Source organism: Medicago sativa, chromosome 3, assembly GCF_051527215.1.
Source record: "Medicago sativa cultivar Bolivia chromosome 3, Bolivia_mono, whole genome shotgun sequence".
Lineage (NCBI taxonomy): Eukaryota > Viridiplantae > Streptophyta > Magnoliopsida > Fabales > Fabaceae > Medicago > Medicago sativa.
Genome location: NC_140751.1, coordinates 9,262,914 through 9,334,177, shown reverse-complemented (window position 1 = coordinate 9,334,177; position 71,264 = coordinate 9,262,914). Strand labels below are relative to the sequence as shown.

The 71,264-nt window shown below is 33.8% G+C and overlaps 6 protein-coding genes, 3 long non-coding RNA genes and 1 other non-coding gene across 13 annotated transcripts; 8 read left to right on the top strand and 2 right to left on the bottom strand.

The window, feature by feature from the left end:
- Positions 1–345: 345 nt before the first annotated feature.
- Positions 346–4,924, bottom strand: LOC146935511 (uncharacterized). Its single transcript, XR_015030263.1, has 2 exons — positions 1,127–4,924; positions 346–699 (listed from the first exon to the last, which is right to left on the bottom strand). It is a non-coding gene; the product is annotated as an uncharacterized LOC146935511 (long non-coding RNA).
- A 270-nt stretch (positions 4,925–5,194) lies between these two features.
- LOC146935510 (uncharacterized) lies at positions 5,195–5,760 on the top strand. The gene is made up of 2 exons (XR_015030262.1): positions 5,195–5,349; positions 5,448–5,760. It is a non-coding gene; the product is annotated as an uncharacterized LOC146935510 (long non-coding RNA).
- An 11,987-nt stretch (positions 5,761–17,747) lies between these two features.
- On the top strand, positions 17,748–17,859 carry LOC146935509 (small nucleolar RNA R71). The gene has a single exon (XR_015033779.1). It is a non-coding gene; the product is annotated as a small nucleolar RNA R71 (small nucleolar RNA).
- A 12,646-nt stretch (positions 17,860–30,505) lies between these two features.
- LOC146935506 (disease resistance protein RPM1-like) lies at positions 30,506–45,199 on the top strand. Of its 2 annotated transcripts, none has more exons than XM_085750689.1 (2): positions 30,506–33,495; positions 45,035–45,199. In XM_085750689.1, the coding sequence occupies exon 1, from the start codon at positions 30,652–30,654 to the stop codon at positions 33,484–33,486; it is 2,835 nt and encodes a 944-aa protein (XP_085606815.1). In that variant the 5' UTR covers positions 30,506–30,651; the 3' UTR covers positions 33,487–33,495; positions 45,035–45,199. The 2 variants fall into 2 exon arrangements, with proteins under 2 accessions (XP_085606815.1, XP_085606814.1); XM_085750688.1 differs by lacking the exon at positions 45,035–45,199 and adding an exon at positions 33,674–33,955.
- Positions 36,635–40,497, bottom strand: LOC146935508 (disease resistance protein RPM1-like). Its single transcript, XM_085750687.1, has 2 exons — positions 37,535–40,497; positions 36,635–37,048 (listed from the first exon to the last, which is right to left on the bottom strand). Exon 1 carries the CDS (start codon positions 40,379–40,381, stop codon positions 37,544–37,546), a length of 2,838 nt encoding a protein of 945 aa, XP_085606813.1. The 5' UTR covers positions 40,382–40,497; the 3' UTR covers positions 36,635–37,048; positions 37,535–37,543.
- Positions 41,741–45,199, top strand: LOC146935507 (disease resistance protein RPM1-like). Its single transcript, XM_085750692.1, has 2 exons — positions 41,741–44,616; positions 45,035–45,199. The coding sequence occupies exon 1, from the start codon at positions 41,818–41,820 to the stop codon at positions 44,605–44,607; it is 2,790 nt and encodes a 929-aa protein (XP_085606818.1). The 5' UTR covers positions 41,741–41,817; the 3' UTR covers positions 44,608–44,616; positions 45,035–45,199.
- A 5,199-nt stretch (positions 45,200–50,398) lies between these two features.
- On the top strand, positions 50,399–55,075 carry LOC146935505 (uncharacterized). 3 transcript variants are annotated; one of them, XM_085750686.1, is made up of 7 exons: positions 50,399–50,593; positions 52,151–52,253; positions 53,086–53,158; positions 53,252–53,345; positions 53,843–53,971; positions 54,063–54,120; positions 54,318–55,075. In XM_085750686.1, exons 3-7 carry the CDS (start codon positions 53,104–53,106, stop codon positions 54,807–54,809), a joined length of 828 nt encoding a protein of 275 aa, XP_085606812.1. In that variant the 5' UTR covers positions 50,399–50,593; positions 52,151–52,253; positions 53,086–53,103; the 3' UTR covers positions 54,810–55,075. The 3 variants fall into 3 exon arrangements, with proteins under 3 accessions (XP_085606812.1, XP_085606811.1, XP_085606810.1); XM_085750685.1 differs by having other exon boundaries at positions 52,138–52,253; XM_085750684.1 differs by lacking the exon at positions 52,151–52,253.
- Positions 55,076–60,153: 5,078 nt separating this feature from the next.
- On the top strand, positions 60,154–62,073 carry LOC146935504 (uncharacterized). Its single transcript, XM_085757634.1, has 2 exons — positions 60,154–61,076; positions 61,645–62,073. The coding sequence occupies exons 1-2, from the start codon at positions 60,182–60,184 to the stop codon at positions 61,935–61,937; spliced, it is 1,188 nt and encodes a 395-aa protein (XP_085613760.1). The 5' UTR covers positions 60,154–60,181; the 3' UTR covers positions 61,938–62,073.
- Positions 62,074–64,605: 2,532 nt separating this feature from the next.
- Positions 64,606–67,063, top strand: LOC146935503 (uncharacterized). Its single transcript, XR_015033086.1, has 2 exons — positions 64,606–65,001; positions 66,764–67,063. It is a non-coding gene; the product is annotated as an uncharacterized LOC146935503 (long non-coding RNA).
- Positions 67,064–68,927: 1,864 nt separating this feature from the next.
- On the top strand, positions 68,928–70,759 carry LOC146935502 (uncharacterized). Its single transcript, XM_085750682.1, has 2 exons — positions 68,928–69,863; positions 70,402–70,759. Exons 1-2 carry the CDS (start codon positions 68,966–68,968, stop codon positions 70,710–70,712), a joined length of 1,209 nt encoding a protein of 402 aa, XP_085606808.1. The 5' UTR covers positions 68,928–68,965; the 3' UTR covers positions 70,713–70,759.
- The last annotated feature ends 505 nt before the right edge of the window (positions 70,760–71,264 follow it).

The window sequence follows — 71,264 nt, the reverse complement described above, 5'->3', positions numbered from 1 at the left end:
ATATATAATGTTACGAAGAACACAAGCTTTATAAATAATAAAGTGATAAATAATAAATTAATATGTTAATATATTATAAATAGATAGAAGAATTTGTAATAAATATAATATTAAGTTTTTTTTTTGTCACCTATTTTTTTAGTATGATGAAGAGACAAACACAACACATTGATGTACTTAATGGATATTTTTTAAGTTTAATCGCACTTTTGACCCCCTAAGTATCAAAGTGTAACAATTTTTGCCATCTTTTAAAAACATGGCCAAAGACACCCCTCATGTTAAGCCCTATTTGCAAAACCTAAATTTTGATTTGGTCAATCCAACGTGTCACGCCACATAACATTAAAAACTACCAGCTATGTAATTTTTTAATTATAATACAAGTAAATTCCTTGCGTATAATTACAAAATAAAATATCTAGAAAAAAGAGAAAATCAAGGGACAAATTGGCTAGGCACCATGTTGCGTGACCTCTTTCTTTAGTATGATGAAGAGACACACACAACACATTGATGTACTTAATGGATATTTTTCAATATCTATAATGTTAAGATGAAAATGAGCTCTATAATTTATAAAGTGATATATACATATATTACAAGCAAAGGAGGAATATATTGCAAAATTTGACAATTTTGTTCATAATATGATTATCTTTCTAAGAATTGTGCCTTGAACATTCACGAACACACCTGCTAAAGAATCACCAAACTTCACAAGTAAAAAAATAATAAACAAACAAGCTAACTACCTAATGATAAACTACTAAGAACTATAACATCTTGCAGTCTCCGGCAACGACACCAAAAACTTGGTGTCTCCCAAAACACTGAGTATTTTAAGTTGGAAAGACTAGTTTAAGCTTGGTTCGTTTATAACAAAACATTACTGTGATTTACAAAGTTATAGCTTGGCAAGGCTCATGGGTATCTCATAGCTATAGTTGTTTATTAGATTCTTAGGTTGCTGAGATTCATAGAGCTATATCTCACTCCCCATTCATGGAAAACACAGTCTTAGGGAGTGTTAGATCATCCATCATGTTAAGGCAGTAACGACAGACCTTTCGTGGTACGATTTGGCATAACTTAACATCCAATCGTCGCTAGGTTAGGTGCTTACCATTTCCCCACAAAGAGTATTCAAGACCTGAGCTCCTTGGCCTATGATAATAGTCCTACCAATAACTTAGCGCTTGGAAGTAACGATCAGGGAGCTATAGCATTGGAAATAAAAGTGATCAAATTTTACTTCAAAAGATTTTGGGTTAAAGCAGTTTGTTAGGAACAAGTAAATAAACGTCATAACCTCACCATGTCTAAACCACCAGGAGGGGTTTAGCTCATGGTGAGCTGAAAATAAGCATAGTTTATATTTAATGGAAAAGACAAACACAACACATTGATGTATTTAACGTATATTTTTTAATATTTAAAATGTTAAGAAGAACACAAGGTTTGTAAACAATAAAGTGATAAGTAATATATTAATAAGTTAATATATTATAAATAGATAGAAGAATTTGTAATAAATATAATATTAAGAAGAATTTTTTTTTGTGACCTCTTTTTTTAGTATGATGAAAAGACATACACAACACATTGATGTACTTAATGGATATTTTTTAGGCTTAGTCGCACTTTTGACCCCCTAAGTATCAAAGTGTAGCGATTTTGGCTATCTTATAAAAAAAAAATGGCCAAAGACACTCCTCATGTTTAGCCCTTTTTGTAAATCCTCGATTTTGATTCGGTCAATCCTACGTGTCAAGCCACATAACATTTAAAATTTACCAGCTGTGTAATTTTCTAATTAAAATGCAAGTAAATTCCACGCGCTTAATTAGAAAATAAAAATTAAAAAATAAAATGAGAAAATCAAGAGACAAATTGGCCAGGCACCATGTTGTGTGACCTCTTTCTTTAGTATGAGGAAGAGTCACACACAACACATTAATGTACTTAATGGATATTTTTAAATATCTAGAATGTTAAGAAAATGAGCTCTATAATTTATAAAGTGATAAATACATATATTACAACAAAGGAGGGATATATGGCTAAATTTGTCAATTTTGTTTTTAATATGATTATCTTTCTGAGAATTGTGCCTTGAGCATTCATGAACACACCTGCTAAAGAATCACCAAACTTCACAAGTAAAAAAATAAATAAACAGACAAGCTAACTACCTAGTGATAAACTACTAAGAACTATAACATCTTCCAGTCTCCGGAAACTACGCCAAAAACTTGGTGTCTCCCAAAACACTATGAGTAATTTAAGGTGGAAAGATTGGTTTAAACTTGGTTCAATTATAACAAAATATTACTGTGATTTACAAAGTTATAGCTTGGCAAGGCTCATGTGTATCTCAAAGCTATAGTTGTTTATTATATTCTTAGGTTGCTGAGATTCATAGAGCTATATCTCACTCCCAATTCATGGAAAACACAGTCTTAGGGAGTGTTAGATCATCCATCATGTTAAGGCAGTAACGACAGACCTTTCGTGGTACGATTTGGCATAACTTAACATCCAATCGTCGTTAGGTTAGGTGCTTACCATTTCCCCACAAAGAGTATTCAAGACCTGAGCTCCTTGGCCTATGATAATAGTCCTACCAATAACTTAGCGCTTGGAAGTAACGATCAGGGAGCTATAGCATTGGAAATAAAAGTGATCAAATTTTACTTCAAAAGATTTTGGGTTAAAGCAGTTTGTTAGGAACAAGTAAATAAACGTCATAACCTCACCATGTCTAAACCACCAGGAGGGGTTTAGCTCATGGTGAGCTGAAAATAAGCATAGTTTATATTTAATGGAAAAGACAAACACAACACATTGATGTATTTAACGTATATTTTTTAATATTTAAAATGTTAAGAAGAACACAAGGTTTGTAAACAATAAAGTGATAAGTAATATATTAATAAGTTAATATATTATAAATAGATAGAAGAATTTGTAATAAATATAATATTAAGAAGAATTTTTTTTTGCGACCTCATTTTTTAGTATGATGAAAAGACATACACAACACATTGATGTACTTAATGGATATTTTTTAGGCTTAGTCGCACTTTTGACCCCCTAAGTATCAAAGTGTAGCGATTTTGGCTATCTTATAAAAAAAAATGGCCAAAGACACCCCTCATGTTTAGCCCTTTTTGTAAATCCTCGATTTTGATTCGGTCAATCCTACGTGTCAAGCCACATAACATTTAAAATTTACCAGCTGTGTAATTTTCTAGTTAAAATACAAGTAAATTCCACGCGCTTAATTAGAAAATAAAAATTAAAAAATTAAAAGAGAAAATCAAGAGACAAATTGGCCAGGCACCATGTTGTGTGACCTCTTTCTTTCGTATGATGAAGAGACACACACAACACATTAATGCACTTAATGGATATTTTTAAATATCTAGAATGGTATGAAGAAAATGAGATCTATAAATTATAAAGTGATAAATACATATATTACAACAAAGGAGGGATATATGGCTAAATTTGTCAATTTTGTTTTTAATATGATTATCTTTCTGAGAATTGTGCCTTGAGCATTCCCGAACGCACCTGCTAAAGAATCACCAAACTTCACAAGTTAAAAAATAAATAAACAAACAAGCTAACAACCTAGTGATAAACTACTAAGAACTATAACATCTTCCAGTCTCCGGCAACGACGCCAAAAACTTGGTGTCTCCCAAAACACTATGAGTATTTTAAGGTGGAAAGATTGGTTTAAGCTTGGTTCAATTATAACAAAACATTACTGTGATTTACAAAGTTATAGCTTGGCAAGGCTCATGTGTATCTCAGAGCTATAGTTGTTTATTAGATTCTTAGGTTGCTGAGATTCATAGAGCTATATCTCACTCCCGATTCATGGAAAACACAATCTTAGGGAGTGTTAGGTCATCCATCATGTTAAGGCAGTAACGACAGACCTTTCGTGGTACGATTTGACAGAACTTAACATCCAATCATTGCTAGGTTAGGTGCGTACCCTTTCCTCACAAAGAGTATTCAAGACCTGAGCTCCTTGGCCTATGATAAGAGTCCTACCAATAATTTAACGCTTGAAAGTAACGATCAAGAAGCTATAGCATTGGAAATAAAAGTGATCAAATTTCACTTCAAAAGATTTTGGGTTAAAGCAGTTTGTTAGAAAGAAGTAAATAAACGTCATAACCTCACCATGTCTAAACCACCAGGAGGGGTTTAGCTCATGGTGAGCTGAAAATAAACATAGTTTATATTTAATGGAAGAGACAAACACAACACATTGATGTATTTAATGTATATTTTTTTAATATTTATAATGTTAAGTAGAACACGAGCATTGTAAATAATAAAGTGATAAATAATATATTAATAAGTTAATATATTATAAATAGATAGAAGAATTTTTAATAAATATAATATTAAGAAGAATTTTTTTTGTGACCTCATTTTTTAGTGTGATGAAAAGACAAACGCAACACATTGATGTACTTAATGGATATTTTTTAGGCTTAGTCGCAGTTTTGACCCCTAAGTATCAAAGTGTAGCGATTTTGGCCATCTTATATAAAAAATGGCAAAAGACACCTCTCATGTTTAGCCCTTTTTGCAAATCCTCGATTTTGATTCGGTCAATCCTACGTGTTAAGCCACATAACATTTAAAATCTACCAGCTGTGCAATTTTCTAATTAAAATATACGTAAATTCCACGCGCTTAATTAGAAAATAAAAATAAATAAAAAATAAAAAGAGAAAATCAAGGGACAAATTGGCCAGGCACCATGCTGTGTGACCTATTTCTTTAGTATGATGAAGAGACACACACAACACATTGATGTACTTAATGAATATTTATAACGCTAAAATATGGTTTTGGTCACTGCAAATATGCCTCATTTTGGTTTTAGTCCCTGTAAAAAAAATTGTTGTTTTTGGTCCTTGCAAAATATGTTACAGGGACCTTTTTAAAAAATCAAAATATTTTGCAGGGACTCTTTGTCTCATAAATGGGCTCAGTCATCATGTGCCACGTGTGAAAATCATCAGAAAAGTGGGGCTAAGGACCAAAACGAAAACGAGGCATATTTAAGGGACCAAAAACAACAACAGAAAATTATAACGACTAAAACCAAAATGAGACATATTTGCAGGGGCCAAAATCATATTTTAGCCTATTTATAAATATCTAGAATGTTAAGAAGAAACTAAGCTCTATAAATTATAAAGTGATAAATGCATATATTACAAACAAAGGAGGGATATATGGCTGAATTTGTCAATGTTGTTTATAGTGTGATTATCTTTCTATCCCCATTTGTGGTTGCAATGAATTCTGAACGTAAGCCCTTTCTAACCATTTAAAATTTTCTTCTCTCCTTTGTACACAACATATTATCGCATTTTAGTTACACTTTTCATTCTCTTTTTTTAGTACAGCGTGTAATCCAAGTCCTACTGATTTTCGTGATATTTGCTCCCCTGGTATGATACCAAAGATTGTGTATCGAGTGTGTAGATGTTATCCGATGAAGCGGTAAACATATCATGTGCTCACATGATTCTTCATTTATTGCCAGACCCAATATAATACACAAATGATCTACTACAATATTCCACGGGTTGTCATTTAGTTATTTTCTTGCCACCCAATAAATTAATTTCTTTTATAATATCAAGAGTTTTTAGTTTTATATTTGAACTCTAAAACAATGATAATGAACTTAAATAAGATAGCAACAAATATTGTTTATATTTTATATTATCTTCTTCTCTCTTTATTTGGATATATATATATATATATATATATATATATATATATATATCAGTGAACTTCAATTCAAGCATATCACATTTTCCTTCCCATCATACCTGATGTCCTGAACAACAGGTTTGACAATGATGTTGTCCTAGACACTATGTACAAAATATAGCACAATAAGCAAATACACATAAATAAAGTGTTGTAAAGAAGGATGCAAGAGATTTGGTAACACAGTTCTGTGCAACGTCACCTACATCTGGAGGTATCCATGCCAAGAAAGGAAATCCACTTTCAATAGCATTAGTTCTTAGTCTTATGTAAACAACCCGTGTTCACTGCCTTTTCACTTAACACTACCCATGAATTTAAATCTTAAACACCCTCCAGATATGAGATCCCCTCTCATTTTCTCTCAACCACAACTCTAGTGTTTGACTCAATCACGATTACAATCAAATAAGAGAATTGCTCCAATAAACAAAGAAACACTTGCAAGATGCACTAGAGTGGTATAAAACTAACAACTTAACAATCGACTAAACAAACCAGCTCTATGCATCAAGGCGGCAAAAAGAGAGGTGTACAAATAATAAAGCACAAGACACAAAACCCTAAAGATTCTTTCTTCACATGACTGGTTCGATCAGTCTTCACTAGGTTTTGAGTCTTCCTTATATAGCTAGAGAATGCTTGGGCTTTTGCTTAATCAGGCTAAACAATACAGCTTACAAAAATAGTGTCATCTGTTAGACCATCTACAATAGGGAGTCCTTCCCTTATTAAGCACCATTGTAAATAAGCACCCCCTTTGTGACACAAATGAATATGGTGCTTATGAAGGTGGGTGCTTGTATAGGCACCCTCTCTCTCCTATTACTCATGGGCCCCACATGTACAATTAATTCTCTTTTTTTTATATATTTAATTATTGTATTATTTTGATATTAAAAAATTAATTATATAATAGTTGTAAATAATAGTTGAATTTGATTCCCTAAAAAAAAATAGTTGAATTTGAATTTTCTTGTAGCATAGCCGTTGGAAATTTTAGTTGACCTTTCTTGTATTCAATTACTCCTTAAAAAAAATTTGTACTTAATTACTTTATTTTTTCCTTCTTTGAATTTGTTTGTTTTTTTAATAATTTATAATTAAATTATTTCAATATTTTAAAATTATATAATTATGAATGACTATAAAAATTATTGTTAAAATGTAATTGTCATACCCCAATTTTGGACCAGTTAGTTTCTAGTCGTATTTTAAAATGGCTCGAACTCTCTTTTTTTTCCGCTCTAACCATTTAAAGTCTTTTAGTCGTCATTTAAAATTTTAAAAATTTATTTGCTCTGCAGTTTAAAGTAAATAATTATTTTCTTCGAGTTTTGCGTAATTCAAATCATTTCATTTGGTCTTGGCAGTTTAGAGTTTTTACGCGCTCCTTTTAGTATTTAGTCTATTGTTTTCCTTAATTTCTTTTAAAGCTTTTAAATGTAAAATTTCTTTTTTTGTCCGAATATTCAAGCCGCTTTAAAAGAGTTTTGTTCGCATTTTCAAATACCGCGTTTCTTTAGCCGCTTCAGTCGAAATTTTTGCAGAGACGTATTTTAAAATACCTCATTGACCGAAAGGGACTTTTTCTTTTACTCTTTATTATTATTATTATTATTATTATTATTATTATTATTATTATTATTATTATTATTATTAATAATAGGCCCTTTGGGGGAATGATGTCATTGCTACAGTAATTTTTGTGTCTGATCAATGTATAGCTTTGGAAATCTCTTGTTATCAATCCACTGTTTACATCGCCGCTGTTTATGCTAGCACTTATTACATTGGTCGACGACAACTTTGGGCTGATCTTACTAATCTTCAAGGTTGTTTCCAAGGGCCGTGGTTATTTATTGGTGACTTTAACGCCGTCTTGGGCGCACATGAAAAGAGGGGCAGGCTGCCTCCTCCATCTTTGTCGTGTGAGGATTTTTTGCATTGGACTAATGCGAATATTTTGAATCACTTGCCAACTTTGGGATCATTCTTTACTTGGACTAATGGTAGATTTGGTAATCAAAATGTCGCTCTTCGTCTTGATAGGGCAGTTTGCAATGAAGATTGGATTAATTTTTGGAGAGGTATTTCCTGTTCAGCCTTGGTGCGCTATCAATCTGATCATAATCCCCTTTTGGTTTCGGTTGTATTTTCCTCGGTGAAGCATGCTACTCCTTTCAAATTTTTTAAGGTTTGGACCTCTCATAGTGGTTGTCGTGACTTGGTTTTGGAAACCTGGAATCAACGTGTTCGTGGCCAAGGTATGCTTCGGTTTCAATCTAAATTACGGAAGTTAAAAAATGCCTTTAAGATTTGGAACAGAACAGTGTTTGGGGATGTTGACAGACAAGTTAAGTTTGCTATGGATGAAGTTAATAGAATTCAGCAGTTAATTGATTCGGATGGCTTCTCTGACCAGCTGTACATGCAAGACCTTGAGGCACAACTTCTGTTAACAAAAGCTTTGAACTTTCAGGAAGAGGTATGGAGAGAAAAAGATAGAGATCAGCGATTTGTTAGTGGAGACCGCAACACGGCATATTTTCACAGGATTTCTAAAATCCGGGCAGCAACAAAAACTATTTCTTTTTTGCAGGATGGTGATAATATTATTACTGATCCCACGGCTTTAGAAATGCATATTTTATCTTATTTTCAGACTATATTCAGCATGGAGAACAATTGTGCACAAAATACTATGGTTGATGATACAATTCCTTCAATTCTGACTGATGTCGATAACCAAATGCTTCTGCGTTTTCCGTCTAGTATTGACATTAAAGATGCGGTGTTTGCTCTCAATGGTGATTCAGCTCCGGGTCCGGATGGGTTTGGTGGACACTTTTATCAAATTTATTGGGACATTATTGGCTCTGATGTGGTTCATTCTGTTCAAGAATTCTTTCATGGTGGAGTGTTGCCACAAAATATTAATTCAAATATGATTGTGTTAATCCCGAAGGTCCCGGGGGCCAGCTCTATGGGAGATTATCGTCCTATTGCTCTTGCAAATTTTCACTTTAAAATTATTACAAAGATAGTGGCGGATAGACTTGCTAGTATTACCACTCGTATTATTTCCGTGGAGCAAAGGGGTTTTGTCAGGGATCGTAATATTTCTGATTGTGTTATTATTGCCTCCGAAGCGATTAACTCTCTAAGTAAATCTCAGTATGGTGGGAACATTGCTCTCAAGGTCGACATATCCAAGGCTTTTGATACATTGGATTGGAATTTTTTGATGATGGTCCTCAGTAATTTCGGTTTCTCCTCAACCTTCATCAATTGGATTCTAACTATTCTTAATTCAGCTCGTTAGTCTATTTTGGTTAATGGAAAGGCGGCTGGTTTCTTCTCTTGTGCTCGTGGAGTCAGGCAAGGAGATCCTCTCTCTCCTTTATTATTTTGTTTGGCCGAGGAGGTCCTTAGTCGATCTATTTCCAAGTCTGTTGATAGGGGCCGCCTCATTCCCATGTCTTATTGTCGGGGTACTGCTTTTCCAACTCATGTGTTGTATGCGGATGATATCATGATATTTTGTACTGGTTTGAAAAGCAACATTCGAGAGCTTCTTAGTATTTTTAGTAATTACTCTGCGGTCTCCGGACAGATTGTGAACAACAATAAAAGTCGTTTCTTCACAGGTTCAATGTCGGTGTCCCGGACAAATATGATTGCAAATATGTTGGGGTTCAGTGTTGGATCAGTTCCCTTCATGTATCTTGGCTGTCCTATTTTTCAAGGGAAACCAAAGGTAACTCATTTCAGAATGATTACGGACAAGATTCGTAATAAATTGGCAACGTGGAAGGGTTCTATTCTTTCAATAATGGGCCGTGTGCAGCTGGTCAAGTCTATCATTCATGGGATGCTTTTCTACTCATTTCACATTTACCTTTGGCCTAGACGGCTGCTGAAATTACTGGACTCTTGGCTGAAAAATTTTATATGGAGCGGTGATGTTCAAACTAGGAAGGTTTGCACGGTTTCTTGGAAGGTAATGTGCCGCACTTGGTCTGAAGGGGGGCTGGATTTAAAACATACTCGTTTGATAAATGAGGCTTTAATTCTGAAGTTGGCTTGGAATCTAATGGCAAAAGAGTCGCAATGGTCATCTCTCTTCAAGAAGCGTTACTTCAAGAACGGTAAACCGATCACTCATTATTTCAAATCCTCGGTGTGGTCGGGCATCAAAGTCAAGATTGGGACGGTAATGGAGAACTCTTTGTGGATTGTAGGCAATGGTGAGAAAATTAATTTTTGGATGGATAATTGGCTTGGGGAAACTTTGGTGGATTTACTTCACTTAGACTCCGTATATCATCCTCGTCTTCAAGGAAAGGTTTCTGAGGTTATCGTTAATGGGGGCTGGCTGTTGCCTTCGGCCTTGAGGGATTTTGGGGACATCCAAAGCCGTTTGAATTCTCTTCATATTCCTACCGGAAATCTCCCGGATGTGTTGGTGTGGCCTCACGCTTCTGATGGTGTGCTGACGTCGAAAATGGCTTTATCTTTTCTGCGTCCTTCGTCCACTTTCCTACCATGGGCAGACCGCATATGGTGCCCAGCTGTACCTCCTTCTCATTCTTTTATTTTTTGGAGGTTACATAATGGAAAGATGCCCAATGATGAGAATCTTTGTACCCGTGGCTGCATTGTGGTATCGATCTGTAGTTTATGTTTGTCTACGGATGAATCGTCGGATCATCTTTTTCTTCGGTGTCCGTTTGCATTGAATCTTTGGAATTGGATAAGTGGTAAATTACATTGTTTTATTGACTGCACCTCAGTTGACACTCTCCTTTCTACTAGGCCAGTCCGGTGCTCTTCACAGGTATCCGACATTTTTTTGGCGGCCATATTACACACACTTCATACTATTTGGTGGGCTAGAAACTCCATACGGTTCACAAATGTTACTCCGACTTTGCATTCAGCCAAAGTTCGTATTCACTCTAATATTGTAATGTCCGGGAACCTTTCGGCAGGTAAGTGTCTGCATTCTGACTTCTCTTTCCTTGATTCTTTTGCGGTTTCTCCGCATTGTCGTAAAGTCAAGGAAATTGTTACGGTTTTATGGAAAGCACCGACATCTCCGTGGATGAAGGTAAATACTGATGGTTCGGTGATAGGTGGGAATGCCACTTGCGGGGGGCTGTTCCGGGATAATTTAGGTACTTTCCGAGGTGCTTTTTATAGTAATGTCGGTGCTCATTCTGTTTTCTATGCGGAAGTGATGGGTATTATTTTGGCTCTTGAATTTGCGGCTAATTTTGGTTGGAGAAACCTGTGGCTGGAGAGTGACTCCACCAGTGCCCTTCGGATTTTCTCCAATCCTTCTTTGGTTCCGATCATATTGCGTAACAGATGGCATAATGCCCGTAATCTTCGGGTTCAGGTTATATCCTCTCATATCTTCCGTGAAGGTAACTGTTGTGCGGACAGGTTAGCTGCTTTGGGGCATTCCATTGTTGGTGACATTTGGCTTGACATTCTTCCGGATGAGTTAAAGATTGATTTTTTTAGGGACAGATGTGGGTTGCCTAATTATAGGTTCCCTTAACCTTTGTTGGCAGTTTTTGTGTTCTTTCTGTCTTTTTTCTTTCTGTCTTCGTTTCGGTTTCCCTGGTGGGTTTTGGCCTAGTCCCCCCACCTTTTGTAATTATTTTTTACTTTTTTTAATAAAATTTGTTGAGATGGGCGGTATAGGATGGAGGCTTCTCGGGGTGCCAACCTAGTTGGGATGTCGATGATGCCTCCTGATGCTTGCCTTATCTCCTTGCTTATCAAAAAAAAAAAAATTTATTATTATTATTATTATTATTATTATTATTATTATTATTATTATTATTATTATTATTATTATTATTATTATTATTATTATTATTATTATTATTATTATTATTTTTACTACTACTTATCCTTTTGTTATTATTTTTATTTTGTTCCTTTATTTCTTAAGATTACGTGAGTTCCAAACTCACTTTCTTTTTCATTATTCATTTTATTAAGTCACAAGTTTTAGTCCATGTTCTTGTGGGTCCAGTTTGTCCATGTGTCCTTTCCTTATTGGCTCAGTTTTAAAACTTGTTCCCCAATCCTCTTTTTGCTTTGCTGTCCAGTTTCATCAGAGACCTCAAGGGTAATACTGTCTTTTGCACCAGAGTCAGGGTTAGCCCTAATTTTTGCTATTTAAGACACTGTTCAGTGTCAGAATAGGGGACAATCGCTGCCATTTACTGTAGCGGCGCAGATATTGATAGAAACACAATTCCACTTTCTCTTTCACTTCTTTTCGAATCAAACTACAGAAAATCAAAAAAAAAAAAATCATATGAACACATCATGAACACCATGAATGTTCATAACAAATTTCCAGTAACATCCTAAGCTAACAAACTCGAATCCAACACTGTTTCCATTCTCACTTCGAATCTCATACACAAAGCAACAATCACATTTTCGGTTTCCTTCAACAACAACAAATCTTCAGTTTCTTTCAACAAACAGTTTCGAATTCTCAACAATAACAGCAAATCGGATCGGACTTGGAAGGAATTGGAGCAGCAGCTTGTTTTCTTTATTATCTATCTCCAAACCGACATTAAAGGTAACCCTATTTCACTTTTCTTTTCTTCCGATCTGTGATGCTGGTATGTTTGAATTTATGATGTTCATAAAATCATCTATGGTTTCGTTTCAAAATAATTTTAAAGAAAAATCTGGATCTACACTTCGTCTCTGTCCTCCTTTCAAAAATAAACTCAGATTCACCTTCAAATACAAAAAGGATGTCTGGATCCGTTTTCTTTTTTTCAAAAAAAGTGGAAAAGTTGTGAGAATACAAGTGTAGATCTAGCGTTTTTGAAAGTTTTTTGAGAAGAATAAGTCTGAAATCAAATAGAGGAGAAGGAATAGATCGGATTGATACAAAAATTAAAAAAAAAATGAGTAAAAGCTCCGACGCGGCGGCGACTGTGGTCAACCACCGCGCCGGAACGGCTTTCCGGTGGCTAATCCTTCTTCTCCGGCGGCCTGTAAAGTAGAGAGAAGTGAGAGCTTCTCTCACTAGTCTTTGCTTAGAGAGAGGAAAGAAGAGGAAGAATGAAAAAAAAAACCGGTCCCAACACTTTTATAAGCTATGCGAACCGGTCTGGTTTATCTGAACCGGACCGGTTTTCATTTGGTTTTCTTCTCTTTCTCTCTCAACCCTCAGATCTGTCTGCCTTTTGATCTAGTGGTTCCTGTTTGTTTGTTACCATATGCCTTGCCTGTTATTGTGTGTGTTACTGCTTAAGAACCGTCAGATCTATCCTCTGATAGATCTGACGGTTACTGAAACTTTCTGTCTAATTCCATGATGTCTTTATTTCTTCATTGCTATGTGCATGCCAATCCTAGCCTTGTGATCACGATCCAAGGGCCAGGATCAAATCCCAAAGCCCAATGGACTCAGTGAAGGCATTTTATGTTTCTGTTTTTCCTTTTCTCTACTGTTTTGCTTTATACACTTCCCAGTGGTGCCCCTGCACCCCCACTACATACTTGCTTTATTCCTACGACTCTTTCAAACAAATCATGCATTTCTTTATTAATTTTCTTTCAATTAAATTTTGGTTCATACATTTTGAGGCTTTAAATTCCTGTCTCGTTTCTACTTTTGTTTTTTTTACTTTTATATTTTTAAAGTTTTATCTCATGCATTTTTAAATATCTTGTTCATTGCTTTACTTGTGAATTTTGCTTTCATGCTTTGCTTTAAAAATCATAACATCATTGAATTTTGTTCTAATATATGATGCTTTTAAAATTCTCATCATATCATGTTTGCTTTAATTTTAGTATAATCTCATGCATTTTTTATCATTCTTGCAATTTATTTATTTTCCAATATCTTAGTGTGTATTTTAGGCGTTGATGTAATTTATTTTTGAGCTTTTTTATTTCTTGCTTTAGAATGCCCCTAGGATGGTATGTAATAATGTAGTAATTGCACACACCGACACAAGCACCGACACTACACCATTTTATTTGTTGCTTTACGCTTGCTTTATTTTTTCACATCGTTACACTAGTTTACCGTTAGTTTAGAAAAACCTTTTTACCTCAAAAATCAAATAAGTAAAAAGTCAAAAATGTTTTTCTTAAATAAACCTTGGAACACAACACATTGATGTACTTAATGAATATTTTTTAATATTTATAATGTTAAGAATAAAATGAGATCTATAAATTATAAAGTGATAAATAAATATATTACAAACAAAGGAGGGATATATGGCTAAATTTGTCAATTTTGTTTATAGTATGATTATCTTTCTATCCCTATTTCTGGTTGCAACAAATGCTTATAGTAAGCCATTTCTAACCATTTAAAATTTTCTTCTCTACTTCATACATAATATATTATCCCATTTTAGTTAGACTTTTTATTCTCTTTTTTTATTACAAGGTGTAATCCATGTGTTACTCATCGTAATGATCTACTTTTACTAAAAAATGTTTGCCCCCTGGTATGAAACCAAAGTGTGTGTATGGAGTGATTAAATGTTTACCATAGGGTGGGGAACATATCGTGTGCTCACGTGATTCTTCTTTTATTGCCAGACCCAAGATAGTACACAAATGCTCTACAACAATGTGTGCTCACATGATTCTTCTTTTATTGCCAGACCCAAGATAGTACACAAATGCTCTACAACAATATTCCTCGTGCTGCCATTTAGTTATTTTATCACCACCCAATAAATTAATTTTTGTCTTTTTATAGTATCAAGACCTTTTTAGTTTATATTTGCATTCTAAAATAATGATAATGAAATGAAATAAGACATCAACAAATATTGTTTAGATTATCTTCTTATCTCTTTATTTGGATATATCTCCATTAACTTCAATTTAGGCATATCACATTTTATTTCCCACCATACCGCTTATTATAATATCTTTAATAGTTAAGTTTACAAAATAGTTTTGTAACTTCTAATCCTATGGTTTTATATATTTGTCATAATACTGTTATATTTGTGATTTTTCTCATACTTCAATTTACATTTCTTTTACATTTTAAATTTTTGAATAACCTTTTAGACGTTGTTCGTCTTTAGAAATAAATTTTATTAATTACAAAGTTGAACGAAAATCCCTGTGGAGAATGATAAACTTACTACTTTATTACTTGTTATAATTTTGTGCACTTGTCAATTTCGTCTATCAATCAACAACCTTGGGTTTCCATTCTTTTCTAGTTTGAATCAACACATAGTTTACCTTAGGTTGTCCTAGATGTTGAGGGTAACCATGCAATTTATAATAGTAGGGCTTTATGTGACCAAATCTCCCATGTTAATGACATTTCTAGGGTAATTGTTTAATTCTAGCTTGGTTTGTCAGATGTCTTATTGTAACATTTGGTTCGACATTGCAAACTTAGTTGTTCTTTCAGGGGGAACAAACATAGTCATACAGACACCACTTTGTTTCTTCAGGGTCTGGTAACCAGAACCTATACCTTTCAAGTTTCCAGAACTTTTACCAACTTGTGAAATCTCATCTAACATATTGGAACCAATGTTCAACATTCTAACAGATTAGGTTATGTTGTCAAGTTTGGAAGTTAGAAAAGTTACCTCATCTTGCAAACCAGAGATGATTGATATGAGTTTTTCTTTATCAAGACTCAAATTAGCAATGATTTTCTTCTGCCTCTTTCCCACTTCACAAATCTCCTCACATTTAACATATAATTGTTTGTATGAATCATTTAGTTCTTCTTAAGAGAGATCATCATCACATAACTCATCAAAACTTTCACACTTTCTTACGAAAGCCATCACATGGTTTGTTGCTTCATCATCATGCTCTCCTTCTGACTCATCGTCTGACCAAGTGGCTGACATTCTCTTTTTTTGTTTCTTAAGAAAAGTGGGACATTCAGCTCTGACATGACCAACACTTTGACACTCATGACATTGAATTCATTTCCCTTTGTTTGGTTTTTCCTCTGTTATTCCTTTTGCGTTAATAGCCATTGTTCTTGAAGTTGTCGAATGACATGTTCTTGACATTTGGCTTTGACTTCCAATCCATCCTCTTCAAAACTTTGTTGAATTATATACCAAGAAGTACTTTTCCATCTAAAATTATTTCATCAGTATCCATTTCTTTTTGAACTTCAATATCATCAATATTGGATAGGAAAGTTATGTTTTTTTTCTTCTTCTATGGTCTATCATTGATGGCTAACTCAAAGGTTTATAGGGATCCAACGTGTTCATCTACCTTCACATTGTTTATATTTTGAGCTTCCTCAATGGTTGTGACTTTCATATCATACTTCTTAGGTAAAGATCTAAGAATTTTTCTCACAAGTTTCTCTTCAGACATTTTTTCACCTAAGCCATGTGATATGTTAGCAATATCAAGAATACGCATGTGAAAGTCATGAATGGTTTCATCATCATTCATTATGTGGTTATCTAACTTGGTGGTAAGAAGTTGGAGCCTTACATACGAACTTTAATAGTGTCTTCATGAGTAGTTTTAAGAATCTCACAAGTATCTTTAGCCACAGTGGAAGTGTTTATCAACCTAAACACGTTCTTGTCAACACCATTGAATAAGTCATTCAATGCTTTGGAGTTTCCAAGATCTATTTCGTCATCTTCTTTGGACTAGTCTTCTTTTAGCTTCATGGTAGATGTCGTCTTTCCTTCTTTATCAACAACAACAGGATGTTGCCAACCTTTGCTGATTACTTTTCATGTTTTGCTATCCATAGATTTGAGAAAACCACCATACGAGCCTTCCCATATTCATAGTTGGTACCATCCAAAATTAGTGGCATGTTGATAGATTCTCCTTCCTTAGAATTGTCTATATGACCATAATTGATCTTCCTTGGAGCTCACCCAAAAACAGAACAGGGTGTCTGCTCTGATACCAATTGAAATTCTTGCATTCGTTGGACAAATGTCCTACATAATATCCTGGACAATAGGTTCGACAATGATGATGTCCTAGACAACAAGTACGACAATATAACACAATCAACAATAAACAAAATTAAAGTAAAGTGCAGAAAAGAAGGACACAAGATATTTAATAACCCAGTTTTGTGCAACGTCATCTACATCTGAAGGCATCGATGCCAAGCAAGGAAATCCACTCTCAATAGTATTAGTTCTTAGTCTTATGTGAGAAAATCATGTTCACTTCCTTTTCACTTAACACTACCTATGAATTTCCATCTAAGACACCCCCTAGATATGAGATCCCCCATCTCTTTCTCGCAAACACAATCTCAGTGATCGACTCAATCACGATTACAATCAAATAGGAGAACAACTCCAATAAACAAACCAACTCTTGTAAGATGCACTAGAGTGGTATAAAATTAACAACTTACAACTCCACTAGACAAATCGACTCTATGAATCAAAGCGGCCATAGAGATGTGTACAAATAACAAAACACAAGACACAAAACCCTAAAGACTCTTTCTTCAAATGACGGGTTCAATCAGTCTTCACAAGGTTTTGAGTCTTCCTTATATAGCCATAGAATGTTTTGTAAGCCATATGTTTAGGATATTTACTTAAAAAATATGACATAGTGAAACCGACATAAGCAAGCTTTTAGATACATACGTATCTTGGAGCACAAGCAACATGAATAAAATCTTCAAACAAATCTTCTATTATTTCACGCGAAAATACAATCTTCCAAGAAAGCGAAACAAAACACTTCACCTTAAGCTAAGATGTCGTACTTACATGGCTGGGACATCTGGTACAACATCTTGCTAGAACTTATTGTTTTAACAAAATGAAACCAACACATAATAAAAAACTTAACATAGCATAAGCCTTGTTGATGGAATAAGCCCATTGTAGAAGGTTTCCATTTGAATGCACACAGGTATCCCATGATGACGACACCTTCTCAACTTATATTTAAACCTTTTCCATGCTTCAAAGAGTGTTTCTTCATTTGTTTGCCTGAAAGATGTTATGTCATTCCTCTTTTGAGCATTAAAGACAGAGGAAAATATTTGACCAAGAACTTCTCAGCAATTTCTCTCCACGTGGTGACATAGTTTGGTTCAAGATAGTTTAACCATGCTTTGGCTCTTCATGTTAGAGAGTAAGGGAACAATCTCAACTCTAAACCAACATCTTCTATACATGGGATCTTGAAATTTTCTGCTACTTCAATGAATTGATTCAGGTGTAGATAAGGATCATATATAACTACTCCTGAAAATTTGCCAATGGTCTGCAACATCTAGAACATGATGGGCTTGAAGTCAAACTGAGCAGTAGTGACTTCTAACTTCACTATGCTAGTGTGGAGTGTTGTTGAATCAAATACTGTATATTCTCTGATGGACCTCCCCTTGTCATTTGCCATGTCTAAGGTGTTGTTGTTGTCACCCATGCTGACAGATGAATCTCCCTCTAAGCTAGACTTGTTGGAGATGTATCTATGTATAAAGTTTAGATCTAGCTCTTCTAGATTGGGATTCATCTTTGACTTGAACAAATACCTCTTTTTTCTAAAAGTCCTTTCTATTTCAGTATCTAGGTGTAACTATGGTGAGAATTGTGCCATGAGAATTCACGAACACACCTGCTAAAGACTCATCAAACTTCACAAGTAAAATAAATAAATAAACAAACGAGCTATCTACTGATGACAAATCATCTTACGTTATTCTTAGCATGTTTTTCAGTCAATTTTAATAGGTTTTACCAGCAAAACAGAGGAGTATTAGAACAATTGTCTATGATATCGGGACATTTGTACTTTTCCTATATTTGCGTCTGTAATTATATTTTTCCAGAAACATAGAAATTCTCGGGTGTTTTTGATGTAATTCAGGTTCTATGGTTTAGGCCAATTGCTAACAGCCGATTTTGGAGGGATAAGTAGACATGCCTTATTTTATGGTAAAGTTTCCTATGTACTCCATGTTAGGAGAAGAAAACTAACATTTATACTTGTTAAGGAAAATATTGTTATCCCTGATAGTTTGAAAGACTGATGTTACATGATCGATATGCTCCTGGTGATAATGACTATAAACCAACAAATCATCAAAGAAAACGATCACAAACTTCTTCAATAATGGTTGAAATACATGGTTAATAAGGAGGAACGAGGCAGGAATGTTGGTAAGCCCAAATGGCATGGCCAAGTACTCGAAATGGATATTTTTGTCTTAAATGCAGTTTTATGTTCCTCTAATGTTGCAATTCTAACTTGATGATACCCTGACCACATATCAAGTTTAGAAAAGATTGTAGCACCTCCCATCTCCTCCATAGGTGATCGTCGATACCGTGACTATAGCTTCGGAATGTTGATCGATTCTCCCGCACAAAACCCCTAAACCTATACTGCCTTGACTCCATGCCCAAACCACTTCCTTGCCGCTTGATCTCCCGCTACCTGTCATGACTTGACCTCGATTATCCTGTCTTGACACTTTCTGTAAGACCCGTAAATTAGCTACAATTAAATCTAGGGTTTGTATGTTGTTTTGATGCTTTCTTTGTTAATAAATGAGTCTATGAAATTTTTTGACATTGTCGAAATTTCAAAATTATGTTTTCTATCCATTTTGAGAAAACGAGTTGAATGTACTTGTTTAAATTTTCTATGGATCAAGAGTGCCATGATAATTTAAACAAGAGTTTTATACATTGTCAGAATGGAAAGATGATCCCATTATATTTCTCCAAATTTTGGAAATGAGAATTTGTCAGAAAGTTATTTTGATTTGAAAGCTATTATTTTGAATGGAAAACTGGTTGACCAATTTAACTATGTGATATCTAAAATTGATTCACATATGTTGTTTTCTACTCTATGTGATTGAGTATGACTTTCAGAATGTTTGTTAAGCATGAAAATATAGAGGAATATATTTTTGTGACTTGCATTATATGGAAAGCATGATTTTGTGCTTTCTTAATCTTGTTAAGAATTTTTCTGAGTTTGGAGATTCAGGTAGTATCAATTATGAATTCGTCTGCAAATGAAATATTAATTGACCTGGTGAGTCATTATATTCATTCAGGGAATTTATTTGGCGTCGAGATGATTTTTGGGAATTTAGCAATATTAGATCGGCGCGTTGTGTAAATTTCGGAAAAGAAAATATTAGAGAATGAATATTGATTTTTGAGTAAGGAGGTAATTCTAAGAGGTTTGTGACCAGTTAGAAGTTCATCAAAGTTAGGATATAACTTTGTTAGTTATGCATGCGCTAAACTGCGAAAATAGGATCCGGTTTAATTCCAAACCAATCCACCTACTATATATAGTAAGTTTTTGGTCTAAAACTCATTAATCAACAAATTTTCTCTCTCTTCTCTATCCAAACCCGTAAGTCATCCCCCCATTAATCTTCATCTTCTTTTGGCAGTAATTTCTTTGTCCCTTGTCTGAATCGCGCAAATAAAATATCAAAACGAAGCTAGCAAAAAATCATATCTATCCATGATTGTTTCCTTGTCATTCAAAGAGGTATTCCCACCCTTTTTCCCTCTTTAAAGTTGCGTGTTTTAGAGTTTGTGGGTGTTGAGTTTCGATTTTCTTCATTAATTTATGTAATAATGTTGTTGGGTGAGTTCATATGAGTATGGATCTGCAAGAAAATTTATGATCCGTTCATTTAAAATGTTAGTGTTCTTGAAAAAATGTTGAAATGTAAATTTTATTTGATATCTATGCTTTAGACAAGGAAAAGATGTTTCAAAACGGATAAATATTTTGGAAATATTTCAAAAATGTCTCTATTTTGAGATTTGTCTTTAGAACAAAATGTTTTGTATAGTTGATTATTTGAAATACAAGTTTGTGATGGGAATGAGTTGTTTAGACTCACTTTTGGCAAGTTTATGGTCAACTAGTGTTTTGAAGGATTTTGAGACGAAATTTATTTTGGAAAATATTTTATTTAAGTTTTTGGAAATATTGAATTGATCATATTTTGGAGTGTGTTGAAATTTCACCTATAATGGGTAGAAAGCTTTAGAGCCTATATTTACCTAAGTTATTGTACTATTAGGAAACTTAGCTCGAGGGTTTAGAGACGTTCCTGTTGTAGATGCTGACGAGTGTATAACAATGCATTGTAAGGAATGATTTGCTCACGTAAGGGCACTCTCTCGAAACACCATAGTTACTTTTGTGGCATTTGTGAATGTGTTTGCCCAATGGGGATTTGTATGATATCAGTGTAATTATGATCTGTTGATGTGTTTTGCTTTCATATGATTTGTGAATAAATATATGAAATGTTTGTTGACATGTGAAACGTTGTAATCCTCATTGTTTAGCCTGTGTGGCATTATATGCTTTTGTGGCATTATTTAGCCTATGTGGCGTTATGTAGCATGTGTGGCATTATTTAGCCTTTGTGGTATTATTTAACCTGTGTGGCATTATATAGCCTTTGTGGCGTTCTTTAGTCGGTGTGGTTTGTCACATTATCATGACATTTTCATAGCCTTTGTGGTGTAGCATGTGTTGCGTTATTCAGCCTGCGTGGTTTGATCAATTTCGGAATCATTTGTATGTGATGACCCGTGATAGGTGTCACATTCATATAGAGGCTGCATTTGTTAGGCAAATTATGTATCATTGTATGCGGAATGATTATTTTGTCGCCATTTATCATGTCTGTATGTTGTGCATATTGTATTTCTGTCGTTATGTTGTTTTTAGATCGTGACCCTTTACTTTAATTCGTGGATTGAGTTCTGCCCCACATCCAAATAGGGAGTGTTCTTTGCGAGAATAGCAAAGACTTTGGGGGTGTAGCAGTTTGGCATTCAGGTTGGATGCCATATGTGGAATCTTGTACCCTGTCATCCTAGTTCAGAGTTAAGGATCAACTTAGATGTTTTTCTTGTAATGTTTTTATGTGTATGAATTTTCTCTTATTTTGTTTGGGCATCGCTGTAAATGATACTAGCATGAGAAATGAATACTCATATATTGTTTTATGTTTTTTTAGGTGTATGATTTGAAATTGAAAACTTATTGCCTAGAATTGTTTTGTAAAATGTAGCATTTGATTCAGATCATTATTGTGAAAAATGTTTCAAATAAATATTTGCTTTGATTTTAAATTAAAGACGATCATGAAATCATTTAGCGCAAGGTTTTGAGTTGTTTTAAGGAAAAAGAAAATCCACCATTGCTTTGAAAAATCGGCGTGTTACACTTTGAAAAATCACTTTAAATGAGTATATATAAAATAAAAGATAGTTCAAATATCATGGTTCAATAATAAGCGGTCATATTTAGATTAAGGAAAGCCTTTAAAAACACATAGATTAAGCAAATTGTTATGAAACTTATAGAATAATAACAAGAATAGAGAGAAGGAGAGGAAGAGAGAAGGAGAGGAAGAGAGCATTCTGTTATTCTCCTATTTATAGAGAAATATAATCACTTATGGAACAAGCCCAATAGTCTAGTAATATGGCTCATTATCCAATTTGCTATATGGACATCCACTTATAATATTCATAACACTTCCACTTAGATGTCCGTTGAGGATATGCCTCATTAAAACCTTACTAGAGAAAAACCCAATGGAAAAAATCTAGTGAAGGAAAAAGAGTTCAATATCCCTTTTGTGTGATAATCTGCCTCGTTAAAAACCTTACTAGGAAAACCCAATGGGACAAAACCATGGTTAAGGGAAAAAGAGTGCATACCACATTTATGTCCCCCTTCATAAAGACAATCATATATGAGACGAAGAAAGTCAACTAGTATTTGTTCTAGTTACTCAAAATTCTACTTGCAGCGACTTTGTTGAAAGATCTGGTTTATCTTCATAGTCTTCTTCAAATCAGCAGTGTTTGAGATATTCTCTTCATATTGAGTTGTTGAAAGAGCCTCTTTATAAAATTAGAAAACTGCAAGTTTCTTGTATGTGTAAAAGCATGCTCCTTAATAAAGAGCATTCTCCACTTTCTTGATATTGTGCTGACATTTTCGAATGATCGGGTGATATTGTTATGTCTCTAAGATACAAATTGTATGCTTGACTTTGCAGCAATATCTATATTTACAAATATTGACGAAAATAAATTACCATGATACTTATAATTAACGAAATATATTAATGTCCTCGCCTGAACTAAGATATGGTACTTCAGGACCAATTCAAGTTGTTTATCATTTTCTTGAGGACATGATCGATACTAACATCAAGTGTCATCATAATCATTCTAGTTCATAATCAATTAGATTTGTCCATATCCACATTTATATAACAAATTTTAAAATCTCTTCAGAAGTTTTAATAATATTTATATCATTGTCATAAATTCAAATTATAAAAAATTCATTTCAAAATCCTTAAAATGGACAAATGATGTCATCTTATCAATAATTTTGTTAGTATGTCTTATGCAAATGAAATACTTCAGGGAGTTTCATATAATCATCACTATCAAGTGAGTCATACAAATAAATAAATTGTACATATATTTCATATAATTTGAGTCTTTCATGTGCTATTGAACTTAGTTAAATATGAAAAAGTTCTTGAATTCACTTCAGGTGAATATGTCTCAAAACAATGTCTCTTAAAAATAAATTGTAGACACTTACCAATTCACTTCCGGTGAATATATCAAACACTACATGTATGTATTTTATCAATGTAATTCTCTTTTGCGCGAAAAGTCATATAAATCTAATTAACTTCACATCTTCAAGTGTGCGGACTACAAGTCCAAAAAGTTTAGCTTTGCAAAGCGAGTTTGATTTCACTGAATTGTCTCTTTCCTTTGTAGATATTTTCTTTATCTATAATCTTTTATAGATTTTAAATTCATGATCCTCATTATCACTTATCACATATAGCGTTATAGAAAAACGTCATCAACGTTGACTTTCATTTTGGTTCCATCACATTTCATTCATGACATAATTTATCGAGATCTCTTTCTTTTTCATAAATTTCAGGTACCTGGTCAATTATTCTAGAACTTAAAAATCAATTATGTCATACGACTCTTTTAGGGTTTACACATCCTCATTTGGGTTATCTTTCCTTTTAGATCCTTTTCTTGTTTAAGGATTTTTGATATTTGGAACCGATTGGTCTACCACACTTCATGCGCAGTTGAGATTCATTTGCAATATTATATTATCCGACAGGGACATCTATTTTGTTTGGAGCATTAACAGCTGCTATTTTATTTGCTTAACTTTGCAAATGAGTTATATCTTGAGGATCAAGATGAGACGATAATATTTTCTTTAAAATGCTTCAATTGAACTTCAGGTTCATATTTTCAGCAGCTTATTCTCTCCCCCTAATATTGAGAAAACTAATTCATCAATTGATAATCAGCCTACCGGCCTGTAAACAAGTTGGCTCAATAATAATAGATGAAGATTCATATAAAATAGATTTTCTCAATATTCTTTCAAGATTTAATGCATTATTTTGGAGCAATTGTGGTATACACAACACATCCAAAAATTCACTTAGAAGAGAAATATTAGGTTTTTAATCTTAAACTAGTGATAAATTAAGGGAAAGACTTACATAAATTAATGTGTTGGCTTGATGCGAATCAATATCTCAAAATACAAAATTCTTGATTCCCAAAATAATGTTTATATGACATGTTCTCATAACCAAAATAGAGTTTATAAGGCATGGTCACATAAGTATCAGTTATACAATTAACTTTAGACGTCTAAGGAATGGATCTTCAAGTCCATTTTTTTATGATCATATGCTTGCAGTTGTTAAATATCAATTTCAATTGACAAATGATACTTATCAAATGTTTTCTGAAAAAGTTCAGAAAATAAACTCTTTGTCAAATTTGTTGACAGAACAATCTCACAAACTTCTGGTTTATGAGTTAACAATAATCATACATGACATTTAGTTGATCCACACTTTCGGTGTATTGATTCACAAATATCACTTTATACGCATTGTGAGATTAAAATGCTCAAATTTTCTACTTCCTTGAAGAAGAAAAAAATTACAACAAAGAAATTATTTAATTGAAGAATCTTCTAGCTCTTCAACACAAATCCATTAAAATTTAACTATTTTCGCATCATAATGAATCCGGAATAACCCAACCGGTCTTGCCAACGACAAACTTAATATGTAAAATTCTGGTTTATAATAATATATGTTTTCATTGCACTAATATAAGTGTAATACAGATCAAAGAAAGAAGAAGAAAAACTTTTTCACAAAACTTATTTTCTCCAAAGTATATCTCGTAATATAGAGATATTAAACATATATTTATTCAATATGATATTTATATTAGTATGCAACTTCAATGTGTAATTTTGTTACTCTATATAACAATACATTAGCTCTTCAGGAGCTTTGAGTAATCTTGTAGTTCTTCAAGAAAAATATCACAAATGATCAAGAAAAATCCTTGATTATCATTTGCATTACCATAGATATATCAAATATAAAAGGGGTTAAACACAAAATTTGTTCAACAAATAAAACTTTTGAAATTATAAATATTTTTCAAGAGAGTAATTAGGCAACACACACACACACACACACACACACACACACACACACACATATATATATATATATATATATATATATATATATATATATATATTTTCAATCTTCTTTTAAAAAAAAATATTTTCAATCTATCACAACCTTTCATCATATTAATCGGTAACGATCAAATAGATTTTAAAAATTTGTATCATGGTCTAGATATGTAGTTCTTGAGGAACTTAACATCAAATCTTCATAAATGATGACAAATAAAATTCAAACCTTTTGTAATTCTTCATGAATGTTAGATATTTAGGTATTAATTCTTTAGGAACTAGATCACAAACGATCTTTATAAACATGAATAAATTCCCAAAACTGAAATATACTCTTATATGTACCATTATAATTTTTATATATGACAGAAAAGAAAAGAATTGAAATACTCCTTTTAAAATTGAAACGAAACTGTTCAAGAGAAATCCAAAAGAATCAGATCACACTTAAAACAAAATTGCGTTTCTTTTTTAAAATGGATATTTATTGCTCTGAGTTTAAAATTATTTCAACGAATTGGCATGGTTGAACATGTTTTTAGCAACCCAAGTGTAAAAAAGAAAAAACAAAAAAAAACTCCACTGATTAAAATAATTTCAAGAATGTGAAGTCAGTTTCTCTCTTAACCGCAAATAAGTTTCAAATGACCAATAATTTTAATTTGCTAATCATGGTTATTCTAAAATAACAGATTTTTCTTGATTAAAGAGGACAAGCATAATCATAAATCATAATATTCCAAGGTATCTCTCTTCACTTGGCGGCTACTACAAAATAGAATTCCAACAAGATCAAATTTGGTGTCAAGAAATGTTATTCAACCTATTGATAATTTGTGTGCCGGTGGGTGCGGTGACATGGAGACGGCGGATCATTTATTTATTGGATGCAATTTGTTTGGAAGTGTTTGGTACCTCATTTGTCTTTGGCTTGGCATTTCTTTTGTGTATCCAGCGTCGTTACAAGATCATTTTACTCAGTTTATTCACATGGTGGGTATGCGAAGATCATCTTATATTTACTTTAAGATTATTTGGCTAGCATCTACATGGGCAATATGGAAGGCTAGAAACAATTGTATCTTCAAAAATGCGGTAATTGACCCTTACAGGATACTTGAAAAAGTGAAGCTGGATTCATTTTTTATGGTTATCTTTGAATATTGTTCCTATTTCTTTTGTTTTTCATGATTGGTGGAGACACCCCATCCTTTGTATGGGTGTCATGTAATTTGGTTTTGTTCATTTGTTATTTTTGGTGGATGCACCTTTGGTAGGTGTCATTGTGTTGTAACAGACATTGGATGATTCATCACTTTTAGCACACCTTGTGTGGGGTGAATCTCCTAGCTTTTGAGCAATATATTTCATTTTGATTTGTTCAAAAAAATAAATCATAATATTCAAAAATTAATCTCATTAAATAACAGTAAATTCAACGGAGAAGCAGAACCCAATATTGCAGTTTAAAAGTAAAATAATATCGCACATGTATTTGATTCAAACCTTATGAACCATGTGTCCTCGTGAGCTTAGCTCAATTGGTTGGGACAATGCATAAAATATGCAAGGTTCGGGGTTCAAACCCCGGCCACTACCAAAAAAAACCTTATGAACCATGTGATGATCATTTTAATGAGAGATTTGTTTTGAGAATAAACCAATTATCATATTTAGATTTAAGTCCAAAACAACTGATTGCCAAATTCACGTACTGAATCCGAAAACAATTTTTCACGACTTTTCGTTAACATGCTAATCACTCGCAACTAGAGATTATTTAATCTCAATATTGTATTGAATTCTTTATTGAATTCTTCGAGAATTCAAGGTTAATATTATTCACAATCAAACCAATTACGTGGAATCCTTCAATGATGATTCCTCAAGGATTCATTGAGAAAAAAATTGTTTTTTTTTTTTTTTAAGTTCTCCATGGACTAACCAACAAATTCAAACAAAATACGAGACTTTTTGAATTCTTCTTAAATTCATAGGGAATAAAAACTCTAAACTTTTGAATTCTTCTGAAATTCATATAGAATAAAATTTGGTTTCTAAGTTCTTCAAGAACTATATAACCATTGTATGATACTTCTAGTATGTATCATCATCAAATTATTCAGGAATTTATAGAAAATAAAACAGAGTTTTGAAGTTATCCATGAACTATTGTTTAAGAATGCATGGGTTAAGCAATAAAATCCATCACGTAGAATGCATTGTCTAAACAATAAAATCCATTGTTTAAGCAATCCTTCACGCATTGCTATTGAATTCTTCTGGAATTCATAGATAAAAATTGAATTTATGTTCACAATCAAACATTTATTGTGTAATCATTTAGGGATTCATCACAAGTTTTTAAGTTCTTAAAGAACTATACACAATCAATTCTTTGTACAATCCTTTAAGAATGCATGGGTTTAATTCTTCAAGAATTCAATAATTTGTATTAATTTGATTATTTTCTGCAATCTTATTGTACGAGTTTTGATTGCAAGGAGGAATCAAGTTCAAATACTTTTTCAAAAGGTACAAAAACCCAATCAAGAATGAAACCCATAAATGAATCGTATGAAATATTAGATTAACTAATTCAATTATCCACAGGGCCTATACAATTGAAAACAAACATATGAAATACACACATTAGAACATATAATTTAAATAACAACACATTAACGTACCTTTTCAATTGGCAAGAGTGTCGTGCTGATAACGTGTTATGAAACTTATAGAGTAATAACAAGAATAGAGAGAAGGAGAGGAAGAGAGCATTCTGTTATGATTTTTGCTCTTCCCCCTACACGTTTCGCTTTCACGTAGCCAAACTAACCAAAATACCCCTGTGCTAGTTAACTAATGCAAATGTAAAAAGAACGTGACTTAGTTTTTACACATGCGTGACTTAAATCACGCGGCGTAAGTTAACTTACGTCGAAATTAACACCTTCGTGAGTTAACTCAAGCAACACCTGCGTGAGTTAACTCAAGCAGGTTCTAATTTTTTGGATGATGATGAGGTGTCATGGAAGCTATGGACATCTCAATACTGGAGATCATAGCCACTTAAGTCAGATCGTGCTACCCATGCAAATGGTCCCATGTGACATATGCTATTTTTCTCCAACATCTCTACTTTCTCTCATCACCACTTTTTACCCTTTGTACTCCCTCCGCTTTTTAATATAATTTCTTTTTCACAAAAATAACCCAAATATTAAAGTAATAAATTTGTTCTTAACCTTGTCAAAAAAAAATTGTTCTTAACCAAAAAAAAGTAATAAATTTGTTTGAAAAATGTATAACTTATTAAATTGTCATTTATATATAAACACGTTAAATGTTATAATATTTCAAGACAATTATACTGTTAGTATTTTTTTATTTTTTTGGTATAAAAAGGGACAATTATTAGTATTAATAAATGATATAATTGAAAAAAGAATAATAAATACATCGAAAATATTTTATATATGATCTTATATTTGAAGGAATTTTTTTTAAAATAATCTTATAATTAGAGAAAGAGGTAATAAATTATTTATATTTTCTCGGAAAAAGTAGTGCATACTGCACACCCTTACTTAATACTAAAGTATTTTTAAAGATTTTTTTTTAGGAAGTATCTTTAAAGACGTATTCATGTAAAAGAGAATTTTGACAACGTTGATGTATAAAAAAAATGTTTCCAAAGAAGATGAAACAAGTATGTATAGTTGTATAAAAAAATTTGGATGATTTGGTAGAGTTTTTTTTTAGAGAGAGAGAGAGTGAAAATTGAAATTTTGAGAGAGAGAGAGAGAGTGATGAAAGAGTGGCTGGAAGTTGGGTTCTGTCATGAATATGTTATAAACACAACGGCAGTTAATTGCCGCTGGCACCAGCGGCAGTTAACTGATGCCGGCTTGCTCAACGGTAGTTAACTACCGCTGGGAGCTTTTGGGTAATTTTCTTGTGTCATTGTGAAGTTATAAATGTCAGAAAAGCAATTTTCGAAGTGTCATGGAAGCTATGGACATCTCAATGCTAGAGATTAGAGCCACTTAGTCAGATCGTGCAAATGGTCCCAAATGCTATTCTTCTCCTACATCTCTACTTTCTCACATCACCACTTTTTATCCTTTGTACTCCCTCCGCTTTTTAATATAAATTTTTTTCACAAAAATAACCCCAAATATTAAAGAAAGTTATTAAAGTAATAAATTTGTTTGAAAAATGTATAACTTATTAAATTTTCATTTATATATAAATGCGTTAAATGTTATAATATTTCAAGACAATTGTTAGTATTTTTTTTGTACAAAAAATGGACAATTATTAGTATTAATAAAAGGTATAATTGAAAAAAGAATAATAAATACATCTAGAAATTTTTACATGTGATCTTATATTTGAAGACAATTTTTTTTTTAAATAATCTTATAATTTGAGAAAGAGGCAATAAATTACTTGATATTTTCTCGAAAAAAGAAGTGCATAGAACTATTCTTTAAATATACCTTACTTAATACTAAAAAGATTTTTTATAGATTTTTTTTTGAGGAAGTATCTTCAAAGATGAGAAGTAAGAGTTGAACACGTATTCATGTAAAAGAGAATTTTGAGAACGTTGATGTATAAAAAAATGTTTCCAAAGAAGATGAAGCAGGTATGTATAATTGTAATTTTGTTTATTTGTGAAATCGTTTTCTATTTTCTACTTTCATAAGGTTTGGGTTAGTTTTTTATTTAAAAAAGAAGAAGAAAATAGACTCTTGAAATAATAATTATCTTGCACTTTTGAAAATTAATAATAAAAAAATTGTCAAAAAGACGTCGAAAACATAATTAGTTATAAACTATAAAACACGGGTATAGATACAGACACAGACATCAGACACAACATGAACACTGACACGCCAACACCGTTAATATATGTCGGTATCGTGTTGTTGTTGAATACACCATGTGTTTAACACCAGAGCACGCCTAACCCAAAGAGTATCCGTGAGGACGTATAAAGTATATAATTGTCTTAGGCACCGACTTGTTCTGAAAGCAATATGTAACTGCGTGTTGCACACCAAGTTGAAAATAATTTTGTCTCAACAGTCAACACAAGAATAAAAAATTGTTTCTTGTACACTCAACCCTATGCTTATGATACAGAAAAAGCAAAGCACAAAAACAAAGCTTGATTTGCTTGCAAAAGCTAAATCTGTCTAAAAGTAACAAAGAATTGAAATGGCAGAAACAACAGTATCATTTGTTTTAGAGAAACTCTACAGTCTTGCAGAAAAAGAAGCAACTCTGCTGATAGGTGTACATGGAGACTTTGAAGAGATCAAAGATGAACTTGAGAGCATCAAAGCTTTTCTCAAGGATGCAGATACAAGGGCTGCTGATGAAGGAGAAGGAGGATCTGCTGAAGGAGTTAAAACTTGGGTGAAGCAGCTAAGAGAAGCGTCTTTTCGTATAGAAGATGTGATTGATTGTTATAGCATGTATTTGATACAAAGGGAGAATTATTCTGGATGCATAGCTCCAATGAAAAAGGTAGCTCAAGTTGTGAAAACCATGAACCAAAGGCATAAGATTGCTTCTGATATGAAAAACATCAAGTCTTCGGTTGTTGAAATCAAAGAAAGAAGTGTGAGGTATAAGTTTATGGTTGACAATGGACAAGGAAGCTCTAGAGGGACTACTGGAAATGAAAGTTTTGGTGATCTTCGAATGGCTTCGCATTTCATTGAAGAGAACCAAGTTGTGGGATTTGAGTCACCAAGAGATGAATTGGTTAGTTGTTTGGTGGGGGGAACCAATGAGCTGATGTTGGTTTCTGTGGTTGGTATGGGAGGACTAGGAAAAACAACTCTTTCTAAGCATGTTTTTGATAACAAGCTTGTGAAAAAGCACTTCGATTGTCGATGTTTTATCACAGTTTCTCAATCTTATAATATGAAAGAGTTGTTGATTGATATGGTAAAGAAGTTTTGCAAGGACAGCAATGAGCCTACACCAAAGGGTCTGCAGGAGATGGATGGCATTACATTGATTGCTCAAGTGAGAGAATATCTTGAATCAAAAAGGTACTTAGTGTTTTTTGATGATGTTTGGAAAGAAATTTTTTGTGATGAGATTGTAAATGCTTTGTCTAATAACAAGAAAGGTAGTAGAATCATTGTCACCACTAGAACAATTGAAGTAGCTGAATATTTTAGGAAATCTTTTCATGTTCATATTCACAAGCTAAAGACTTTGTCTTCAGAGAAAGCTTGGGAACTGTTCTGTAAAAAGGCATTTAGATCTGAGCCTGAAAATCTGTGTCCGAAAGATCTTGAGAAAATGTCCGAGGAAATTGTTCAAAAATGTCGAGGACTACCATTGGCAATTGTGGCTATTGGTGGTCTTTTATCAACAAAATCTAAAACCATTTTTGAGTGGGAAAAGGTGAGAAAATATCTGAGAACGGAGTTAGAGAATAATACACATCTAACTGGTCTAATGAGGATATTATCCCTTAGTTATGATGATTTGCCTTACCATTTGAAATCATGTATGCTATATTTTGGTATATATCCCGACGACTACGTCATCAGACGCAAAAGACTTACTCGACAATGGATGGCTGAAGGGTTTGTCAAGAAGGAGCACACAAGACCATTGGAGGAAGTTGCAGAAGAGTACATGACAAAGTTGATAAATAGAAGTTTGGTTCAAGTTTCCAAAGATGGTTTTGATGGAAAAGTGAAAAGTTGTCAAGTTCATGATTTGATGCGCGAAGTGATCATCAGAAAAGTGAAAGATTCAAGCTTTTGCCATTTGATGCATGAAGGTCATGAACAAACCATAGACGGAACAGTTAGGCGCTTCTCTATAGCAGCTAATGCAAACAATGTGTTGACCAGTACTGGTAACTCAGGAATTCGCGCTGTATTTGTTTTCGACAAAGGAGAACTGGATGAACATTTCATGGATGGATTAATTTCAAAGTTCAAGCTTTTGAAAGTACTTGATTTTGAGAAATCTCAGTTGAGTTATGTTCCTGATAACTTGGGGAACCTTTTCCACTTAACGTACTTGAACCTGAGTCATACGAAAGTTAAGGTTATTCCTAGATCCATTGGTAAGCTACTGAATTTAGAAACCTTGGATTTAAGGCAAACTCAAGTGCGTGAATTACCAAAAGAGATGAAGAAGCTCACAAAGCTAAGACTTCTTCCGGTTTATTATAGAAAATATGAAGGACATTATTCCATGCTGAACTTTACAGATGGTGTGCAAATGCAAAAAGGTATCGGGTGTTTGATATCTTTACAAAAGCTTTACTTTTTGGAAGCAGATCATGGTGGAATAGACCTTATCGAAGAGCTCAAAAAGTTGAAACAGTTAAGGAAGTTAGGCATAAGGCGTGTGCGGAGTGAATATAGTAATGCATTATGTGATACAATACAACAGATGAACCATCTTGAATCTCTGAATATTACTGCTATAGCTGAGGATGAAATTCTTGACTTGGATTTTATATCAACTCCACCTAATCTTAAAGTCCTTAACTTGAAAGGTAGACTAGCAAAGTTGCCTAATTGGATTCCAAAACTCCAATATCTTGTGAAGTTAAGGCTTGGCTTATCTAACTTCGAACATGATCCACTAGACTCTTTGAAGAACTTGCCAAATTTATTGAGGTTGAATCTGTGGGATGATGCATTTTCTGGTGATAGTTTGCATTTTCAAGTTGGAGGGTTTCTTAAGCTGAAGGAACTTGATCTCACTAGATTGAGTAAACTAAGTTCAATCACTATAGAGAAGGGTGCTTTACTTGCTCTTGATCATTTCAGATTTAACAACAATCCTCAGTTGAAGGTGGTTCCACAAGACCTTAAACACTTGGAAAATCTTCAATTCCTCGGATTTGCTGATATGCCACCTGAATTAGTTGAAAGCATTGATCCTAAGAAAGGTGGACAGTGCCATTCAATAATCAAGCATATTCCTCTTGTACTCATTCGTCAGAAAGTCGGATCAAGATTTCATGACTATGAGTTGTACCCTATTCCTACTCTATCCAATGTCTAAAATATCAAGGTACTCTTTCTTGTGTTTTTCATATCAGTCTTCCCTTAACATGAATGTTTGCATCTTTCTTGATTTCAAGTAAAACTATGTTGTAATGCATGCACAAATATCCTAAGAAAATTAGTCTATCTTGTTATGTTGATTATATCATGCATAATTTGATGGTTCCCTGTGTCTAATTGAACAGATACAAATTCTCCATGTAGAAGTTCAGAAAAAAGATGCTCTGTGTCTCTTCATTCCTTCTATGGTGTGCTTGAATCGCTCAACAAATTGTTTCCTTGAATTGAACTCATCTACTACATAATCAAGGAATGTGTACTCTATTAATTTAAAATTTGGTTTTGACTTCCTTTTTCTGTTTTCTGTTATTTGTGGTGTAGGTGTTTTCTACAAACATTATAATGGACATTTCTATGGATATTTGAATTTGCTATGAATTATTAAGTAAAACATTAAATTTTACAAACTTAAAATAGTACTGATATAATATTTAACTTCATACCTAATAGGATTTTGCACTTCATATGGTATAACATTTACAAAAGGGTAGCTAGTTTCTTCTTATCTAGCAACACCTACCTAAGTTTCTGTTCAGCCTCAATATTCCTCTCATCAATCAAACAACATGGTAGCTAATCTAAGTCAACTGTCTCATCCAAGAGCACTTAGATAATATAGTACGGGTCTCTTCTAACTTAACCAAGGTCTTAGGTTCGAATCCAGCTTTGGGCATGCAGCATCGTTAAAACTCTTAGTAAGATACTTGATTTACATCAATAAAAAAGTCAACTGTCTCCATTTCAATGTCTCTTTGATGGATAAACAAATATAGTTACCCTTTTCTTTACCAATATATCCTCGAAAAGAAATGTTGTAATTTGAAGAGACATTTACTTGATAAAGTTGGAGTCATCAACCTAATATGTTTGTTGTGTGTATACAAACCTAGGCAAATCCTCGAGAATTTAGCTCAATTGGTAGGGACACATTGCATTATATATACAGGGGACGGATTCGAACCCCGAACTCATCACTTATTCAGCTATAAAAGGTGAATTTCTAGCGACTAGACTAAATGACCAAAAATAAATATAAACCTAGGCACTATTCTAGATGTTGCTAATAGCATGGCTCAAATTACATTTATGCATCAAAGTTTCACACTGAACCACTATGCTATATAGTTGGCCATTGTTCCAAAAGGGAAAGTGTAATATACACACCACAAAAAGATGTTAATTGGCCATTAATTTAGAACAACTGCAGATGACAATAATGTACCACCATGATTTGAAAGTCCTCCATCTATATCAGATATGCTTTAACTCATAACTTCAAAAAAAGTATAAAGAAAAGTGTACAGGTACCACCAATTTTGAAGACAATAGGTAAAATATTCTCGGCACCCTCCAATGAGTGATTTAAAACAAAAGCGGAAAAATAGATTCTTATTCTCTATCCAGAAAGACACGAACATCTGGAAATTTTAACATTTTTTTTTTGGGTCCTTTTAGTCTTTTGAAGAAAAAATATGCTTTTACTACGTTAAAATTAAGGATATTTTGAAATATAATGAGATTGAGGTGAGGTGTAGGTTTATTCTGGGGGTGTGTAAGTGGGATGTGGTTATGAAGTAAAAATCTCATACTTTAGTTGTTACAAGAAACGTTGGCCCACAAGGCCATGTTTATTAATTTCTTGATTGTTTGAGAGAATCTCTTTTTCCTCCACCCTCCAAATCTCTTGCACACCGCCCTCTGTTTGTTTTCTCCAAATTTACCCCTAGATAAACTTAAACTTAAAAATACAGTTTGGATTATATAATCTAAAACATACCAATATATAAGGAAACCTCATGCTCCTTCCCTCATTTCTCCATTTTCGCTACATTGTATCGATCTTGAAATCAAGTTGCTCAATACATCGCATTTAAGACATTTTCCACCACCAAACCAAAAGGTTAGCTCACATTTCTTCAAATATTTGGTGTTTGATTTGCCCTTTTTTTTTGCTTTTGGGTACCGGTCATTTTTGGGTTATATAATCTAAAAATTGGTCACACTTATAGAGTGTAATCAATTTGAGAACGATACACATTATATTAATTTGGGGGTAAAATTAGAATAAAAATAATTAATACTCCCTCCGTTTCAAAATGAGTGTCGCTTTAGCCAAAAAAAATTGTTTCAAAATGAATGTCACTTTCAGTTTCCAATGCAATAATAACTTTTTCTTTTCAATTGTACCCTCCAATTAATACTCTTCACACTACTTCCAAAGTATTACTTTTAAAACTAACCAATAGTTAATAAGGATAATTTGGTAAAATAAACATTCTCTTTCTTTTAATCATTGCATTTCTTAATATGTGTGTAAACACCTAAAACGACACTCATTTTGAAACGGAGGGAGTAATACATTAAAAACATCAAACGACACTTATTTTGTGACATTTTTCTTTTGCAGACGGATGACTATGAGATGGAGGGAGCATGAACTTGAAATCAACTAAAACAAGAGGAATTTTAAAGCGTATATGTACTTTTTTTGTTGTTGAGGGAAGCATAGATGTACTGTAAGCCATGTTATTAGCAACAACGTATAATATAGAGAGATTAGGTTTCTTTATATACACAAGTAACACATCAGATTGATGACTCCAATTTTTACCAACATATAAACAAAGATGATGAAACTTTATCCAGGTAAATATATCTTAATTATACTAGTTCTTTCACAATATTGGTAAAGAAAAAAACAGGTTCCTAATATTTGTTATACTGAAGAAGAATACTGAAATGGTGACATTTCACAAAAACTAGCTATCATGTTGTTTGATTGACGAATATCAGTTTGAGTAGAACACTGTCTAGTGTAATTTAAGTACATTTTCTATTTCATCGACCGTCTAGACTCTCAATATTCAGAAATAGCAATTTAGTCCGAGCCGGATTCAGTGGACTACCAATTTAAGGGCGCAAAACATTTTACCACCTAATTTTTCTATTCATGAAGCGTAAAGTCTTAAACTCGAGAAATTACTTGAGAGGAATCAAACTCATCGCCAATTAGATCATATAGAAGCCAGCCTATTAAGAGCTTTTCTTTTTCAGATATAAAGACATTCTAACTTAATTTACCAGTGTTTTATGAAAATCTATTAGTCCTGATTTTTTCTAATTAATGATTATATATACAACAATTGTTTACAACCGATAGATTTCATCGATGTAACATATCCAATAAATAATAGCAACATAATCGCATCTATCTTTCATAGAAATCTGAAATATCCACAGAAACATGCATTCTACTCTATGTAGAAAAGTATTCACACCACAACTATAATAAACAACAAAGCAAATGACAAAAACAGAAAAAGAAAACCATAGAGCGATTCAAGCACCCTTTGTCAATTAATAGAGTACATATTCCTTGATTATATAGCAGATGATTGAGTTCAAGGAAATAATTTATTGAGCGATTCAAGCACACCATAGAAGGAATGAAGAGAGACAAAGAGCATCTTCTTGTGAGCTTCAACAAGGAGAATTTGAATCTGTTCACATGGACATAAGAAACTATCAAAATTGAGCATGATACAAATAACATAACAAGCCAATTGGCCTTGTGAACTTAATTTTTCAATTCTGAATAAATAGTCTTGTTACACATGATTTATGAAAGAGCTTACTGAAGTTAGCAAGTATCAGACATCAATAAACATGCATGATGAAATTATTGTTACACCTTTACCAAACTTCCTTTCGGATAGTTTTTTTTGGTACATTTCCTTTCGGATAGTTGAGCATGCATTACAACATAGTTACAAAAAATATATATTATAAGATTACTTTTTTAGGATAGTTGAGCGTGCATTACAACATAGTTTTACTTGAAATCAAGAAAGATGCAAACATTCATGTAAAGGTAAGTTTGAAGCATTACATGAAAAACACAATTGACAAAATGTACACTAGTAAGAGTGGCAATGTAATTTCAAACATTCACAAGAGAAGCATTGCATTTTAAGAGGAAAGAGCACCTTGATATTTCAGACTTTAGATTGAGTAGGAATGGAGTACAACTTATAGTCATTAAATTTTGATCCTACTGTTTGACGAATTCGCACAAGTGGAATATGATTGATAATCCAATGGAATGGTCCACCTTTCTCTGGATTAATGCTATCAACTAATGTATCTGGCATATCAGCAAATCCTAGGAATTGAAGGTTTTTCAGGTTTTGGAGGTCTTTGGGCAACACCTTCAATTGAGGGTTGTTGTTAAATCTGAAGTGTTCAAGACAAAGTAAAGCTTCTCTGTCTATAGATACAAAACTTAGTCTATTTAATCTAGTGAGATCCAACTCCTTCAGCTTAGGAAATCCTCCTTCTTGAAAATGCAATCTTTCACCAGAAAATGCATCATCCCACAAATTCAGCCTCAACAAATTTGGCAAATTCTTCAAAGTGTCTAGTGGATCATGTTCAAAGTTAGATAAGCTAAGCCTTAGCTTCACAAGATATTGGAGTTTTGGAATCCAATTAGGCAATTTTGTTAGTCTACCTTCCAAGTTGAGTACTTTAAGATTAGGTGGAGCTGATACAAAATCCAAGTCAAGAACTACTTCCTCATCTATAGCAGTAATATATAGAGATTCAAGATGGTTCATCTTTTGTATTGTAGCACGTAACTCATTTACATATTCTCGGCGCACGCGTCTTATGCCTAACTTCCTTAACTGTCTCAACATTTTGAGCTCTTGGATAAGGTCTATTCCACCATGATCTGCTTCCAAAAAGTAAAGCTGTTGCAAAGATTTCAAACATCCAATACCTTCTTGTATTTGCACCCCAGTCGTAAAGTTCAACATAGAATAATGCTCATCATATTTTCTATAATAAACTGGAAGAAGCCTTAACTTTGTGAGTTTTTTTATCTCCCTTGGTAACTCATCAACTTTGGTATGCCTTAGATCCAAGCTTTCTAAGTTGACTAGATTACCAATTGATCTAGGAAGAACTGTGACTTTTGTGCGGCTCAAGTTCAAGTACTTCAGAAGGAAAAGATTCCCCAAGTTATCAGGAACAAAATTCAACGTGGAGTTTTCAAAATCTAGCACTTTCAAAAGCTTGAACTTTGCAGACAATCCATCCATGAAATCTTTAGGCAATTCACCTTTGTCGAAAACAAAAATAGCATGAATTCCTGAGTTGCTTGTGCTTCTCAACACATTTTTGGAGATAGATGCTATAGAAAAACGCCTAGTTATTCCAACTGTGACTTGTTCATCACCTTCATGCATTAAATGGCAAAAGCTTAAATCTTGCATTTTTCTAAGGATCACTTCACGCAACAAATTATGGACTTGACAACTTTTGATTTTCCCATCAAAACCAACTTTGGAAACTTGAATCAAACTTCTTTGTATCAACTCTGTCAAGTACTCATCAGCAACGTCCTCCGGATTTCTTCTCTCTTCACACCTAACAAACCCTTCAGCCATCCATTGCCGAGTAAGTCTCTTCCTAGTGATGATGTAGTCCTCGGGATATATACCAAAATACAGCATGCATGATTTCAAATGGCTAGGCAAATCATCGTAACTAAGAGATAAAATCTTTATTAGACTTGTCAAATGCACATTGCGCTCTAACTCCATTCTTAGATATTGACTCGCCTTTCTCCATTCAAACACGGTTTTAGCTTTTGTTGACAAAAGACCTGCGGTGGCCACAATTGCCATCGGCAACCCTCCACATTTTTGAACTATTTCATTGGACATATCCTCAAGTTCAGTTGGACACTGCCCTAAAGGCTCGGATCTAAATGCCTTGTTACAGAACAGTTCACGTGCTTTGTTTTGAGACAAAGGTTGAAGCTGGTGAACATGCACATGAAAAGATTTCTTAAAATATTCAGCTACATGCATCATTCTACTAGTCACAATGATTCTACTTCCATTGTTATTACTAATTAAGGCATCTTCAATCTCATCAGAAAAACTTTCTTTCCAAACATCATCAAACAAAAGCAAGTACCTCTTTGATTGAAGATGTTGCCTCACATGAGTAATCAGTGTGTTGTTATCCATCATCCATAGAGACTTTGGAATAGGCTCATTGTTGTCCATGCAAAACTTCTTTACCATATCAATCAACATCTCCCTTTGAGTGTAGGATTGAGAAACTGTGATGAAATAGCGACAATCAAAGTGGTTTTTCACAGCTTGGTTTCGAAAAACATGACTAGCAAGAGTAGTTTTTCCGATTCCTCCCATGCCAACAACAGAAACCAACATGAGCTCACTGGTCCCCCCCACCAAGCATCCAACCAATTCATCTTTTGGGGACTCAAACCCGACAACTTGAGTCTCGTGAATGAAATAAGGAGCCATTCGAGGATCATCAATTCTAGGAGCTTTAATCCCTCTATAACTTTCTAATCCACTTTCGGACTTAACTGCATACCATTGACTTCTTTCTTTGATTTCACCAAGTGATAACTTGATGTCTTTTATTTCAGAAGCGATCTGGTGGCGCGAATTCATGGTTTTGATCATGTTAGGAATCATTTGGAGTGAGGCTATAAATCCAGAATGATTGTTATTTTCTGCCACATACTTGCTATACTCATACTCGTCAATCACATCTTCTATGCGAAAAGATGCTTCTCTTAGCTGCTTCACCCAAGTTTTGATTCCTTCGTTGGCTCCTCCTCCTCCTTCATCAGCAGCCTTTGTGTCTGCATCCTTGAGTGAAACTTGAATGCTCTCAAGTTCATATTTGATGTCTTTGAAATCTCTCTCAATCCCTGTCAGTGAATTTCCTTCTTCTTTTACAAATTTAGAGAGTTCCTCCAAAACAAATGACACTACAGCATCTGTCATTTCATTTCAATGTTTTCATCAATTAGGTTAACTCTTGCAAGTAATTTTTGGCAATCCAAACAAGTTCAAGTACCTTGTTTAGTCTACAAGAAATTATTTTTCTATTGTGTGAGGATAAAGACAACTATTTTCAATTTTGTATGATATATGTTTTCATCAGAGTTCCTGCAAAACAAATGACACAAGAAAATTTTTTTTTAAAAAAAAAGAGAGATTTTAAATCTTGCAAGCAATTTTTGGCAACTTCGAGGTGCCTTCCTCTACTGTGAAAGACTTTGACAAAAGACTCTAAACAGAAAACTCTTTGTTTATTTTGTTTGGTGGACAACTATATTACTACATTCAATACTGTCTGTGTCTTATTATTACATTCTCCATTATTTAATTCATTCATTCATTCATTCATGTAAATACAGCTGTGAATGAGAAACAATAATCATTTTTCTTGGTCTTTGGCTCTTTGCAATATTCACTTCTTTGATTGATTTTACTATTTGTATTCGTTTCTACTAGCTCTATCTCGAACTATAAGTCATTTTGGTCATTTCACGTGTATTAAGAAATTAAATTAATTTTGTATAAGAAAAAAATAGAAAATTGTCCTTAATAAATGGTTGATATTGTCTACTTTGCACTCTAAAGTGAGTTGTTCACTTTAGAAGAGTAACACATGTTAAGGATTCCTCAAATAAAAAATATCTATTAAAAAAAATTAATTTTTAATTTTTTGAAAAATATATTGACACAATTTCCAATACATAATTTCTATTTTTTTATATTGTTAGCATTCCATTTATCTTTTATTAATATTAGGGTTTAACTACTATATCAAACCCAATTATATAAATGATAAAAAATTGTTTAAATAAATAATTTAATGTATACAGAATATATTTGCATTTTAAATATACATATATTTGGCATCCCACGTCTGAGGTTGAGCCAGGTTAAGAGCTGGTATAAAGAAGGGGCCAAGGTCAAGCTATGATCGTCACGTTCACAAACCACTACTACAACTAAGACCTCTGGCTTGGTACATCGTTGGCAGGGTCTGGACTATTGTACTCACAGCAAGTACACAAACATCAGAGTTTGCATATAATAAATATAATTTCTAAAATATTTGATATTGTTAGAATAAACTGATAATATGTAAATGATACAATATCCGTTAAGGTTTTTAGCCCTTGCTTCACACGGGTGTTCATATTAATTTTTTGAATAAACTAATGATAGATAATACAAGAAGTTAATTGTGTCTTGATCAAACTAATGATAGTATATTAACAAAAAAAATGTTTCTGCTATGAAATTTTCCACCAAACAAAATACAAAAATAAAAAAATAAATGTTTCTTGTAGACTCATCTAATCATTAGTCAATCTTTCAAAGAATCAAAACATGGCACTTGAAGTTTCTGGTATTGATAAAATGAAATGGCAGAAACTGCAGTGTCATTTGTTTTGCAGCAATCCTTCCCATTTGTAGTAGAAGAAGGAAGATTGTTGACAGGGTTTGGGAGAGACTTCAAAGAGATCAAAAATGAACTTGAGAGCATCCAAGCGTTGCTCAAGGATGCAGACAAAAAGGCTGCTGAAGAAGGAGAACGAGCCAATAAAGAAGTAAAAGCTTGGACCAAACAGCTGAGAGAAGAATCTTTTCGCATAGAAGATGTGATTGATTACTATAACATGAATGTGGCACAAAGGGTCAACCATTCTGGACTCATAGCTTTACTCCAAAATATTTTTCACATGATCCCAACCCTAAAGTCACTTTATCATGTTGCTTCTGAGATTCGTGACATCAAATTATCAGTTGCAGGAATCAAAAGAAGAAGTACAGATTTTGATTTTCAATTTGAAAGAGGGACCAAACAGGCCAGATTTGGTGACCCTGAAATTGCTTCTTATTTCAATGAAGATGTTGTGGGGTTTGAATCCCCAAGAGATGAATTGGTTAGATTCTTGGTGGAGGGAACCAGTGAGCGCATGTTGGTTTCTGTTGTTGGCATGGGAGGACTCGGTAAAACGACTCTTGCTAAGTATGTTTTTGATAAACATGAGGTGAAAAACCACTTTGATTGTCGCTTTCACATCTTAGCTTCTCAATCCAACACTACGAAGGAGTTGTTGATTGATATGATAACGAAGTTTTATGAGCATAGCAATGAGCCTATTCCAAAGGGTCTGAAGGAGATGCATGATATTACATTGACTACTCATGTGAGGGAATACCTTGAATCAAAGAGGTACTTGATGTGGTTTGATGATGTTCGGAAAGAAGAATTTGCTGAAGGGATCGAATATGCCTTGGTAAGTAATAACAAAGGAAGTAGAATCATTGTGACCACTAGAATGATGCATGCAGCAGAATATTTTCGGGAATCTTTTCCTGGTCATGTTTACAAGCTACAGCCTTTGCCTCCAAACAAAGCATGGGAACTGTTTTGCAACAAGACATTTAGAGGGGAGTGTCCAGAACATCTTGAGAAAATGTCCAAGGACATTGTCCAAAAATGTGGAGGGCTACCACTTGCAATCGTGATCATTGGTCGTCTTTTGTCAACAAAAGCTAAGCTCAAGTCTGAGTGGAAAAAGGTGAGTCAAAATCTAATGGAACTAGATGGCAATGTGCATTTCACTCGTCTAACAATGATTTTATCTCGGAGTTATGATGATCTTCCTTGTCATTTAAAACTATGCATGTTGTATTTTGGTATCTATCCGGAGCACTACACCATCAATTGTAAGAGACTTACTAGGCAGTGGATAGCCGAAGGATTTGTTATGTGTGATGAGGGAAAAACTTTGGAGGAAGTTGCTGAAGAGTACTTGAAAGAGCTGATATATACAAGTTTGGTTCAAGTTTCTAGTGTTGGCTATGATGGGAAAGTCAAAAGTTGTCGAGTCCATGATTTGTTGCATCATATAATCCTTAGAAAAATGAAAGATGAAAGTTTTTGCCATATAATGTATGAGGATCAAGAACAAGTCACAGTTGGAATTACCAGACGCTTTTCTATAGCAACTTTCTCAAATAATGTGTTGAGAAACAATAGTAACTCAGGAATTCGTTCTATCTTTGTTTTTGACAATAGAGAAATGTCTAAATATTTCATTGATAGTTTATCTGTCAAGTTCAAGTTTGTAAAAGTTCTTGACTTTGAGCATTCTTTGTTGAATTATGTTCCTGAGAACTTGGGAAATCTTCTCAATCTAAAGTACTTGAACCTAAGTCATACGAAAGTTATGGTTCTTCCTAGATCTATTGGTAACCTACCGAACTTAGAAACATTGGATCTAAGGCAAACTCAAGTGGTTGAGTTACCAATGGAGATAAACAAGCTCACAAAGCTAAGGCTTCTTTCAGTTTATTATAACAAATATGAAGAGCATTGTTCTATGTTGAACTTTACAACAGGGGCACAAATGCAAAAGGGTATTGGATGCTTGAAATCTTTGCAAAATCTTTATTTTTTGGAAGCAGGTTGCGGTGGAGTAGATCTTATACAAGAGCTCAAAAAGTTGAGTAAACTAAGGAAGTTAGGCATAAGGGGCGTGCGGGGAACATATGGAAATGCAGTATGTACTGCAGTACAAGAGATGATCAACCTTGAATCTCTAAATATTACTGCTATAACTGAGGAAGAAATCCTTGACTTGGATTTTGTATCAGCTCCACCCTATCTTAAAGTGCTCAATTTGAAAGCTAGACTAACAAAGTTTCCCGACTGGATTCCAAAACTTGAATATATTGTGAAGCTAGTGCTTGGCTTTTGTAAATTTGAACATGATCCACTAGACTCTTTGAAGAATTTACCGAATTTGATGAGGCTTATTTTGTGGGATGATGCATTTGCTGATGAAAGTTTGCATTTTCAAGAAGGAGGGTTTCCAATGCTAAAGGAGTTGGACCTCACCAGGTTAAATAGACTAAGTTCTGTATCTATAGATAGAGATGCTTTACTTGGTCTTGAACACTTTAGATGTAACAACATTCCTGAATTGAAGGTGTTACCCGAAGACCTTCAAAACTTGAAAAACCTTCAATTCCTTGGATTTGCTGATATGCCAGTTGAATTAGTTGATAGCATTGATCGAGAGAAAGACGGAGGATGCCATTGGATTATCAATCATATTCCCCTTGTACTAATTCGTCATAAAGTAGGATCAAGTTTTCATGAATATGAGTGGCACCACATTCCAACTCAACTCAATGTCTGAAATATAAAGGTACTCTTTCCTCTAACAATGTTATGGTTCTCATGCGAATGTTTGAAAAACCATTGCCACTCTAACCAAAGTAAAAAAAATTCAATTTTGTTTTTCATTTCATTCTTCAATCTTCCCTTTACATGAATGTGTGCATCTTTATTGATTTCAAGTAAAACTATACTGTAATCCAAGCAGAACTATCCGACGAAAAGTAATATTTAGTACATTTTTATACATAATTATAATATTTAAGTTGATTGTGTCTATGTAACATCCCTACTCTCAAAAAAAAAAAAAAAAAATACAACATCCCTCTGCATATTTCGTCAATTTTAATTCAGCATTGAAAAATTAAGGTCACAAGACTGGTTTGCTTGTTATGTTATTCGTATATATCATGCTTAATTTTGATAGTTCCTTGTGTCTATTTGAACAGATACAAATTCTCCATGTAGCAGCTCAGAAAAAAGACGCACTTTGTCTCTTCATTCCTTCTATGGTGTGCTTGAATCGCTCAATAAATTGTTTCCTTGAATTGAACTCATCTACTACATAATCAAGGAATGTGTACTCTATTAATTTAAAATCTGGTTTTGGCTTCCTTTTTCTGTTATTTGTGGTGTTGTTTACTATTAATTGTGGGGTGGATGCTTTCAATTTTCTATGAAAGATCAAGTAAAGCATTAACTTATATAAAACTAAAATAGTATTGATATTTAGCTTCATACCTAATGGGATTTTGCACTTCAGAATGAAATATTTCGTTAATGATCTCAACACCTACCTAAATTAATATTCAGACACAATATTCCTCTCATCAATCAAACAACATAGTAGCTAGTCTAGTCAAAGTTGAAGTCATCAAGCTAATAAGCTTGTTACTTGAGCATAAACAAGCCTAAGCATATGTTGTTGCTAATATCATACATGGCTTACATTATGAGTTACAACATACCTGATATAGATGGAGGGCTTTCAAATCATGATGGTACATGATTGTCATCTGCACTTGTACTAAAGCCATGGCCACTTAACATCTCTTGTGGTGTATAACTTGAGATAATTGGGAGCCATCTATCATAATGGATGCATATCTGTCTAGTAGAGTACAAAATTGTAAGCCGTTAAGAAAAGTGATTAATAATTTTTGGTGAAAGAGAATTACAAATTCTGAACAAACCAACTGATCATTATATATACTATGTGCATCTGAGAATTACTGTGTTAACAAAAACAAATTCTTGTTTTAAACTGCATACTCTACTCTTTGTTTTACCCTGGATATCATTGTTCCTCTTGTTCTAGCAGGTTTCAAGTATATACTCGCATCATTCAATTAATACTACGTGCATCATTCTCAAATTTGTTATACTCCACATGCTCCGAGTTAATACTCGAAGATTAATATATAAATTGTTGAACTTTTTCAATCAAAAGCGACCCTCAATATGAGACGAGAGAATCAAAACTGTAATTATAGAATCCATTGTTAACACTAGCTTGCTAATATTCTCAACACACTAAAAGTGATTAGAACCAACTACAGTCCACATATATAATATGAATTGTGAAAGATTAATTAGTTGAATGAAATCAAACATAAATAACTGTATTTCCAAGTGTATAACAAAATTGGGATGCAGTGATTAAGTGAAGCATATGAAGAGAAAACATACTAGAAGAAATGGGTCTCTACCAAGGCCTGGACCAATGGCTAGACAGTCAAATCTTTCTATCCATTTGTCAACTTCAGAAAGAACCTTGCTTAATATGATTTTTCTTGTCCTTCTCCCTGAAATTAGCATCTCTTTTAAAACAACTTATTTGTAATTTATAGTACAAACGCTTATAATAATAAGTGCTTACGTATAAGCTATTTCTATAGCAAAAGATAAAATGAAGTTAAATTGTTTTCATAAGCTATGAAGGTGAACTTATGAAAATAAGCAAAAAACAGCTTATCATCAATGTCATAAGTTGTTTTTCACATATTCATTGTTACTTTTACCTTCGATTGAAAATGGAAAGTAGTTTACACATGTGAAGATTAAAGAAATACGAAATTGTTGCCAATTCATTGTAGCTGTGATTGAATCGAAGGAGTTGCATCTGAATCCGTGAATGCTGATATAAGGAGACGAATAGAGAGCGGTGTTGTTGGGGTTTGAGCCGGTGATGTTGGAGATACACACGGATGAGAAGAAGCCATTGCAGGGAGGAATCCAAAAATCTATGTGTCAATTTCGAAGAGCACTAACGCGGGAACATGTGGGACTAACAGAAGAGATAAAAAAAATAGAAAATAAAACAGCTATTTTTTAAGATTAAATATGTTTTCGTCCATGTAAAATTATTGGGCTTTCATCCATAACAAATTGATATTTTGTCGTTCTTATAAAAAAAAAAAATTGCATTTAATATTAGATCGGCTGAAACTATTCTTTTAGATACAAAGAATGACGATAGTCATAGAAAACTCATACACCTAGAAAAAGGATATGGGGTTCGAACCTCGATCACAACGATTTGGCCAAAACATAATTTATCAGTAGTCTTATTGAACCTCTCAATGAAATTAGCCCACTCAAATTGACATAGGAGTTAATCGAACCTAAGACCTTGAGGATGAGCACAATTCTCAGGTCTCAAGCCAATTCATCTACTTGTTTTCTAAAATTCATCGGATCGACTATCGTTACTACAGGTCGAGGCCAATAAAACCTGTAACGAAAACACCTTTATATGTTTGTCCATGTTTGAATTGAATTTGGTGGAATGGGGTTTCGAAATTTCAAAGCTTTTAATCTCGCTATGGTAGCTAAGCAAGGATGGAGCTTTCTGTCTAAACCTGAATCGCTGGTTGCTAGAGTTTTTAAATCGAGGTACTTTCCACGTTCCTAGTTTTTGGGTGCTACACTCGGACATAACCCGAGCTTTGCTTGGCGGAGCATTTGGAATTCGCGTCAGTTAATTTTATATGGATGTAGGTGGACAATTGGAAATGGGCAGCAGGTCAGCGTGATGAATGATCCATGGGTTCGAGGTGGTCATGGTAGCTGGATTCAATCCCCACAAAGTCAGGGTGTGCATAGTTTGTGTGTGTCTGATTTGATAGTTGACGAGGAACGAGTTTGGGATATTGATAAGCTTGAATCTCTGTTTCCAGATGATATGGTGCAAGCTATTCTCGATACACCACTCTTTGTAGAAGTTCAGAATGATAAAATAATGTGGATGATGGAACTTAACGGGAGGTATACTGTTAAGACTCGTTATAAACTTGTTATGATGGAGTTGTTACATATTGATCGGTTCCATGTTGAAGGAGAGTGGCATAGAATTTGGAATGTGAATTCCCCTCACAAAGCACGTAATTTGTTATGGAGGATTTGCAGAGGGTGTGTTCCGACGTGTCTCCGACTACAATCACGACATGTACAATGTGAGGTGATATATGTCCCTGGTGTGATACGGATGTTGAGGATGATTGGCATGCTTTTGTGGGTTGTATGGTGGCGCGTGAGAGTTGGTATTGGGCAGGCCTTTCGACTGTGCTGCAACCGCGAGTTGGAACTGTGAGCAGTTTGGCAGATTTTGTTTTTGATATATGTCGTTCCGAAAGCCGAGACATTGCTGGTCGGGTGGCTTCACTTCTTTGGCAAATTTGGCCTGCACGTAATGATGTCATTTGGAATGCCGCTCATCATACTTCAACAAGTATTGGGAGGACGACACTAGATGCATGGCAGCAATGGCAGGAGGTTCATAAACATCCCCCACAACCGGTTGTGCAACACGGGCAGAATAGAGTGCAAGGTAACAGCTCAATTTGGGAGAAACCACGCGAGACATGGTTGAAGTGCAATGTGGATGTCGCGTTCCATGACCGTAACCATATTACATCTTTTGCGTGTTGTGTTAGAGACTCCCGCGGGCAATTTATTCGGGCTCAAATGAAATGGCAGCGGGCAAATATGACAGTTTTGGAGGGGGAGGCAGTAGCCTTACTCGAGGCTCTTCACTTTGCTGATGCGAACAGATGGGACCGGATTGTCTTCGAGTCCGACTCATCTACTCTAGTGCAAGCTCTATCGTCTCCGTGCCTAGGTGATTCGGAATTCTATACTATTGTTTCTAGTATTATTTATCAGTTATCTTTACATTCCAACTTCGAGGTGAAGTTTGTTAGGAGACAAGCGAACATGGTTGCTCATAGTTTAGCTAGGGCGGCCTGTTCTTGGGCTAGTCACCGTATTTTTGATTCTTATCCTTCTTGTATTGAACATTGGATGATTAATGATAATAGTTAACTTTGTTTCGGTAAAAAAAAAAAACATTGAGGGTTGAATTTTGTCCCCCAGATGTGGGTTTTCTAACTACTCTAGTCTAGTGTTAAGTGTGACTGTTTTTGGGTTTTTTGAGCTACATTACCTAACACTTAACTAGAATAAAAACCAAATTGAAGTTTAGGCCATTAACACTAAGGGATGAAATCTGTCTCCGTAGGATGTGAGCTTCATAAACAAATGTCAATCTTGCTACGTAACACACCTAAACTTTTTCAATAAAAAAAGAGACCAAATTGTCCTTTTTAAGTGATATCATCATAAACAAATCAATATTCACGCAATGATTTAGATAGAGATTAAATTGTTTAAATTTATTTTTTATAAGAGGTAAAAACTATATTTTAGAGACTCAAATGAAGTCTTCATTCTATCAATTTTGAAACTACAAACTTGAAAACATTGTCATAGTCGCACTTAGGCAACTATTGAGAGAATATAACTACCTCAACAATACACATGATTTCTCTAACATGTGAATCACACCATTAACAAAACTATCTTTGTTTTTTTATATATAAACAAAGGAGAACTACCTTGCAATACTCAAGGTTTCTTTCTCCCATGAATCCCACTACCTCTAATGAAACCCACACTAAATAAAAAACTTAATTTTTTTATTTTTGAAAAATATTATTATACAACACTTTTTTTATTACTTTTTTTTAAGGAAACACGTTTTTTATTATAGAAATATTATTATTCAAAATTTAATTTAAAACAATTTTAAAATAACTAAAAACCCATTTTATTCATATACAGTAGAAACTCTTTAATTTAATACTCGGTAAATTAATAAACTCTCTAAAATAATAAATTTGTGCGGTCCCGACTTGGGCCAATGTAAAAAATTGAAAAACTCGATAAAATAATAAGATAATAATTTTTCGGGAGATCCCTTTGTAATTTTCGATCCCAAGAAAATCATAAATTAATAATTCATAGAAACTGAAAAAAAATATATTAAGAATACATTGAACACATTTGTTCCTCTTGATTACATTTACTGTACTTCAAAAGTCATTATTGATTTCCAATGCATATGAACACAGTAGTTACTAATTTACGTTGAGTCCCAAGGTTCGCTGCAACGTAATTCTAAGAGGCATAGACTAATTTACCTTTTTGTTTGGTATGTACAGTATAATTACTTAAAAACTCTTTAAATTAATAATTATTAATTTATCGATAAATTAATAACTTTATAAATTAATAAATTTCTCCTGTCCTGACATTATTAATTTATAGAGTTTTAACTGTATATGGAATTTCATTAAAACATACTAGCCACGTGTTACAGATCCATTGGTCTCCCACGCATTCCCTCACATTCTTGCAAACTTTAAAATATCCCCATCATCATCGTCATCATCACAATTTAACAATATTTATTTATTTCCTTCAAAAAAAAAAAAAACAATATTTATTTATTCTTTAACTAAAAAAATTTCTTCGTCAAACTCGTACGAACGCATATTCCGGCAAATCGACACTTCGTAGGTTTCTGTCCCACACTACCTTCGGATCTTACATCACACCATTCACCCCTTCCTTTGCTTTCAAATTTCCCTTCAAAATTGTTACCTTCTTCCTCTTCAATTTCCCATTTTGATGCCATGAAGAAGAAGCTTGATACCCGTTTCCCTGCTGTAAGTTTTTTCTGTTTTTTAGCTTTAAAGTTTGTATTTTTTTATAGTGCCGTTGTGTTTTTGCATCTGGATATTTTTTTTTTGTTTTTATTGATTTTTATATAATTGAGCTTTTTTTAATTTGGGTTTGATGATAAATTGATAATTTAGGGTTTCTGGGTTGCGGGGGTGTGAATTGGGTGGAATGGTATGATGGGTGTGACTGGAATTTTAGTATGATTCATAAGATTTATTTGTATGCTAATAGCTCACGTAGACACCGACACCGGTCACAACAGTGACACATCGACACCGATAATAATTTGCGTAGATACATAATTAAATGCAATTACATGTGTCAGTGTCGTGTTGGATATTGGCATGTGTCAATTGAACTTTGTTTATTTATTTGGGTTTGATGATAATAGGGTTTCTAGGTTGTGGGGGTGTGAATTGGGTAGAGTGGCATGATGGGCATGACTGGAATTTTTGTATGATTCATAGGATTTTGATGTCTGCTAATAGCTCACATAGACACCGACACCGGTCACGACACTAATACATCGACACTCATGATAATTTGAGAAAATATAATGACATGTGTCAATGTGGTGTTGGTGTGGAAAACTGACATGTGCCAATTGAGCTTTGGTTACTTAGGTTTGATGATAATTGAGGGTTACTAGTTGTGGGGTGGTGTGATTGGAATTTAGTATGATTCACAGGACTTATTTGCCTGCTAAAAACTCAGAGAGCAATACCGGTCACAACAGTCACATTGACACCGATAATAATTTGAGAACATACATAATTGAATGTAATTGCATGTGTCAATGTCGTGTCGGATACCCGCACATGTCAATTGAGCTTTGCTTATTTGGGTTTGATGATAATTGAGGGTTTCTGGGTTATCGGGGTGTGAATTGGGTAGAGTGGTATGTTGGGTTTGACTTGAATTTAGTAAAGTTCATAGGATTTATATGCTCGTGTTTGATTATAATTTGAAATATATAGGTTAATAGTTATGTCTCATGCGAGTTTTAGCCAGTGCTATCAATAACCCATTATTTCGCTACATCTGCTAGCAAAACTGGAATAGAGGCAGCTATTGTCCTATTAGAAAAATTAGGACAGCGTCACGGTTTTTATAGCGGATTCATCAAAATCCTCTATGATATAGCGTTATAGTGCCTCTATCGCCGCTATTTGACAATACTTGTTTAAGCCTTTTTGGTGCTTGGTTGGTTTGGGTGGGGTCTATAATTGCTGTTAGTATCAAAATAAGTGAGGAATGCATTCATTGGGGCTGTTGTTGAGCTTTACGATGGGTATGTTTTATTGGGTTAACATACCTCTTTGGCCTTCCATTTGAATTATCCTAATGCTCTGGAAATTTGAAGTGCACAAATTTTCCGTTTGTGAATTCGATGATCCTTTTGTGATGGTTACGGTTAGAGAGATATAGGCTTATGTTTGCATTACCCCTTTAGTTTTGTGAAATCTAAATGCAAAAGATAAAATTTGTCTTTTGTGTTTTTTGCCTCAAATTCTGATGCAAACTGCAGTGCAAAAATGCAGATAATTGTTCATTTGTCGCTTTTGCTGCAAAGAAGATGCTTAATCATACAAAGTATGCTTGTACAGATGTGCCAGAACATTATTTTTTATCACAAGGTTATAGGTAATAAATGATAGTCCTTGCCCGTTTTCCATATTATCCCAATTACTTGAAGTGAAGCTTGCAACACATATGCACATTGTGCAAACTGTGATGTTAAATAATGTAATCAGAGAGATGGATTGGTTAAACCGAATGAAGATGATTATAGAAGAATGTCATTGTCAAGACTGAAGTCTTTTATAAGTGTAGGTTATGTCAACTTTTTTCCAGCTGCTGCTGTCATATATATAGATAAATTGCTCATTCTCTAGCATCGTATGTGTAACTTATACAATTGTATAGATCTCCTCCTACAGTTATCCATATATGAAAAGATTGCATTGACCAAACCTATTGGATACATTTATGATTACACCTGGAGTTCGGGTTTTGGTTAACACTGCAACTGATTGTGTCCTTCATTCTTTCCTCTTTGTTAAAGTGTTCTATGCTTAGATTTAATGCTGTAGCAAAATTGCTGACCATGTTTTGTGGAATAGTTTTTGTATCTTGCTCCTTTTGATATATTGAGTAGCTTAACCTTGTTGAATCACACTGTTCTGCTTAGCCAATAGGAGTGGAAGTGTTGTCAAACAGTGGCTATAACAGCTCTATAGCACTATAGTGTAGCGGAATTGGAACAAATCACAATCGTTCCGATCTAGTACAAAGTATTGTCAAACAGCAGCTTTAGCATAACAGAATTTAAACATTCCGTTATTTCCTACAATCCGCGATTGACAACACTCAGTGGGGAATTTGAGAATATAATTTAGAACCTTTACAAATAATCTATTTAAGCAAAGCAATCTATTAAGAGAATGCTTTATCTCATGAAAACATTAATTTGCAGGCTCGGATAAAGAAGATAATGCAAGCAGATGAGGATGTTGGAAAGATAGCACTGGCAGTTCCTGTTTTAGTTTGTGAGTTGCTTTTAGTTATTTCTTAGTTAAATTTTGGGCATTTGATGCGTCTTTTCTCTCATGTTGTTGACCTCGGTCTTGATTTTCTTACAGCAAAAGCTCTGGAATTATTTTTGCAAGATCTTTGTGACCGAACTTATGAAATAACTCTACAGAGAGGAGCAAAGACCATGAATGCATTGCATTTGTAAGTTGTGGAACACTTTATTTTCTATATTTTTCTTGAGGAAACCTTCCGCTGTGAATTGTTTCTGTCCATGCATAGACCGATTTTACTTGTGCTGGTGTTTGATTTAATGATTAAGAATTGAGGTTACTAAAATTTCCGATTCTCATCTCTCGGTCAAAGACGGTCAGATCCATGCTAAGTATGAACTGATCACCCTAAATGTAAAGCATTTGGGTTTTAGTTTTATATCTCCGAATAGAGTTTTCGGAAAATTTACTGTCGGGCCTGTTTGTTACGAATTATAAAATAAGTGATTTTGGCATTCAATGATTTAGAGAAGCTATTTTGTGTTTGTTTATGTAATAAGAATCACTTTTAAAAAAAAAAATCATCGATACAAAATAATGTTTATGAGAAGCTGCTCAAAACAGCTCTCCATTCGAAGCAGATTTTAGATATATATAATGTATTATGTATTGTGAGCCTAGTCTAACCAGTGGTGACACAAATTTCAGGAAACATTGTGTACAAAGCTACAACGTCTTTGACTTTTTGAGAGACATTGTCAGCAGGGTTCCTGACTATAGCCATGGACATGGCCATTCTGAGGCTGGGGCTGATGATCGCGCCGTTCCAAAGAGAAGGTTCGAAGTCCAGTAGCTTTTATCTTTTTATTTATCTTGTCTAATTTATCTATGCATATAAGCAATTAAAACCGCTAAGAATGTTTACCAGGAAAGCTGCTGGTGATGATTGTAATGACAGCGATGAAGAGGCTAAGCGGAGTAAAATGGTAATTTCCCTTTTAATGATAGGTTCAAATAAGTCACTTCATAGAGCCTCTTTATTCATAAGCATCTATAACCTTATAATTGGGAATCAAATGTTTATCTCAGTTAAAAAGTTCTAAGAAAGTAGAAGGTAATCTAAACTAAGACCTGCTGCAGTTTTTAGTCATGATCGATGATGGTTAATTTTGTTTGATTACAGCTTGAGTTGGGCCACACTGGCGGTACTGGTAGGGGAAGAGGAAGGGGTAGAGGAAGAGGCCGCGGTCGAGGGGCTCGAACTGCAGAAAGAGAAACCTTACATCAGCAGGTTGAATCTGAACCTTGCACTTCTATTCAGCAAACTAGCAAAGACGTCCCCAATCCAAGTATGGCAATAGATAATGGTTCAGAACCAAGGGAGTTATCAAAGGAAAATATTGCAGCTCACGAAGGAAGTACTCAATCTCTCCGAAACATTGACCTGAATGCCAACTTACATGAAAACGAGGACAAAAACAATACAAGCACGGATATACCTACTCAGGCCCCATTGCCTGAACCTGCTGCAACAACAGATATGCAACATGAAGAAATTCCAGGTTGGTCCCTTTCTGATGTCGACAAGATGGCGATTGACACGCTGCAGCTTGCAGCAAACCTTGGTAATAGGCTAGATGAGGATGAGGAAGATTATGATGAGGAGGAAGAGTAGCTAACACCTTAAGGTGGAAATCATGACTCTGATGCTATATGAATGATCCCTTTTTTTCTTTGCCTGGTATACCAATGACCTTGTGTAGATACTAGCAAATGTAGTTTCTTCTTATTTAGTTTCACCACTTTTTAGGGTTTAAATGGATATTGTTGTTGTAGGTTACATCAACTTTGCTAGTACATGATTTACTTCTTGGTAAAGTTGGGTTACCAGTTGGTTTCATTGTTGTTTTATTTAAGATATTGTCTGTCAATGGTTTTCTACTTCTGAGTTGTACCTCAATCAGAAAGCATAAGTATCCTTCATAACTATAAATAAGGTAAAAGAAAAAAAAAAGAAAAATAATATCTAGGTGATGGAAGAAGTAAGATTAAATTGAAATAGATTATAAACATATTGTTTATTAATTAACATTTTTTAATTCTTTTAAAATGTTTATATTTTTAAATAAATATTTACAAACACCACCAGGTTCGTTTCATGTATTTTATGAAATATAATATTTTACTTTTTCAAATAATAAGCAAAGAAATTGCATCTATTGAAAAAGTCTTGATTACAAGGATGTTATTGTAGAAAAGCACAACAACCAATAGTAAACAACACCACAAATGTCAGATAAAAAATAATAATTTGAAGACAACAGTTAGTTGATAGAGTACACATTTATTTCCCCTGTGGAAGAGTACATTGGTCATTATGCTAGGATACTTGATGTTGATTTCTCTGAAAAAATTTACAAGGATATTCTGGTAGAACGTGATGGTTATCTTTGTAAATTGGACACAATAATGGTAAGTAAATTGGACACACAATTCATCTTTGTAAGAAGATGCGAAAGCATGATAGATCAAAAAGAAAGATGCAAGCACTTTCAATCCACCAATGCTGATAAGGTTATGCCTATTTTTGGCAATCAAGTGGGTAAAAAAGGTTAGCGTATGAGACTTAGCAGGAAATGGGCAACAAGAGTATAATCATGGTCATGCTAAGAATTCTATGACTGCTAAGAGAATTAGCATACCAGTTCCTGTAGCAGTGAATCAGGTTATTTATATTTCTGTGAATCAGGAACTGATTATCAGAAACTGATTAGCAGTGAATCAGCCCTGTTGTCTTTGAAGACAGTGCTGTCATGTTGGAGAAAAGTAATGGACCTGCAGTTGAAAAGTGTCATCCTAAGGATATAGATCAAGCAAAAAATAATGAAAAATCTCCCTGGAGATAACATCGTTTATTACGGCAGGGACTGAACCGGTGCATTATTTAGCAGGAAAGTCAGCTGATGAAGTGGCTAAGGTTGTTTCAAGTGATATTAATACCAACCATTTTGCAGCTTCTCTAGCTTTTGATGACAGAATCATAACCTATGAAGTACAGACACGGACACTGGACACGACACTGACGCGTCCACAGTGATAAAATTTTGTGAAAATGACATAGGTTATGATCCTGAGACACGCCTTCAATCACAAGTATCGGTGCATCAGAGATCATAACAAATTATGCTCACAATTATAGAATTAAACATACCTCTGAGGAGACCTATCCTCTGAGGAGCAAAATATGGCAGATGAATGAAATAACTATCAAGTGAGTGATAGAGAAGCTGATAGAGATTTCACCTTTTATATCTCCAATAGGCAAAAAAAGGTCAAATTGAATCACAAGCATAATAGATTGCAGTAATCCAGTGAACATATAGTGATTATATACAAACTCATTCCAAAAAGGGTGTTAATAAAGAGAATGTCATATGAGTTTTGTTCCTGTTCTCAGTTTTAGCAAGATTGGACAGGAAATGGCATCAATTTCTCCCCTGTTGGTCAAGAAAATTTCTTAGTATGGAGGAGATTCTTGGGCAGGTGGCTGTCTTGTGCATTGGTTTGTGATTTCATTGGTTGCTTTCTTTAGCTTAGTGTTCCTTGAAGGCTTGCTGGTAGCTTTGGTTTCCATAACTAGTTTAGGTTGTAACTTAGTGTTGATCCTTGAAACTTTTATGGTTGTTTGTTTGTTTGTTTGTTTCATTGGGTATGGCTTAGTCCCCCAATTTCTTCCTTTTTTATTTTTTTTTTTTGTTTTACTTTGGCTTAAATGCCTTTTTGGTAAATATTTTTTCATTTTTCTAAAGTTTTAGTACCTCTATTTTAAAATTCAATTTTTGCTCCTCCTATTTCAAATTTTTATAACTTTTGATCCCCGTAATATTTTAAGGTCAACTTTGATGATGTGTACAAGTCATTAATGAGATGGCAAAACACATATGAAGAAGTCCCTAAATTTAATATGTCCACATGTGCCTAGTCATGTCATCAGTGACTTAGACACATCGTCAAAGTTGACCTTAAAATGTGATGAGTGATCAAAAGTTAGAAAAAATTGAAATAGGAGGAATAAAAAGCTGAATTCTAAAATAGGGGCACCAAATCTTTAGAAAAGTGAATGGTTAAATAAGTTTTTGGTCTCTATAAATATATTCAATTTCGTTTTTAGTCCTCATAAAAAAAGTGACATGTTTTAATCCCTATAAAAATTTTCACCACGTAGTTTTGTTTTTTTTTTTTTTAATACTTGTTTAAAACATTATAATAAGTTCCTCCACAAAAAATGAGCTTCACATGTCTAATGAACAAAGTGCACCGTTTTTTTTAGAAGACATTCAAGCTACAAACTATAGATTCTAACAAATTTCGTCTAAAAAAACATTTTATTGGAAGTTATAGTTTGTAGCTTCTCCATTTCTAGAGAAAAATGGGTACCAACTTGCGGTGGCGACAAGTCAACGTATACTCAAACACATATTTAATTAAGAACCATATGAAAAACACCAAAAAAAAATGCACATAAATAAGTTTTGTTCATCACTAAACCCCTCCCTCTAGAAACTTTAACAAAAAAAATCTATAACATCAAATGGATTAATAAATTTAAATTCAAAATTTGTATATCTAAAATATTAATAAGTTTTATATCTAGTATAAAATCATTATACAACTCTTAAACAGGATGTAAACATTCTCCGTGAAAGTTAGAAGAGCAAAATATTACCACTTAATTTAAATAATAAAAAATACTTTAATATTTAAATGATTTAATTGAAAAATAATGACATGGATTATTTTTTATCCAAGCCAGTTTTACCATGTCACGGTCATGTCATTAATGAGGATGACACCTCACCAAAACTGATTGCGGATTAAAAAAACTCAAGAAATGTATAATAGGGAGACCAAAAAGCTAATTTAGAAATGGAATGACTAAAATTTCATTGAAGGTAAAATAGGGTCTACAAAAGTGGATATTATAATATTACCTTAATTACGAAATATTAATAAAGAGAGTGATAGAGAAATGAATTTTTGTCCTCGTAAGTTTAACACATTTCGTAAGAACATTGTATTATATATGTAAGAGATGAAGTTCGAACATCATATTCTCCATTTATTCACCTTAAGATGTGAATTTCAAGTCAATGGGTTACTTGATCCAAAAAAAAATAAAAAATATCCACAAGCACGGCTGTGATGGTAGCTGCAAGGATATTTGATATGCACTAGTGCAAAGTTGAATTTAAGATTCTCCACTTCTCGACACTTAATGTGAGTTTCGGCGCTAAATTCGTAAGAAGGAAAAAAAAATTGTATCATAATCAGGTCATCTTTAACTGTAATTAATTGCATATTTTATTTGCAATAATCACTAAACATCTTCAAGCCATGCCACAAATTCAATTTGTGAAATAATAAACATTATAACATGTGCTTAACACGAGTTAAGATCCTCTTTGTTTTTTTTTTCCTTCTTCATTTGCTCCCTTAAAAATGTTCAATTAATGTCTCAAATTATATAAATGAGTGCATTTATATCATTTATTTACTTTAAAACGATAGTAATGGACATTTCGATTTTATTTAGGAAATGGAGAGAATCTCACCTATCATGTTAAAATAAAATGTATGCTTAATATGACATTCTAAACTAAAGTGTAATTACCACCATCAGATGGATTTAAGTGGTAAGTGATTTTTCATACGGTTCTTAAGTGGTAAGTGATCATGACTCGTGAATTGAATCTTCCGCTATTGCGTAGAGGAAAAAATAATAAAGTTGAGAGGAGAGAACTCATCTTAAATGCCCACTAATTTCTCAACTAAGATTGATCATCAATATTTTTATACAATTTTCAAAACATGCACTAACATTTCTCCTTCAAAAAATTTGTCAAAAAAAAAAAAATTCTCCTTAAAAAAAAAACATTTCTAAAAATTTGAAAAGTATCAAACTTTATTTTAATTATTTTTAAAAATAGATTATTTCTAATTTGTCTTTCATATTTTCTATATTGCAATTGTTTACAACACAAGTCTTCAATTTCCGTTTGTCAAAAAAAAAAAAGTCTTCAATGTCCATGTTAGGAATTTAAAATAAACATCTATTTTAAAACTAAATACTTTTTGAAAAGCAAACAAATTCTTACTCTTTTGTTCTCGTAAGCTTTACTCAATTGATAGGGACAATGCATAATATATGTAAGGTCCGAATTCAAACCCCGGCCACCACAAAAAAAAAAATCCTTACTAAACCTGTGTGTTATGCACTCGTCAAGAAAAAAAAGAAACATTTGATATGTAAACAATCAACATAGTGCCATATTAATTTTTTTTTTTGTGGCCGGGGTTTGAACCAAGACATTGAATATATTATGCATTGTCCTTACCAACTGAGCTAAGCTCACGAGGACATAGTGCAATATTAATCTGATTGCAAACTTTTTAATATTATAATTCAAGTTTCATAATCTTCAGAATTAATTGTATTTAATGGAGGCATCACAGGGACAAAATATGGACAACAGACATAGCAAGAAATAATTTTGACAATTGCAAAGATGTTCATCAGAATTTGCAAGAAATAAGCACCTTTATCAGGTCAATAAACAGAATTTTGATTGTCATTATTTTTTTTATGACAAAAAAACGTCGATTTTATTTTATTTTTATAAAACGGTATCGATTTTATTAGTGTGTAAATATATACAATACCATATGTATATTCTCCCTTCCATTAAAAAACAAGTTTCCTACACTTCGGTATTCCCTTGAACCCCTTCCCCAAATTTTACCTTATGTCTTGCACTAACAAGCATGGATAAAGAAACAATTTAATTTGTCCCTTAAATTCAAATAAAGCTCATTGAATTTGCATTAACTAAAATACATAAATAAAGAAACAATGTTTACCACACATAAAGAAAACAGCAATGAGACTGGGCATTAGCTCCTATAAATAGATCAACTCTCACACTCTCTCAACACACCAACATCACTCATCTCCCTCTCTTTCAAGGTTACCTTCTCTTAAACCAAAAAATGGCCAAAACTTTAGTATTGGTTTTTCTCTTTCTCCAAATAACCTCTTTCATGGCTTTTGCTGAAGAGCTAGAAACTTTTCATCACAAACCATCAACTCCACTTCATCCCCCAACTAAGTCACCGGTTCATAAACCATTAGCTAGCCCACCTCACCACAACCACTCACCATCACATGCACCTTCTCATGTTCACACTCCTTTACATCCTCCTCACCCTGCTAAACCCCCGACCCATCACCACCACCAACATCACTCACCATCCCCTGCTCCTTCCCATGTTCACACTCCTTTACATCCTCCTCATCCTGCAAAACCTCCAACCCATCATCATCGCCACTCTCCTGCTCATGCCCCTATTAAGACTCCAGTTCATACTCCTTTAGATTCTCCTCACCCTGCCAAACCTCCAACTCATCACCACCACCAAAATCACTCACCATCCCCTGCCCCTTCCCATGTTCACACTCATTTACATCCTCGTCACCCTGCAAAACCCCCAACCCATCATCATCATCATTATCATCATCATCACCACTCTCCTGCTCATGCGCCTATTATGCCTCCGGTTCACATTCCATTACATCCTCCTCACCCTGCCAAACCTCCAACGCATCACCACCTCCAACATCACTCACCATCCCCTGCCCCTTCCCATGTTCACAATCCTTTACATCCTCGTCACCCTAAAAAACCACCCACCCATTATCATCACCACTCTCCTGCTCATGCCCCCATTAAGCCCCCAACTCACCACCATCACCACCCTCCGGCTCATGCCCCTTCTCACACACCTCTTGATTCAAGAAGCTTGATGGCTGTTGAAGGTGTTGTTTATGTCAAATCTTGCAACCATACCGGTGTTGACAGCCTAGAGGGAGCTACACCTCTTTTTGGTTTGTTTCTCAACTTTATACGTTTAAACTTCATTTTATTTTATTTGTCTTTTTAATTTACAAAGTATTTTTTTTTATTTTTTTTCTACTATCTTTTGTCACACCAAGCATTGCCTACAATTTTGCATGAAGAATCAATATATATATATATATATATATATATATATATATATAATGTCAAATTGAGTGTATTTTTTTTTCACACCATTTAGCCTAATATTTTATTTACAATGTTGATAGATCTAAAAATATTATTACAACCAATGATCTGTGTCCGTATATACATTCTTGTGTTTTTTTTTCATTGACATGACAAGGTTGTAGAAGAACTTCAATAGTCCCACAAACATATTACACGTTATTAATTCTGCCTACCAAAATAGCACATTATTTAATTATTTCAAAAACACATTTTTTTTATTAATTTTATTTTCTACCTTTTTTATTTGTGTATGTCGATATTATTATGTATTATTTCATAAGAGTTTTGACCAAAACCTTCTCCAATGTTATGTGTTATTTGTTGCTAAAAGACAATGACATTGCTATGTTGTTTTGAAAATTGAAGGTGCCGTTGTGAAGCTCCAATGCGACAATGCCAAACACAAATTGGTCCTTAAAGCCAAGACTGATAAGAAAGGTTACTTCTATATTGGAGGTCCAAAGAACATTGCAGGCTTTTCAACTCCTCGTTGCAACGTTGTTTTAGATAGTGCACCAAAAGTACTAAAACCCTCAAATCTTCATGGTGGTCTTACTGGGGCTCTTCTTAAGCAAGTGAAACGATCGGTGTCTAAGGGGGTTTCTTTAAAACTCTACCCTGTTGGACCGTTTGCATTTGAACCCAAATGTCATCATTAAGGAAAATATGTGATTTAAATTGACATAAGTTTCTTTTAGGGTTTAGGCCTTTGTTTTAACTTTGTGTAAAAAAATGGTCTTTGGATCTTGAATTATCAATAATAAGAAAACGGTTTATTGCATTTGTTTACTTTAATCACTGTTACCCACCGCCACCCTTTTCTTTTTGTATATTTAAATCAATTTTAATTGCTGCATTTTAAGTAATGCTGATAAGGTTGAAAAAGGTGGGAATGTTGCTTTAACTATCAGCCCTGTTGTCTTTGAAGACAGTGCAATCATGTTAGAGAAAAGTAATGGACCTGCAGTTGAAAAGTGTCATCCTAAGGATATAGATCAAGCAAAAAATATTGAAAAATCTCTCTGGAGATAACATTGTTTATTACAGCAGGGACTGAACCGGTGCATTCTTTAGCAGGAAAGTCAGCTGATGAAGTGGCTAAGGTTGTTTCAAGTGATATTAATACCAACCATTTCGCAGCTTCTATGGCTTTTGATGACAGAATCATAACCTATGACGTACATACACGGACACTGGACACGACACTGACGCGTCCACAATGATAAAATTTTGTGAAAATGACATAGGTTATGATCCTGAGACACGCCTTCGGTCACAAGTATCGGTGCATCAGAGATCATAACAAATTATGCTCACAATTATAGAATTAAACATACCTCTGAGGAGACCTATCCTCTGAGGAGCAAAATATGGCAGACGAATGAAATAACTATCAAGTGAGTGATAGAGAAGCTGATAGAGATTTCACCTTTTATGTCTCCAATAGGTAAAAAAAGGTCAAATTGAATCACAAGCATAATAGATTGCAGTAATTCAGTGGACATATAGTGATTATATACAAACTCATTCCAAAAAGGGTGTTAATAAAGAGAATGCCATATGAGTTTTGTTCCTGTTCTCAGTTTTAGCAAGATTGGACAGGAAATGGCATCAATTTCTTAGTATGGAGGAGATTCTTGGGCAGTTGGCTGTCTTGTGCATTGGTTTGTGATTTCATTGGTTTCTTTCTCTAGCTTAGTGTTCCTTGAAGGCTTGCTGGTAGCTTTGGTTTCCATAACTAGTTTAGGTTGTAACTTAGTGTTGATGCTTGAAACTTTTATGGTTGTTTGTTTGTTTCATTGGGTTTTAGCTTAGTCCCCCAATTTCTTCCTTTTTTTTTTTTTTTTTTTTACTTTGGCTTAAATGCCTTTTTGGTAAACATTTTTTCATTTTTCTAAAGTTTTAGTACCTCTATTTTAAAATTCAGCTTTTGCTCCTCCTATTTCAAATTTTTATAACTCTTGATCCCCATAATATTTTAAGGTCAACGTTGATGATGTGTGCAAGTCATTAATGACATGGCAAAACACATATGAAGAAGTCACTAAATTTGATATGTCCACACGTGCCTTGTCATGTCATAAGTGACTTAGACTCATCGTCAAAGTTGATCTTAAAATGGGATGAGAGATCAAAAGTTAGAAAAAATTGAGATAGGAGGACCAAAAAGCTGAATTCTAAAATAGGAGTACCAAATCTTTAGAAAAGTGAATGGTTAAATAAGTTTTTGGTCTCTATAAATATATTCAATTTCGTTTTTAGTCCTCATAAAAAAAGTGACATGTTTTAATTCCTATAAAAAATTTCACCACGTAGTTTTGATTACATAATTGTTTAAAACATTACAATAAGTTCATCCACAAAAAATGAGCTCCACATGTCTAATGAACAAAGTGTACCGTTTTTTTTAGAAGACATTCAAGCTACAAACTATAGCTTCTAACAAATTTCGTCTAAAAAAACATTTTTATAGAAGTTATAGTTTGTAGCTTCTCCATTTCTAGAGTAAAATGGGTACAAACTTGCGGTGGCTACAAGTCAATGTATGTTCAAACACAAATTTAATTAAGAACTATGTGAAAAACAAAACAAAAAAAAATGCACATGAATAACTTTTGTTCATCACTAAACCCCTCCCTCTAGAAACTAAGTAGTTAACAAAAAAATAATCAATGACATCAAATGGATTAATAAATTTAAATTCAAAATTTGTATATCTAAAATTTTTTTTGTATATCTAAAACATTAATAAGTTTTATATCTAGTATAAAATCATTATATATACAACTCTTAAACAGGATATAAACATTGTCCATGAAAGTTAGAAGAGCAAAATATTACCACTTAATTTAAATAATTTAAAATACTTTAATATTTAAATAATTTAATTGAAAAAATAATGACATGAATTATTTTTTATCCAAGCCAGTTTTACCATGTCACGGTCATGTCATTAATGAGGATGACACCTCACCAAAACTGATTGCAGATTTAAAAAACTCAAGAAATGTATAATAGGGAGACTTTATAAATGGAATGACTAAAATTTCAATGAAGGTAAAATAGGGTCTACAAAAGTGGATATTATGATATTACCTGTAACATCCCGCATGTCAATATCAGAACTGTATCAGTCGATCGTCCCGGAGAACTTATTTTGGAAGAAAGTTTAATGGAGAATATTCATTACGTAATATCAGCTTATTACGGGTTAAGTATCAGAGGCGTATATAACACGCTTAAGTCAAGGGCAGTTTGGTAATTGCACGAGAGGACGATATTTATTTGGTGGAGGACTAAAAATATCTCATTTCCTCTTCTCCATTCTCTCTCCTAAGATGTTGGCAAGGCTTTTCTCTTCCTTCCCTCTTCTCCATCGGTTCCCTCTCTTCTCTCCCTACCACACCATGTTATCAAATCTTCTCCCCCATGGATCAAACATCATAGTTTCCTTCTCCTCCTCTCTCAAGAACAACAAGAAGCTTTGGATTGATATCTCTATTTCCTCACATAGAGATTCCTTTGAGACTAGGGTTTTGGTTAGAAAGCTTTGGGTTGGAGTAAAGGTGATCAAGCAAAGATCAAGATGCTATGGATTGCAAGAAAACAACAAGATTGGTTTGGTTTGAACAAAGAAAGCAAAAAGGGGCAAAAAGCTAGGGTTTGGTCATGTGAAGTGAAGATGATGCTTGAAGCTTGGGAATCATGTGTGAATCATGTTAGGTGAGTTCCTTAGATAGCTTTCCCACCTTGAGTTTATGTTATTGACTTGTAAGATAAGAAATGAATTTTTGGGGTTTGCATATAGTGTGTAAGCACCCCTTTTTATGTTATGCATGCTATACTTGCCAATGCTTGCAATTCAAATGTTTTACAAGTTTCCTATGACCTCTAGAATCATACTATGCATAAAGATAATTGGTTTTGAGGTTTTTGGGTCAAGAACACCTTTTATGAAGGGCTGGACTGTCATAGCCCGCCTCGCGAGCAAGTGAGCTCGCCATGGCGAGCAAGACAACCGAACCAGGGGTACTGCTCGCCCCTAGCTCGCCTCGCGAGCAATGCAACTCGCCACATCGAGTAATGCTGCTCGCCTCGCGAGCAAGACAGTGCTTACGACATTGTTTGCTCGTCTCAGGTCTGGTTGACGTCCTATAAGCCGGTGTTACCCGAGCAGTCTTTTATGAAATGAACCCCTCAACCAAGATTCTATTGGCTAATTTTAAGTAAAGATTTCTTGAGAAGGAGCAAGTATTTGGCATAATTAGCAAAGCATGGCAATGTAAGAATAGTAAGATAAGAGCGGGTAGCAAGTCAACCATTAAGAAAGGGAAGAACTAGAGCCTCGGTATAGTTACCGAGAACTAGTATAGTTAGAAAGAATAGAATGCTATGCATTAGTAATATGCTTGATAAGACGCGAGGTAGTGTGGGTATTATCTTCGCATAGAAGCAAGTGCCATACGAGTATGGCAAGACGTGAATCGATTTCATATCCATTCACATGTTAAGTAAAGCAAGTATATAAGTTTACCTCTAGTGGGATCGTTTAAGGATCCGAGGTATAAGAGATAGTATGTATAGATTTTCATACATGCATAAGACTAAGACTTTTAAGAAAGAAAGAGTGTTATGTCTCTTGTTATCCAAATTGGATTCAAGGGGTTCCCCAAGGGGAATGGTTAAGCCGCAAGGGAGCCGCATTTCACTAAGTTAAGGTGTCGTGTCTTTTGTATTCCATCCAAGGTTGGGTACAAAAGGTTCTTCAAGGGGAACGGGGTAAGCCGTAAGGGACCCGCACGTTCACTAAGGGAGTCCGGTGCGCTCTTGCTAAGCATTTCACCGGTAGTACGGGATTATCTTCCGGGGTTACTCCACTCGGGGCTAATCCGTAAAAAGAACCAAGTTAATGATTGTTTGTTACACGCTAACATAATCAATGAAGCTGACTATGCATATTCATCATTCATTTATGTATGATATCATAGAGCCTTGGCATAGACTGTCAAGAACTAGAAAGAATATAGAAGAAGATAGTCAAGAGATAGCAAGCTTGAAAGAGTCACTTTTGTGGCAAGATAAGATAGATTCTTAGATATAAATTATTCAAGTAAGCAAGTAAAGAGAGTTGCACCGACGACGATCTTAGGATTTCCCTAATCGTCCGGTTTAGAGTTGTGTCATGACTTTAGCAAGTGAAGGCATTGATGCGTAAATCGTATCTTGTCATTGCGGTTTTAGTCTCCCCTTGACCGCCATGACACGTGTAAGATGAGAAGCCTATAACAAGTAAGATAAGCCTATGACGGGTCTAGCATGCACTACCGTCTAGGGAAGCAAGACTCCACACACGTATAATCAACCGTCAGGTTGTATTGTAGACACGTGGTGACTATAGGTTTTTCCCCCAGAGGTTGCCTATAGCCTATGGTTAGGTGGAACTCACTGAGACATTATGTCTCATCCCAATCCTTATTTGTTTCAGATATCAGGATGGTTTGCAAGCTAGTAGCCGAATGGATGCTGCGACAAGTGTTGGTTCGTACCCGATGCCGGATGATGTTGATCTTCAAGGATGTATACATTATGTATTAGGAAAGTTTAAGATGTAATCTCTTGTACGAACGCATGTTGTTGTATAAACATTCATTTGAAGTTTCATTGTTGTAAATTTTAATGTATCCAGTACTAAAGATAACGCATGTGCTAGACTTTCTAGATACGTCTAGTATGGGTGTTACATTACCTTAATTACGAAATATTAATAAAGAGAGTGATAGAGAAATGAATTTTTGTCCTCGTAAGTTTAACTCATTTCGTAAGAACACTGTATGATATATGTAAGAGCTGAAGTTCGAACATCATATTCTCTATTTATTCATCTTAAGAGGTGAATTTCAAGTCAATGGGCTACTTGGTCCAAAATATATATATATATATATATATATATATATATATATATATATATATATATATATATATCCATAAGCACGACTGTGATGGTAGCTGCAAGAATATTTGATATGCACTGGTGTAAAGTTGAATTTAAGATTCTCCACTTCTCGACACTTAATGTGAGTTTCGGAAATTGTATCATAATCAGGTCATCTTTTTTAACTATAATTAATTGCATATTTTATTTGCAATAATCTATGAACATTTTCAAGCCATGCCACAAATTCAATTTGTGAAATAATAAACATTATAAAATGTGCTTAACACGAGTTAAGATCCTCTTTTTTTTTCTTTTCTTTTTTCCCTTCTTCATTTGTTCCCTTACAAATGTTCAATTAATGTCTCAAATTATATAAATGAGTGCATTTATATCATTTATTTACTTTAAAACCAAAGTAATGGACATTTCGATTTTATTTAGGAAATGAAGAGAATCTCAACTATCATGTTAATAATATGTATGCTTAATATGACATTCTAAACTAAAGTTTAATTACCACCATCACATTGATTTAAGTGGTAAGTGATTTTGACGCCTTAAATAAGTGATCATGACTCGTGAATTGAATCTTCGGCTATTGCGTACAAGAAAAAATAATAAAGTTGAGAGGAGAGAACTCATAGCCCACTAATTTCTCAACTAAGATTGATCATCAATATTTTTATACAATTTTCAAAACTTGCACTAACATTTCTAAAAATTTGAAAAGTATCAAACTTTATTTTAATTACTTTTAAAAATAGATTATTTCTAATTTGTCTTTAATATTTTCTCTATCGCAATTGTTTACAACACAAGTCTTCAATTTTCACTTGTCAAAAAAAAAAAGTCTTCAATGTCCATGTTAGGAATTTAAAATAAACATCTATTTTAAAACTAAACACTTTTAGAAAAGCAAACAAAGTTTTACTCTTTTGTTCTCGTGGGCTTAACTCAGTTGGCAGAGACAATTCATAATATATGTAAAGCCCGAGTTAAAACCCGGGCCACTACACAAAAAAAAAAATCCTTACTAAATTTGTGTGTTATGCACTCGTCAAAAAGAAGAAACATTTGATATGTAAACGATCAACATAGTGCAATATTAATCTGATTGCAAACTTTTTAATATTATAATTCAAGTGTCATAATCTTCAGAATTAATTTTATTTAATGGAGGCATCACAGGGACAAAATACAGACAGAGCAAGAAATAATTTTGACAATTGCAAAGATGTCCTTCAGAATTTGCATGTAAGCACCTTTACCAAACAGGTCAATAAACAGAATTTTGATTGTCATTATTTTTTTTTTTGACAAAAAAACATCGATTTTATATTTATTTTTATAAACCGGTATCGATTTTGTTAATACACCATACCATATATATATATATATATATATATATATATATATATATATATATATATATATATATATTCTCCCTTTAAAAAACAAGTTTCCTACACTTCGGTATTCCCTTGAACCCCTTCCCCAAATTTTTCCTTATGTCTTGCACAAACAAGCATGGATAAAGAAACAATTTAATTTGTCCCTTAAATTCAAATAAAGCTCATTGAATTTGCATTAACTAAAAAACATAAATAAAGAAACAATGTTTACCACACATAAAGAAAAACGGAATGATATTGGGCATTAGCTCCTATAAATATATCAACTCTCACACTCTCTCAACACACCAACATCACTCATCTTCCTCTCTTTCAAGGTTACCTTCTCTTAAACCAAAAAATGGCCAAAACTTTAGTATTGGTTTTTCTCTTTCTCCAAATAACCTCTTTCATAGCTTTTGCTGAAGAGCTAGAAACTTTTCATCACAAACCATCAACTCCACTTCATCCCCCAACTAAGTCACCGGTTCATAAACCATTAGCTAGCCCACCTCACCACAACCACTCACCATCACATGCACCTTCTCATGTTCACACTCCTTTACATCCTCCTCACCCTGCTAAACCCCCGACCCATCACCACCACCACCAGCAGCATCATTCACCATCCCCTGCTCCTTCGCATGTTCACACTCCTTTACATCCTCGTCATCCTGCAAAACCTCCAACCCATCATCATCATCACTCTCCTGCTCATGCCCCTATTAAGACTCCGGTTCATACTCCTTTACATCCTCCTCACCTTGCGAAACCTCCAACTCATCACCACCACCAACATCACTCACCATCCCCTGCCCCTTCCCATGTTCACACTCCTTTACATCCTCTTCACCCTGCAAAACCCCCAGCCCATCATCATCATCATCATCATCATCATCACTCTCCTGCTCATGCACCTATTAAGCCTCCGGTTCACACTCCTTTACATCCTCATCACCCTGCAAAACCTCCAACTCATCACCACCGGCAACATCACTCACCATCCCCTGCCCCTTCCCATGTTCACAATCCTTTACATCCTCGTCACCCTAAAAAACCACCCACCCATTATCATAACCACTCTCCTGCTCATGCCCCCATTAAGCCCCCAACTCACCACCATCAGCACGCTCCGGCTCATGCCCCTTCTCACACACCTCTTGTTTCAAGAAGCTTGATAGCTGTTGAAGGTGTTGTTTATGTCAAATCATGCAACCATACCGGTGTTGACACCCTAAAGGGAGCTACACCTCTTTTTGGTTTGTTTCTCAAATTTATACGCTTAAACTCCATTTTATTTTATGTCTTTTTAATTTACAAAGTATTTTTTATTTTATTTTTTCTCTCCTATCTTTTGTCACATCAAGCATTGCCTACAATCTTGCATGAAGAATCAAAACATATTATGTCAAATTGAGTGTATTTTTTTCACACCTTTTAGCCTAATATTTTATCTACAATGTTAATAGATTTAAAAATATTATTACAACCAATGATCTGTGTCCGTATATACATTCTTGAGTTTTTTCTCATTGAAATGACAAGTTTGTAGAAGAACTTCTATAGTCACAGAAACATAATAACACGTTATTAATTTTGCCTACCAAAATAGCACATTATTTAATTATTTCAAAAACACATTTTATTTAATAATCTTATTTTCTACCTTTTTTATTTGTGTATGTCAATATTATTATGTATTATTTCATAAGAGTTTTGACCAAAACCTTCTCCAATGTTATGTGTTATTTGCTGCTAAAAGATAATGACATTGTTATGTTGTTTTGAAAATTGAAGGTGCCGTTGTGAAGCTCCAATGCGACAACGCCAAACACAAATTGGTCCTTAAAGCCAAGACTGATAAGAAAGGTTACTTCTATATTGGAGGCTCAAAGAACATTGTAGGTTATTCAACTCCTCGTTGCAACGTTGTTTTAGATAGTGCACCAAAAGTACTAAAACCCTCAAATCTTCATGGTGGTCTTACTGGGGCTCTTCTTAAGCAAGTGAAACGATCTGTTTCTAAGGGGGTTTCTTTAAAACTCTACACTGTTGGACCTTTTGCATTTGAACCCAAATGTCATCATTATGGAAAATATGTGATTTAAATTGACATAAGTTTCTTTTAGGGTTTAGGCCTTTGTTTTAACTTTGTATTAAAAGATGGTTGGATCTTGAATTATCAATAATAAGAAAACGGTTTATTGCATTTGTTTACTTTAATCACTGTTACCCACCGCCGCCCTTTTCTTTTTGTATATTTAAATCAATTTTAATTGCTGCATTTTAAGAGTAGAATTTATTTGTAAAAAAAAAAAAAAAGAGTTGTTTATGATAATACTAATTTATATATATATATCAATTTAATTCAAATATGGAAACATATTAACACAATATAATTTGGTTTTTAATTACATCATAAAGGCAAACACAAAGATAAAAGGGTGTGTATATAACTTTTTTTTAAAAATAATTTTATTTATTGAAACACAGGGTTATAAAAGGGTATATACTATATGACTTCTAAAAAAAAAAACTTCAGGTAACAGAGTAACATAGTGTTAACTTTAAAATAATTCAAACATAATGTTTTTGTTTACAAGAATTCAAATATAATGTTAAATAGGGCATATTCATGTAATCATTATCAATATTAACTA

What these genes read in the sequence shown, in the direction of transcription:
- LOC146935502 (XM_085750682.1), top strand. Translation starts at nt 68,966, where the DNA reads ATGGCCAAAACTTTAGTATTGGTTTTTCTCTTTCTCCAAATAACCTCT. An exon ending in GGGAGCTACACCTCTTTTTG is followed by an intron (nt 69,864 to 70,401) that starts GTTTGTTTCTCA and finishes TGAAAATTGAAG; the next exon opens with GTGCCGTTGTGAAGCTCCAA.
- LOC146935504 (XM_085757634.1), top strand. Translation starts at nt 60,182, where the DNA reads ATGGCCAAAACTTTAGTATTGGTTTTTCTCTTTCTCCAAATAACCTCT. An exon ending in GGGAGCTACACCTCTTTTTG is followed by an intron (nt 61,077 to 61,644) that starts GTTTGTTTCTCA and finishes TGAAAATTGAAG; the next exon opens with GTGCCGTTGTGAAGCTCCAA.
- LOC146935506 (XM_085750689.1), top strand. Translation starts at nt 30,652, where the DNA reads ATGGCAGAAACAACAGTATCATTTGTTTTAGAGAAACTCTACAGTCTT.
- LOC146935508 (XM_085750687.1), bottom strand. Translation starts at nt 40,381, where the DNA reads ATGACAGATGCTGTAGTGTCATTTGTTTTGGAGGAACTCTCTAAATTT.
- LOC146935507 (XM_085750692.1), top strand. Translation starts at nt 41,818, where the DNA reads ATGGCAGAAACTGCAGTGTCATTTGTTTTGCAGCAATCCTTCCCATTT.
- LOC146935505 (XM_085750684.1), top strand. Translation starts at nt 50,561, where the DNA reads ATGAAGAAGAAGCTTGATACCCGTTTCCCTGCT. An exon ending in CGCGCCGTTCCAAAGAGAAG is followed by an intron (nt 53,972 to 54,062) that starts GTTCGAAGTCCA and finishes AATGTTTACCAG; the next exon opens with GAAAGCTGCTGGTGATGATT. An exon ending in AGGCTAAGCGGAGTAAAATG is followed by an intron (nt 54,121 to 54,317) that starts GTAATTTCCCTT and finishes GTTTGATTACAG; the next exon opens with CTTGAGTTGGGCCACACTGG.